The 71,186-nt window shown below is 40.1% G+C and overlaps 1 protein-coding gene and 1 non-coding gene across 2 annotated transcripts; both read left to right on the top strand.

The window, feature by feature from the left end:
- Positions 1-14,557: 14,557 nt before the first annotated feature.
- Positions 14,558-14,664, top strand: LOC149496897 (small nucleolar RNA R71). Its single transcript, XR_016320744.1, has one exon. It is a non-coding gene; the product is annotated as a small nucleolar RNA R71 (small nucleolar RNA).
- Positions 14,665-18,669: 4,005 nt separating this feature from the next.
- Positions 18,670-23,775, top strand: LOC105645479 (DNAJ heat shock N-terminal domain-containing protein). Its single transcript, XM_012231083.4, has 9 exons — positions 18,670-18,949; positions 19,102-19,230; positions 19,335-19,464; positions 19,875-19,995; positions 20,140-20,221; positions 20,813-20,866; positions 21,102-21,140; positions 22,163-22,262; positions 23,512-23,775. The coding sequence occupies exons 1-9, from the start codon at positions 18,749-18,751 to the stop codon at positions 23,640-23,642; spliced, it is 987 nt and encodes a 328-aa protein (XP_012086473.1). The 5' UTR covers positions 18,670-18,748; the 3' UTR covers positions 23,643-23,775.
- Positions 23,776-71,186: the final 47,411 nt, after the last annotated feature.

The raw sequence follows: 71,186 nt of genomic DNA, 5'->3' as shown, positions 1-71,186 counted from the left end.
GATGTGCGCAATGTTGAACATATGGGATGACTGCAGTAGTGATGAGGAAGAGAAGGTACTAGTAAAGATCGAGATCAAGAAAAGCATCACGGTGAAAGTGGGTGATGTACCTGAAGATGAAGATGAGCAACTACAGCTTGCCATTCAAAAGAGCTTAGCTGATCAAGAAGAACAGTGGTACTATAGCAGTGAGGAGGAAGTGAACGAGGTAGGTGTTCAGAGTTTGACCCGGAGTGGGCGAGTATACAATCCCGAGAGCAGCATGCAGGCTAAGGGGAAAGAGGTTGTTGTTGGCGGAATGAAGAGAATGATAGAGAAAGGCGAAGAGGAGCCAAAAGAAAAGAAGAAAGAGGAAGAGGTAGTAAAAGGACAGAAGAAGGCTGTTGAGGTTGGAGAAAGCAGTCAGAGTAAGGTGCCTAGTGGGGTGACCGCCAGCTCAGTGCTGAGTCAGTTGCAAAGAACAAGAGCTGATATTTCTATATGGGATTTGCTGATCGCATCTAAGGAGCATAGAGAAGCTTTACTTGAAGCCATGACTTTTGTCAGAGTGCCAGCTCGAATTCAAAGTGTTGATATGATCAATGTGCTACAGCGAAGAATAGGCGAAGTCACTTTTTTTGACTCAGACCTTCCACCAGAAGGAAGAAACCACTGTAAGTCGTTGTACATTCAAATCACCGTCAATGGACGAGATACCCGGAATGTGATGGTGGATAATGGATCAGCATTGTGTGTATGTCCACTGAAGATGCTGTCTAAGTTTAAAATCGAGGAATCAGAGCTTGGAGCCATCAAACATGGTGCTTATGATAACACTATGTAGAATGCAAAAGGGACCTTCAAAGCGAAAATATCCACATGGGTAGTGGAAAGCTAGGTAGACGTGGTTGTGCTTGACATTTTAGCCAACTATGCTCTTTTGTTGGAAAGACCCTGGCTTCATCCTTTGGGTGCAGTTCCATCCACCTTGCACAGAAAAGTAAAAATTCCATGGGGTACAGATGTGGTGACAGTCAACGCGTAAGAGGATCTGAGTGTGGCAACAGTGGAAGGTTTAGAGCTGGCAGTACCGTTATCGGGTTTTCAAGTGGCAGTAATTGATGCGTCCCCCACCAAGAGCAAAAGTGCAGTGAATAGAATGAGTCCTTTCTCTAGGAAGATGATGAAGAAGATGAATTGGCAATACGGCAAGGGTTTAGGCCGGGAGCTACAAGGAAGGTTTGAACCTCTCTCATCGGCATTGGGGCAACAAGACAAGCGCGGATTGGGCTATTCTGAAAATAGAAAGAAAGAAAGATATGAGATTCGGTCTCCAGTCAGAGGGCCAAACTTGAATCAGATCTTCTTTATTCCACAAGCTGAAGGGGAATTTCAGAGTAGGGGAAAGACCTATCCCGGCTTGGAGATATTTATGACCGATTATGAGGAGAAGCTGGTCAAGTCGCCCGGACCTTCCTTGAACAGCTGGTGGATGGGACTGAATTCATGGTATGTATGACAGAAGCGAGCACTGAATCTGAGTGGTTGAAGAAGATATCCAAGTTTGAAGACTTTCTAGGGATTGGGGATGAAGCTTCAAAGCTGGCGCAAGAGCAAAAGGCCAAGGCGCACATTCTCCAGTCGGTTCTAGCTGCCGACGATGACGAAGAAGCGGAGAGGAAGGCATTGAAGGTGAAGCTGGTAGAAGAGAAGATAGAAGCTACCCCGGCGGAAGAAGAAGGAGTTGCAGATGTCGATGAAGTAATCCAGGCAATAAAAGACACTTGTAATGAATGTATTGAACAGACAGTTAATCCTGTATTTTGTTTTTCTGATCCATGTTTTGAGAACACTATGGATGGTTTTCCTCTTTTATTTCAATCAATGGAAGTGAACTTTGACTATTTGTTTTCTTGTTTTCCTAATTGTCACGTTCATGGCATTAATTATACCACTCGCATATTTGACATAAATGCATTGCATCATTTTGCATTTAACCTAAGCACCATTGACGATCCTAAAATAATCGAAATCGGATCAGACTTTAAACCTGAGCTCAGACAAGATCTTCAAGAATGTATCAAGAAAATTCAGAGGTATTTGCCTGGAGCTATGCAGACATGCCATGGATCGATAGATCAATAACAGAGCACTTCATTCCTACTGATTTGAGTGTTAAGCCGGTAAAGCAGAAAAGGAGAAGGGTCAGACCAGAATGGCAAGACAAGATCAAATCGGAAGTCCAGAAGCAGTTGGATGCAGGATTCTTAGAAGTAGTTCATTATCCGGAATGGTTGGCGAATATAGTCCCGGTACTGAAGAAAGATGGGAGGATAAGGGTCTATGTCGATTATAGAGACTTGAATAAAGCCTCACCTAAAGATGACTTTCCACTTCCGCACATAGATGTTTTAATCGACAGAGCTGCCGGAATGGGATGTTATTCTATCATGGATGGATTCTCCGGATACAACCAAATACTGATGGCCCTAGTGGACAAGCACAAGACGGCTTTCACCACAGACTTCGGAACCTTTTGCTATAGGGTGATGCCATTTGGACTGAAGAATGCCGGGGCAACATACCAGAGAATGGCTACCACTCTGTTTCATGATATGATCCATAAAGGGTTAGAAGTATATGTGGACGACATGGTGATCATGACAAAGACACAGGAAGAACATGCAGAGATGTTGGAAAAGTTCTTCGCACGGGTCAAGCAGTACAACTTGAGGCTCAATCCCAAGAAGTTCATATTCGGAGTAACAAAGGGGAAGTTGTTAGGTTTCGTTGTAGGACCTAATGGGATTGAGGTTGACCCCGACAAAATAAAAGCCATTCAGGACATGGAACCGCCAAGGACAGAACGTCAGGTGAGAAGCTTCCTAGGTAAGATCCAGTACATTAGCAGGTTCGTTTCGAGGTTATCCATCACCTGTGCACCAATTTTCAAGCTACTGAAGAAGAATCAGCCAGTCAAGTGGAATGAGGACTGCCAGAAGGCCTTTGACCACATAAAGAAATACTTGATGAATCCACCAATACTCAGTTCACTAAGGCAAGGAGAACCTCTAATCTTGTATCTATCTGTAGAAGATGCAGGAATTGGAGCAATGTTGGTACAGCTGGACGCCGTTGGAGTAGAAAAGGCCATTTATTACATTAGTAAGAAACTACTGCCTATAGAGGAGAAGTACAACTTGGTGGAGAAAACATGCATGGCAGTAGTATGGTCGATAAAGAAGTTGCGGCCTTATTTTGATTCCTTCAAGGTCACTTTTGTCTCCAAAATTGATCCTCTGAAGTATTTACAGAAAATGCCTACTCTATAGGGACGGTTGTCTAAATGGTTGGTTTAGATGTCTAGTGTGGATGCGGACTTTGTAACAAAGAAAACGGTTAAAGGTCGAGCTGTAGCAGAATTCATGGCAGAAAATCCAATTGCAAGTGATGAACCTTGGGAATTGGAGTTTCCGGATGAGTACCTACTATGCATCGAAACAGGAGCTTGGAGATTGTATTTTGATGGATCAGCCAAGAGAAATGGAGCCGGAGCTGGTATCGTAATTGAAGCACCTAATGGCGAGGTTACCACGATGTGCAAGTGGTTGTTGTTCCCGGTCACTAATAATATGGCAGAATATGAAGCATGCATCATGGGGATGGAAGCTCTCCTTGCATCCGGTGCTAAGGAAGTCGAAGTAATAGGAGATTCGTTATTGGTTATTGAACATGCTAACGAGAGATGGAAAGTAGAAGAAGAAAGATTAAAGCCCTATGTCGAGTACTTGTTAAAAAAGGCAGCACTATTCGACAAGATCACTTTCACTCACATAGGAAGAACCTATAACAGAATTCCAGACGCCTTGGCAAACTTAGCATCGGCTTGGCAAGATTTGAGTAAAGTTCCGAAGAAGCCATTTATCATTACCACAGCCAATATTCCGTGTTATAAAGAACATTTTGTGAACCAGATAGAATCGGAGGAAGAACCATGGTTCACGGATATCCTGAGGTACATGAAAGACGGTACTTTTTTCGATAATGCTACGAAAGAAGACCGTGCAGTTCTCAGGAAAATGGCTCTGAATTATGTTCTAGCCGATGGTGAACTCTACAGAAGAGCTTGGGATGGAATGTTGCTGAGATGTATGAGCAAGAAAGAAGGAGAAGACATAATGAGGAAGGTGCATGAAGGAGTCTGCGGTACTCACCTAAGCGGCATGAGCCTAGCAAGAAAAATCATGAGGCAGGGTTATTTCTGGGTGCAGATGGAAGGTGACTGTGTTCAGTATGTGCGTCATTACAAAGCTTGTCAATATCACGACAATAAAAGCCACTTACCTGCTGTTGAACTCCATCCGAAAACTCCTTCTTGGCCTTTTTCTGCATGGGCTATAGACATCATCGGCAAAATTTCACCAACAGCATCCAACGGCCATCAATATATATTGGTTGCAGTCGACTACTTCTCTAGATGGATTGAGGCTCAATCTGACAAAACCTTAACCGCCAAACATGTGGCTAGATTCATTGAACAGAACATTTTCTGTCGCTATGGTGTTCCCCATCACATAGTTACAGATAATGGCTCTCATTTTTAGGCAGATGTTGGCCAATTGCTTTATAGATACAAGGTTGAGCATCACCATTCTTCTCCTTATCGCCCTCAGGCTAATGGTACAGTAGAAGCTGCGAATAAGGAGATCAAAAGAATCCTGTCAAAGATGTGTGAAAGGTACAGAAGCTGGGCTGAGAAACTTCCTTTCGCGCTCTGGGGGCATCGCACTACATTCAAATCAGTAAACGGAGCTTCTCCTTTCGAACTTGTATACAGAATGGAGGCAGTGTTACCGATAGAGCTCGAAAAGAAGTCTCTCAGGGTTTTGGTAGAAGCTGGTCTGACCGAAGAGGAATGGGTCAAGAAGAGATATGAAGATCTGGCGTTCTTAGACGGGAAATGACTGAATGCTCGATTCCAGGATCAAATGAGAAAAAGAAGAATTGCTCCTTTCTACAATAAACGAGTACATCCAAGGGCAGTAAGGAACGGAGATCTGGTTTTGATCAGATTATTGGATCACGAAGCCCAGAATCACCCTGGTGGGAAATTTAAACCCAACTGGCATGGACCGTTCAGAGTCCACAAATTATTAGCAAAAGGCGCCGCTGAATTGGTCACTATGGAAGGAGAACCTGTCAATCGAATCGTCAATCAAGACCAAATGAAAAGATTCTACGTCTGAAATGATGATTTCGAAAAAAGAAAAATCTTTAGCTAAGTTGAAAACCCGAAAGGGCGGCTTAGGCAAAAATTAAGCTCGCTAGGTTGAAAACCCGAAAGGGCGGCCTAGGCAAAAGTTAGAGCATAGAAAATAAAATATATAAAATATATTTTCAAGATCAACGCGTGGTGCTTAGTTTAAATGCAGAACTCATGCCATGCGTTCGTGATAAATGTGTGATTGGTTACTCAATGCCATCAACCCGACTTGAAGGAGAATAGGAAATCGAGTAGTTAGAGTAAATGACCATTGTATTAGAATACACTTTCTTTACTTCTGTATAATGTTGAAAAGAAGAAAGATCAATAAAAGATTTGAAAGTCAAAACTTTTCTTCCTGTTCCAGGGTTATGATCGAAGGATGCAAAACCTTCCTCTCTGCTTAATTGATCCAAGATTAACTCATTTGAGCTAAGATGTTCCGACTGTTGGCCCTGCTTAAATAATGAACTCTTTTAAGACGTTGATCAGAGGGACGAGCACCATTTTCTCAGTGATTTCCCTAGAAAGATCAATATAAAACCACGAATAAACCTTAGCGCTTACATAGGTTCATGCATACATAAAGGAGTTACATTTGTCATTTTTGTTTGATTCGTGCAGGTAATAAAATAATCACTCCATTCTTTGTTGTTTCCAAGCGTAAGCTTTTGTTTTTGTAAAATAACTTTTACTTTATGAGTTTTCATTTATTAATCCAAGGGTAGGAGGCCCAAATAACTAACACAACAAATAATTCCGAAGAAAAAAGTTTGTTGTATGTTGCTGATTCATGTGTGCAGGAAGCAGAAATTAATAAAGACAGGATCATCGAGATCATTAATTGAAAGAAAAGCAGATACATTTAAATAAAAGCTCATGACCTGGGTACAAAAGGAAAAGAAAAGATAACGACTTATTCTAGTAGGGTCTATCAGCAAGGGCGAGCCCTCACAGGGCACGACATCATTGTGGGGTAAAGAACCAGTTGACATATGCGGGTGTCACGGCATCCTGCATCGTTCCTTCATCTAAATACACAGTGTTTCGATTTCGCCAACGGTCAGCCAAACTGGTCAACAGATGTGATGTTATTAGACCGCTTTCGAAGTTATGGACTCTAGGAACGCGCTGTATCATACCGTATTGACGGCTGATCCTGTCGGGGAAATAGGCCACGGAACGGTCTAGACTAGCATACAGCACATAATTAAGGCTCTCGCTCCCAATAGTAACCAACCTGATTCTCCACCAGGGACAAATCCACCGAATTGTGGGGTTATCCCCAAAGTCGAAGTGTCCTCGAGTCTGAGACTGAAAGTTGGCAGGACCATAGGTTGGAATCAAACGAGCAGGGACCGGAAGAAGCAAACTTAACTTGTCTAAAGCCCAGGCCTGCAGCAATATTGGACAACCGCAATGATGAATATTGAAATTGGTGATATGAAGGGCAATATCCCTCACCCAGCACATCGTTTCTCCCATGATCATCATGAAGACAGTACGACGGTACAGCTGCATGTCACGAACTACTGTCAGAAGTTGAAAATCTCCAATTTCGGGTTGACGGTTCTTCAGGGCATATACATTCAGCAACAAGAAGCAACAAGCTCGAATCCAAGAAGGATCCACATTCATGGACAGAACCTTGTTGAGAAAGGGCTCTAAAGGTAGACCCTGGTCCGTGTCTATGCCATCAGGGAAATAAACCGGACATAAGGCCATAATCTCAGCTATATTATACCTAGGACCTGGGGGCAAGGCTGGGGTTTCATTTTGTTCAGGATGATGATCCATCACGACACACATTTCTTCGTAGGTCGGAGTCACTTCAGAGTCGTCAAACCGGAATACCATGATGTTCGGATTAAAATGAGTAACGAGCCAAGATAAGAAGCCATGGTTAGGTTTTAGGTCTTTAAAATACCTTAACCAAGCAAGTTGATCCATAGGGGGAATCTGCCACAAGTCATCAGAGATGGATTGGACGAAGGATGAGACTTGGCTTCTGAAGGCCATGAAAAAGGGATTATCTAAGAAATTGATCTACTTTGAATGATTGGATGCAAAGGAAAAGTGAAATGAAACGCCCATTTATAGTAGGGTAAAGGGACCGGTGAGTGAAGCATTGTCATCACTCGACTTAATGCCCACTGTCAAGAGTAGTTGAAAAGACATTCATGTATGGACTACTTGGGTTGGTGAGCATTTAAAGCCGCACTAATCAATAAGAAGGACGATTTGTACAATGAGGAGGTTGAATCTTTATGACTGCGTTAATCGCCATGTCAGGTAAGTGATACGATCCACTGTTGTTTGGTGATTGATTTTTGTAGTATTTCGTTTTAAGTCCATTATTTTATTCTTTCTTTATTTCATTTTATTTCATTCATTTTATTTATAATAAATCGGTCCATGGACCACTAACAAGGTGCACCGTTTTTGCAAACAAACGGAACACCGTCCTCTTTTTCGTATTTTTGTATTTGTGTTTTATTTTTTGCAGGAACAAGACTTCGCAGTTGTAAAATATAAACACATACAACAGTATAAAAAAAATGTGTGTAAATAATACCATGAAAAGAAAATAAAAATAAATAACTGTACAACCATCCAAAAAATAATTTAACACTACTGAATGTTCAAGATGTTCAAAAATGGCTGAGACGTGCAGCAGGACTACTGCCGCCTACGGCTAGGACCAGCGGCAACCGAAGGAGATGGAGACAGTGGCACCTCATCGGAAGAGCCGTCCTCATCCTCATCAGAAGAATCGAGGGGGATGCCCTCAACTTCCAGCTTCCTCCGAAGCCGCTCCACCTCTGCCTGGAGTCGACTCACAGCGCTGGACTGGCGAGACTGATGCCTCCGCAACCTCCCGTTCTCCAGCTCCTGCAAAAGCGGACATGTGTAAGAAAGTTTACCAAATAATAAGAAGCAAAAAAGGTAGATATGTGTAAAGTTCATACCAACTCGTGCCGCTCGGAGTAGAGCCGACCAATGTAGGATCGGGCAAACCTGAACCGCTGGCAGATCTCCTGATATCTCTGGGTCGGCACCTGCAAACAAGGAACATCCATTAAAAGACTACTCAGGTAAAATACTTCTAACTTTGTAAATTCGGTTTATAACTTACATGTGTAGTGTGCTCAGGGTCCAGCTGCACTGGAGGAGGAGCCTGCCGAAGATCAGCAGGGATGATGATGCCAGATCCAAGGCCTAGACCGAGATCCAGCACTACCTCTATACCAAGTGGGAACGGCACGTCACCCAGTACTACACCGGTCGGTCCAGCCGGGGCCGCCGCGCCACCTGCCTCAGCCGCTGCCTCAGCTCGGTAGTGAGCCGCAGTCTTGTGCGTCTTCTGCTCTTGCATTAAGTTACAGAGAAAATAATGGCATCAGTGGTTTGAAACAGTGAAAATAGTAATAACAGTAAATAAGGCAGAAGATCAGATGAGTTACCTGGGTTTACTCGAGGACCTCGGGAAGCCGCGCCTGCATCCGAGAGGCGAAGTAAGAGGGAAAGTCACCGGCGGACAAGAAATCGTTCGCCGAGAAGCCTCTGTACTCTACCTCCAAGTCCTCCCGGGTCAAACCCTCCAGCATACACATATGCCGAGGAGGGGCCTAAGGCACCCTCCGCCGTGCTGGAGCTACCGGAGTGTCAAAGACTCTCTCTCCTAGGAAGTACCGGTCGGCCCAATACCCGCGCATCAGCAGCCTCGATCGGGTGTGCAACTCAGCCACCTCCCGGCCCGGGTAGGTCCTCCGGGCCTTGCAATCCCATGGAGTCAAGGACAACTACAAAATAAGAAATCAGTATTTGTTGTGCATTGAAATAAGAAAGGGAAAAAGAAGATAAGCTAAATGTTCAGAGTATCTGTGTACTTACATCGGACAGCTCCCGATCATTAAGGAAGCTCTGCAGTACTCTGGATCCTCACCACTAGCATAAGTATGATGGCAGTGGGCCAAATAGCGAGGAATCCTCCTGGACTCGACCGGAGAGTCACCGCTCGGACCGCCTGGGTAGATACAGTACTCATAGGACCATACCTGCAATAGAGAAAGAAATGACATCAGTTAGTTGAATAGTTGAGAATGACGAATAAAAAGGTGAAGAGTGAAAGAATGTTACCTCCAGAGGCCGGATGAACAGCCAGTTCGACTCACCGCTACCACGGGTCCAGACATCCAGACCGTGATAGAGATAAGCCAAACCGAGTGTGGCCCAGTCGAAGGACCCGACCTGGCTCAGGTCCCGTAGACATGCCAACACCGTCGGATCTCCCTTATTCTAGGAGGTGCACAGCAGCTGGGATGAAATAATGTAGAACAAGAAGGACCGAGCAGTCTGGCCCCTCGCCTCCCGAGTGTACCCAAGAGCCGCAGGTCGGGCCTCCTCCGGCAACTCCCTCCAAGCCTCCAAACGGGTCCTGATCCTCTCGGCCCAGAACCGGAAGACCATCTCGTAGGACATACATCCCTACACGGTGTACCGAGTCTGTGAGGTGACACCGAGCAAGGAACGGACCAACTGGGCCCCGAGAGTGGCCGTCTGATACCGAGCATCTAGTGGGGGAGCCGGGCTAGTGAAACGTAGACCAGTGATCGCAGCATAATCAACGGGTGTGAGGGTCATCTCACCGAACCCGAACACAAAAGTGTGTGTGCAGTCGTTCCACCGCTCCATCAATGCATATCGCATAGCGGGCGGGAAACGAGGCTGGATGCGATGCAATCCTGCGGCGTAATCCCCGAACCCAGCAGCAACGACCCAGGCTCGCATAGGAGGGTCCAGTAAATCCCAGAAAGCGGAAGCATCAGTGGCCAATCCACCTGAGCGGGCCTTGCCCAGATTAACTTGTAAGAAAAATTTTTCAATTTCAATAAATACATATTAACAATTGTTTATTCTTATATGGCAGGAAAAATGAGAAAAAGGCCAAAAACGGTTTGAACCATAGCTGCGTCACGCAACTACAAAACCGCGTCACGCGACCACACGGCCACGTCACGCAGCTTCGCCCAAGTTGCGCACCTAGAAGCACGGCTGCGTAGCGCATCTCAGCACTCGTGCCACGCATCTCGCTAGCTGCGTCACGCAACTGTTCAAGACTCCTACTCTTTGACGAACAGTCGCGTCACGCAACTGTTCTTCCAAAGAACAGCTGCGTGATGCAACTGTCGAAGGTACGCTGTGATTCAATTTCAACCTAATTTCACTATGTTTGTGTTGTTTTCATACAATTTTCAGAGCAAAATCAAGTCGCCTAGAGCTACCAACAATCAAGTGTCAACAAATCAAGTTTTAATGCAATAAAAGAGGATCAATTCTAAGGTTCAAGGCAAGCTAGGGTTTCTGGCGCATCGAACAGTTGTGTTATGCAACTGTTCATTCAAGAACAGCTGCGTCACGCAACTGTTCATGGAAGAACAGTCACGCCACGCAACTCCTACCTGCGTGATGCGACTGTTGACACAGGCATAAACTTCAAAACGTAGTCCTATTGCTACAACTATGGATCAAAAGCAGTAAAAAACAAAAATTGAAAGAAATTTTTTTTTACTTACTTCGGATTGGAAGTCGCGCATCCGGCTCGTCTCATATCTGACTGGGAACTCCGTACCCGACAACGGCAGAAGCTGCAGCGGTCGTGTCCCAGGGGTCAATGGATTCCAGCTCACCTGCACCGGTTTGCCATCGAACGTCGAAATATCGGGTAGGGCCCCGAGAACCTCCATCTCAGGGGTGTAAGCAGAAGCGGGGATTTCTGAAATTTGAGACATCTTTTCGGTTGAAAGTTCAGAGAATTCTCAATTGCTTAGGGTTTGTGATAAGTGAAACTGAATCGATTAAGAATAGACGTTACTTATAGTGAGCAAGTTGGGCCCAGGCCCATTCTTCCAAGCCCATTCTTCTAAGAAGAGTATTGGGCCCGTTACCTCTTTCCGAGACCAACAAGCCCGTGCGGTTCATTTTAAAGCCTATAATGGTCCACTTCGACAATTTGACGTCGATGTACGGCCCGTACACTTCAGTAATTTTTGTCTACTCACCGCACAGGGGGCAGGAGCATCAAATTGCCAAATTACCCTCAGGTAAGTTTTCTTTCAACCACTATATCATAAAAGTTATACTTGGGAATGTAGATAACAAATTTTTGTTAAATCTTTTATACCGAAATTTTTGCTAAAAGTGGATATTTTTGGTCCTAGGCCGAAATTCCGGACTGGGGGCAAAAATATAACCTTTTGCCTTAATGTGAATCTTTGCAGGGGAACGTATGGCGTTCCAATATTTTTCTAACAAAAGGCAAGGTTCGTTTGCACACGGATATTGCTTTTCTTTTTATGAACAATTTTTCAGGCCAACAGGTGATGGTTTTTCAAAGCCGATAGGTCCTTCTGATTAGTGATGGTGCATTGCGAAGTTAATCAGAACAATTTCAAAACAGTGATGGTGCATTGCGAAGCTGTTTGAAATTTTCCCCCCGGTCGATGATGATGAATTGCGAAGTTGACCAGGGTAAAACCGACATCTTTCGAGCCGATCAAACCGGGCCTCGAGGATGCCTTTTCTAAACCGACTGGAGCCGACAAAGCCGACCAAACCGAGTTGAGAAGGTGGCCAGATCAAAGCTCTTCAAGCCGATCAAACCGAGCTTCGAAGACTTTGTTATCAAATCAACATCTTTCGAGCCGATCAAACCGAGCTTCGAGGATGCCTCTTCAGATTCCATGGAAACTGACAAAGCCGATCAAACTGAGCTGAGAAGGTGACCAAACATTCAAAGTCCTTCAAGCCGATCAAACCGAGCCCCGAAGGTGTCTTCCAAGTCGATCAAACCGAGCTTTGAAGTCATTCACATGTTGGATGGAAACCGACGAAGCCAATCAAACTGAGCTTAGAAGGTGATCAGATGATTGATTTAGCATCTTTCCAAGCTGATCAAACCGAGCTTCGGAGACGATTACCTGATAAAAGACGCGTCAATAGACCACTTTAACATTAATCGTTTATACAATTAATGATAAAATGGGAGGCAAACTGTTGACGCGTGATTTTATGCCTCCACCTGACCCGATGATGATATGAGGACAAGGGATAAGGTATCATGATAAACCAGAAGTGTTTGAACCAAAAATTGAATCAAACCGCCCAAAGGAGCCTGACCCGGTTAGGGTTGCGTCACGCAGCTAGTACCTGCGTGACGGCACCCTTAGCAGCGCCACGCAGCTCTAACAGGGCTGACACCTCTGGCGCGCGCCCGTGCAACGGCCTGCACTGTTTGTATGGATACGCGGCAACTGTATGAAAAGTAAGTCGCGTCACGCAAGCTTACGGGTGCGTCACGCAGCTTGTACCCGCGTGACGCGACTGCTCTGTTTCCCTAGCCATATAAATACTACATTTTACAGCAAAAATGGGACTCTTTTTTGAACATTTTTTGCTCTCATTTCCTCTGAAAAGATAACCTTCTGAGATTAAGTTTTGGATTAACGACCAGAGCTTTTCCTCAAGAACTCAACTGAGTAAACTTGAGGAAGATCAGGTCATAGATATTCTAGGTTTAAGATCAAAAAATACAAAAAGGACAAAAAGAGGAAAAGAGAGAAAAGAAAGAAAAAAAAAAGAAAAACGATTTATTTTTGTGAAAAAGTTGGGTGATCACGCTTCTGGGATCGTGAAAAATTATACCAGTGTATGCAATCCTCAAATCTGAGGGCTAGGTAACGATTCTAACTTTCCTTTTTCATTTCTAGTATTCTATCTTTTAAAAATCTCATTTTCATAGTGTTTAGTTGACCTATTATTGATAAAACGTAAGTTTGCCCATTGTTGAACATTCCTGTGTTCGTTTTAATCGCTTTTAATAAAAAGACCACGTAGAAAAGAGTAGTTTGAAAGGTAGTTGCGGACCAGAGCAGCCGCGTCACGTAGCTACTACCTGCGTGACGCGACTGTTCACGTCCAAAAGCCCTTAGCCCGGATTGGACCACCTGCGTGACACAGCTGTTCGTGCGCTCAGTTATATTTTGTTTTATATTTGTATTTAACGTTTCACTGTAAATAAATAATCAATATGTCTGAATATTTTGAATGAACCATGAACAGCTCCGTCACGCGACTGTTCTTCATAGAACAGCTGCGTGACGCAACTGTTCTAGTCTACAGGACCATAACCAGAGTTCCGTCACGCGACTATTCTTCATAGAACAGCTGCGTGACGCAACTATTGCAAATCCCAGAATAAAAGATAAGAGTTGCGCCACGCGACTGTTCTTCCATAGAACACCCGCGTGACGCAACTGCCTTCCAGCTCCAGGTTTTTTTTTTATTATTATTTTGCCTTAATTTCACTTTATTAAATAAATTTCTAAGCTTAATCCAGGAAATAATCAACAATGGGTAAATTGAATTTTAATCAAATTAAGTCAATTAATCTATTGTGATTATGGTATTTTGAGATTTAATATTTGTTATCTCCTTTTGATTATATTATTAAATCCGGTTTGTGGCCCGCCTTTAACCATAAGGCAAGAGCGGGTCTTTTAATTTTATTTGATATGTATGGTGGATGAATGATGGATGTGATGTTTAATTTATGAATGAATGCAATGGATGAGTTTACTTGGGACGATTAAATAATTTTCCACATAGGAACTCGATTCGATTTATTCGGGTTGGGTTTAAATAATTGGCTTTTCTAAAATAAAATCAATTAGAAATCGTAGGTTAAAAGAGGCCGATTTTTCGGGCGTCGGCTTCCAACGGGCCGACGTACCTAATTCCCTTACCTAGAATCGTACTCGGTACGCCTGACCAGTTTTCTTTCAAATAATTTGGCCTTAAATAAAATTGGGTTAAATGAAGTCACTTTTATAAAATAAAATTGGAAACGGTCCCATTGCCGAAATAATGGGTGGCAACTAAAATGATTTATAAGACCGATTTATCGGCACCGCATATCCAAAAGGTTTTATCACCTCTTTTTCAAAACAAAATAAAAACCAAATAAAATCAAATACCGATTTCACGTTTACGGGGAAAACACAACTAAGAGTGCCGTCACGCAGGTAGTAGCTGCGTGACGCAACCCTAACGTGGGCCAGGCTCCTTTGGGCCGATTTGATTCAGATTTTGGTTTAAACACTTCTGGTTAATCGTGAAACCTTATCCCTTATCCTCATATCATCATCGGGTCAGGTGGGGGCATAAAATTACGCGTCAACAGCAGCTGCATCTAAAGTGATTTTAATGTTAGGAGATAATGCATTATAGAAAGTTTGTACCTGTAACTAGTTAGGCAAACTGTGATGTGGGCACTTTCTCAGCAAGTCCTTGAATCTTTCCCAAACTTCATACAAGCTTTCTTGATCATGGTGAGCAAATGTCATTATCTCATTGCGTAGTTTTGTGGTCTTTAAAGATGGAAAGAATTTTGCTAAAAACTTTTGGGCTAATTCTTCCTATGTTGTGAAACTTCCAGCGGGGCATGACTGTAACCAAGATCGTGCTTTGTCCCTAAGAGTGAAAGGGAAAAGTCTCAGTTTTATGGCATCTTCAGAAACACCGTTCTGTTTGAAAGTGTCGCAAATTTTCAGGAAATTTGTGATATGAGTGTTAGGATCTTCACTAGGCAAACCCCCATATTGGATTGAGGTGGAAAGCATTTGGATAATTGTGGGTTTGATTTCAAAATTATTAGCTTCCACCCGAGGTCTTGTAATACTCGAGGTTGTCCCATTAAGATTAGGTGTTGTGTAGTCTCGCAAGGTGCGGACCGAATGTTGAAGTGGAGGTCCGTCTTCTATTTCGCTTTCGTTGACCATGTCTGCTTATTGTTCGGGTTTTATTTCACGTGCTCTTCTTGCAGTGTTGTTCCTACGATAAGTTCTTTCAATTTCTGGATCAAACACTAAAGGTTCAGTCCTACCTGATCTTCTTTGCATAAACACCTGAAATAATTTTTAAAAGAAAATTTAATTAAAATAAAATAATTTCTAAATTAACAATAGGGTAATTAGTATTGATATTGATAATGTCAATCCCCGGCAACGGTGCTAAAAACTTGACAGTGATTTTCGCAATTGTACGAAATCGCAACAAGTAATATAGAGTGAGAAAAGTATCGTATCCACAGAGATTGTATATCAAGTACCAAAATTATGTTAACCTATTATTATTTAAACGACAATAAGAGAGATTTGATATAAAAAAAATATATAAATTCGAAAATAAAACAGAAAGAAATCAAGCAATAAAATTTAGATGAAAAGAGATCAAGGATTAAAAACTACTAGGGATATTGATTTCACTTAATTATATCCAATTTATTTTATTAGTTTGTTAATCAATTTTAATTGTTCAAGTAGGGGAAACAACCCTAAAATCACTAACAAGCTCTCCCGATGTATTGTTAGCTATTCTAATCCAGTCTAATTACCTATCTTCCAATAGCGCAATCAAACATGAATTAAATCATTAAGTTTTATGGTTTGTTTTGGAAATTCATAACCTAAGGTCATTAACTTATGAAAACCCCCCATGAGTCAAACCATATAACTTCCGCATCAAGTTATTATTCTCATGTAATTTATTACCTTTTTCGTATCAAAAATCGTTCTTCCGATAGTGATTAATGAAATAAATAAATCCAGGGGATAAACTCTGCCTGGAAGCTTTAAGTTCAACAATAAATTATAGCAAGAACAAGGAAAAGCAAATCTAATATTATAAATTGGAATCGAATTAAGCTACATCAAATCCCTAATATGAGAGTTTAGCTTGACATAGTAATTAAATAAAACTCAATAATGCTTGAATAAAGCTTCATAATCAATAATGAATAATGAAAAGAGAGACAAGATTAAGAGTTTAGAAATAACAACTAGACAATAGCTATGTGGATGGCTTCCTGGAATCTTGGCACAAATCTTGGACGCTTGAAATCTTTGAGAGAGAGACCTATGTAAAAAATCCTAGAATTCTCGATATCTCTACAATGAATAGCTCCCCTCTTTATATAGACCTCCTGGAGGAAAATCTGAGTCCGTTTAGGAAATAGAATCCTTATTAAGTACGAAATCTTCTTTGGAGATCATAATTGATTAGGCCTTGGATTTCTTCTTAATTAGGACTCTTCTCTTTTCCTAAATAGGTTTAGGTCTTGTTTTGCATGTTTAGGAATATACCTGAGGCGGGCCCATGTGAGAAAAAGATTGTCTTGCGTTTTTAGTTCAAGTCTGATCTGCCTTCGTAGCACGGGCGTGCCATCTAGCACGGCTTGGGCGTGCTAGAGTCTGGATCTATGAATGATTTAGCACGGGCCGTGTTCTGCAACACTCTCAGAAGAGTCTTTGTGGCACGGGCATGCGCCCTAGCACGGCTCGGGCGTGCTAGGCTCTGACCTTCCAAGATAGATTCCATCACTGGCGTGCTAGGCAAATACGCCCTGAGGTTCTTTTGGGCATGGGCGTGCCATATAGCACGGGCTAGCTGTGTAGCCTCTGACTCTCCACTTGATTTCTCTTAGTTTTAGCACGGGCGTGTTATGGTGCATGGGCTGGGCGTGCTCAAGCCTGAGTATTTTGCTTTGTAATGCTCTTTTCTGTGCCAAAACTGTACAAATTTCTTTCATATCAAGTGGATTATGATTCAAGGAAGCTTTGAACAAAAATTATAATTAAAACGAAGTAAAAATAAATTAAAGTGATAAAATTTACTAAAATTCTAAATAAAAACTAGACTTAAAATACTGTAAAAATGACACCTATCATTAACCTAGACATGGAAGGTTCTAAATCATGATTATGGTCTCGAACTACCTTTGTAACCACCCACATCCCTGTTCTTCTCAAACTTGCATGCACTCTTGGAGGACAATCTATCCTTTTGCTTGTCCTTTCATCATGTAGTTTTCGAACCTTATCGCAAGTAATAATCTGGTACTTATATGTGCCACCATACTTATATGCCGATTTCTTTGTCACACCAAATCCTTTCAACCTTCCATGTTCTTCGTAAAACTCATACAAAGAGTCAATCAATGGAAAATTCATTCCTTGTTTTGATCCTTTATCAATGCATCGCAAATCAACTTTTAATCCACCAAAATCGTATTATCCGCCTTGTTAACACTTTCTTGTTCAATAACTAATTCCACAACTTCATTTTCTAGTTTCATCATGTAGTTTTCGATACGTATCACAAGTAATAACCTGGTACTTATATGTACCACCATACTTATATGCTGATTTCTTTGTCACACCAAATCCTTTCAGCCTTCCATGCTCTTCGTAAAACTCATACAAAGATTCAATCAATGGAAAATTCATTCCTTGTTTCGATCCTTATAATGCATCGTAAATCAACTTTTAATCCACCAAAATCATATTATACGCCTTCGTCAACACTTTCTTGTTCAGTAACTAACTCCACAACTTCATTTTCTAGTTCACTGGATTCTCTAGATAGTTCAAAGTCACTCTCATTGTCGCTACTACCAAATAGTTGTTGTATTAAACATTTTCTTCTAGTATAAAGTCCATCATAAGCTTCAATAATTCAAGCTTCTATAATTTAGCTTCTATAGTTTCACCTCTGTTGATTTGATTCCTTTACTTTACAAAGTGCTCTTTTGCTTCTACATTAATTTCCAATTCAAAATAACAATGAACTTTTTCAGATCATATATATATATATATATATATATATCATTACAATAACAGCTATGTGCTATATATAGCCTTCATGTGAATAAAACTTCATATTTTTACTGCCCTTAAATACTTATACGATGACGTTTAGGGCTATTCATTTACTGGGAAAATGCCCATAGGCCTAGACTTTTCTATCATCAACCCAATAACCTAATTTTCAATTTGTTTTCTCAGGACAAAGAGAAATGAGGCCTATAATTAATAGTTCTAGTAATAGTACAAGTAATAAGTATTTTTCACGGTGTTGCCAATACAATCAATAAATATAAAATAGCTTCATAATGGTTTCTCCTAAAACAATTAAAGGACAATATTATATTTCTACCAAAACCTTAAAGTGGTTTTTTTTCCAAAAAGGTGGTTTCCAGATCATAATAAGTCATTCAACACTGCCCTTTGAATAATTTATATAATATGAATTTCATAATTTACATTATTGATTGAACAAAATATAATCAATATTTTACTTACATCAGTATCATTGGCTTCACCAAATTGCATCGGTGGTAATAAAATAAAATAATTAGTTATCCTTCTAAAAAAATTTAGTTATTAGTTAATGAATTAATAATAGAAAAGTTGAGAAGATTCGTCCCAACGCAAGGCTCTGAATTTGCCATGTCAGCATTTCTGACTTCCACGCCAAAATTTCTCCCTCCTCAAAATTTTAAAATATCCGGAAATTTAAAAAAGAAAAACAAAAATCGAAGAGGCTGATAAAAGGAGAACTATCTTGCATTACACGATTCGATTGGGCAGCAGCAGCAACAAGTAATTGATGGCACAATTGCGTTCTACAGTATGCACAGACGGTCTTAAAATTTGGAGTCCATGGTTGAGAGTGGGTGGTTCAACCCAACCAAAGAGCGTCACAAGTTGGTGTTGGAAGCGAAGATCACCTTCTCATGCCTTTCGCAGACTAAGGGTTGCAACCGATGATTCGCCTGTTGCCGATGACTATTATGCTGTTCTTGGTCTGGTAATCATTTATTTCATAATAATAATGTTCAGTTTGTCCGTAAACGTAAAAAAGTAGACAAAATTGATATTTTAGTTGAAAATTTCTGCTAAAATCGATAAAAAAAGGTTCAATTCGCCTTGATCTTTTTATTTATACTGATTGTTGAACAGCTTCCAGATGCTACGCCAGAGCAGATTAAGAAAGCATATTATAATTGCATGAAAGAATGTCATCCAGATTTGAGTGGAAATGATCCCCAAACTAATAATTTCTGCATGTTCATTAATGAAGTCTATGCTGTGAGTTTTTTTATTTCATTTCTAATCCAAACTCTTATTTTATTATGTTACTAATTTCTTGTATTTTAAACTAATTTGTTATGTGTGATATAATTGCATTGCAGGTTTTAAGTGATCCTGTGCAGCGCATGGTTTATGATGAAATTCATGGCTATGCTTTGACGGCAATTAATCCTTTCTTGGATGATTCCGCTCCAAGGGATCTTGCATTTGTCGATGAGTTTAGCTGCATAGGTCTCTTTTTTAATTCTAGAAACTATTTTTTAAAATTTTTGCTAAACTAAGCTTGAAGTTGTTCACATGGCTAGTTAAAAAATTAAGCTTGATTTGTTTATTTATTTATTTATTTTTTGTTACACACTGGAAAAATTATCATGATAAAATATTTTATGTGAATATCACACAACTTTGGACCTGGTAATACAAGTCAACCAAAAACAGTTAACGCATTTAGCTTGCCAAGCTTGTAAATTCGGGTCTATTTTTGTCTACGATTAGGTCGGTGGTGGAATTTGAAAACCTTTTTGAAATTACCAAAATAAAGAGTTCCTTTGAAAATATTAAAGTTGAATCTTTTTTATTTTTAATAATTAGCCCTAATAATTAAACTTCAGAACACTCTTATTTATATATATCTACTGCAGGCTGCAAGAATTGTTGCAATGTGGCCCCAGATGTATTTGGACTTGAGGAAGACTTTGGAAGAGCTAGAGTCTACAGCCAGTGTGGAAACACTGAATTAGTGCAACAGGCAATTGAAAGTTGGTATATTTCATAGATATCCTTTGATATGCTCTCTTAACTGGATTGGAAATATTTTTCATCTTCAAACACTTGATTGCAAAAAATGCGGATTTAGGTATTTAAATAAAAGATTTATATACTAATCTGTAAGTTCTTGTCCTTCAGCCCAGTTGATTGTATCCATTGGACTTCTGCAGCACAACTATCTTTGCTTGAGGATGAAATGCGCAGAGTAGAAAGAGTAAATGTAAGGAACACTTTTTACACGCTTTCAACTTCTCACTCTAATAATATTGTGTTCTTATTTTTATATTTCTTTAAGGGAAAAAAAAAAACTCTTACTTGAAAGTTCTTAGTCCTAAGAACAATAGATGCGTGGATAGGATCTCAAGGCATGTTGGTGTCTACTGAGTGTAACACATGGGAACTTGACCAGTTATCTGAGTCTGCAGAGTGGCAGTGATGGTGACTTATCTGTCAACTTTTCCACTGTCACCCAAACAAACCAAACTCTGCCTGATGTAAAGTTGCTAGAGTACAATTAGTCTCTGGATTTGAAATCACTGCTTATATACCTGTTATTAGCCATAATTCACAAGATGATACTATTAATAGGGATAAAATTTTATATTTAGTCATTCTTTTTCCAGCTTTAAATAGGAAAATAATGACAGAAATAACATGATATGCGGCAGGCTCGACTAGTAATTTGTTGATGTTGAATACTGCAGAAATTCCGTTTAATTTCTGTACATATAGCAACTTTCTCTTTTATGGTACTTGTGTTTCACTTTTCCATCTCAATGGCTGAAACGTAGGTGTTATGAATGATGATCAGGTTGCACTGATGCTTTCAGGAATGGGATCCAGGTCAGTAGACGTTTTCAGAATGGTAAGAGTTAGCAACATTGACTGTATTTTTACTTTTCATTATTGATTTTGTTGATGCATTTTCCTGTTCAGAATTTCTCATGATGTTGCATTCTGCTTTTCTTAATATCTTATTGCTTAGCAGAGAGAATCAGTCTTATTGATGGAATGAAAAGAAGTCCTCCCATTAACACATAAAAGTTATTTCATTTTACCATTATTCTCACATACTGATTTTACACTTCTTGTGTGGTCAGGCAAGTTCTCGATGGGAGAAAAGGCAAGCAAAAGTCTTGGTAGGATTTCATATCTTTGTTTAGGGTATATTTCACATTTCGTCACTCAAATGAGTTTAATTTGTTATCAAAACTAGAATTTGCTCCAATTTTGTCACTCTAATTTTAGTTCCATATGCTTTTTGGTCCTTATTGCTGTAATTCTGTCAATCCCATTGCCAAACAGTGACTAAATTATATTATTGAATATTGTCATTGTTGGATTTGAATAAGAACAAGTTACAAAGTTTTTAATTTAAATCTAAAATTAGGCTGTAACGTTATATATCCATTGAATATGGTAGAGGATTGACTAAATTGCACCAACAGTGAATAAATTTTAGAGGTAACTAAAGTTGTTTGGAAAATGAAATTTACTGACCAACCTGAACTCAAGCCTAAGTTGAATTGTTTAATTGGACCCCTTTGGTTATTTTTATTTCCTGCAAACATTGCATGTATATTTGCTTGGAATCTCAAATGCTCATTTAGAAAATGGTACACCATAAACTTGCATCCGAAAGTCTCTAACAAATACCTGGAAAATGGAACGTGTTCCTTGTATTTTATTTGCATTCAATTCAGCCTCCAAATTCTTTGCAATTGAATGATTTATATATTCTTATTTGATTTTTAAATTTATAATTATTAGAAATCGTCGAGAATGGTTCTTTCTCAGTTTTATTGATCAAGTGATAGATCCCTTGAAAGTACAATAAAGACTCTTAATTTCTATAGTAATTGGACTCCAACGCAGAGATTTCTACTAATGTAGATCCCTAGATAATAGGAAATAATAATTTGTTCCAAATTTTCATGCAGCTCCTAAATAAACAAACGTTAAAAGATTCTTTTTCTTTACTGTTCTTCTTAGCTTCAGCGTTTGGAAAGCCATCTCTAGTGACTTCCATTTGAAAACTCAAAGCTCGTTAGAGATTGCACCTTTGCACTTGCTGCATTTTCAGTCTGATTAAAGAAAAAAGAAAATCCTGATACTGACTATTTCACTAGACATGTTAAATAAGAATTTCTAATGCCTGCAGGAGAAAGCTAAAATAAGGATGATGAAGCAGAAAGATTCTGATGAAAATGGATCCTACTGGAGTAACACGTGGGACAAGCCAAAGGAGTATACAAATTCAGGTAATTTACGGCTATGATAGAGAGGTGGCAATTTGAGTTGAAAAAACTGTGTTCAATAGTCGTATCAATAACTGAGTTTACCCCTAAACATTTTTAAGTTGATTTAAATAGCCATTTATTGATTTTATGTTTAAGATTGGTCATATTGTGCTACATTTTTCACTATCCAAATTGCAAAACCTACTAAGATAATTAATTTTCTTAGTGGAATTAGTCTTTTGCACTTTGTTTGGAGAGGAGAGAAAGGACAACAGTGGAGGATTGAAAACAAGAGGGGAAAATAATGAAGTATTGCTATTTCATTTTCTTAGTTTTTTTCCACTCTTGTGTTTGGATAGAGGAGGAAAAAGGAGGAAAGAAAGTAGATTCTATTTTCATATTAAATAATGTAATTTTCTCAATTCAACCATTTTTTTCTCTCTCTAACTTAAAAGATTCTAATTTTGTGGGTCTGAGAGGAAAATGGTGCATATTTTCATTCTTTTGATATATTTCTCACATTTAGGAACAACAGGAAAATCCTTTCTCTTGATATTTTTTGCATATATTTTCTTTCCTTGAAAAAAAATCCCTCTTTCTAAACAAAATCTCATTGTCATTGGAGTTCACAGTGTTGGTGCATGATAATGATATTGTCTGTCTTCTTCTTTTCTCAAACCATAGTGATAATTTCATTTGTAACCTTCTAAACAAGAAACTTGTGTACTTCCATCTGTTTGGTTTCCTCTAGTTGATATTCTGTGTCCATCTAAATTTGCGTGCATGCCTCAAATTTAATATGTATGTATAATATATTTATATTGTAAAATATAGAGCAAAGAGAGTTGAGATTCTGTTTATATCCTTCATTCTTATTTATTTATTTATATAAATTTTTGAAAGTTTTATATAATTTACAGTGTTTTAGATGATTAATACAATAATTCAAATCATTAATAGGACCTATTATTAATTTTATTAAAGAGAGCATGTACCAATAGTTATTCAATCCAAGTGAAAAATACACTTGAGCCTTTCATCGAAGGATTCACAAGCCATTAAAATTATTGTCCTTTTTTAAAGAAAATTCAAATTATTACCTTTAGAACAGTGTACTTATTTTTATTGTTTATTTGTATGCAACTCTCTCTCTCTCTCTCTCTCTCTCTCTCTCTCTCTATATATATATATATATATATTAAAACTTAAAGTGTATTTGCTGGCACCTAGTTTAATCTAAAGCCTAGAGTGTTTTGGTTTGTTGTTGCAGACGAGGAAGTGAAAGAGAGAGCTAAGAGGGCGGCAGCAGCAGCTAGAAGATGGAGGGAGTATTCACGAAAGGGTGTCGATAAGCCTCCGACATTGAAACTTCCAGAGACCATCTCCAATAAGGGACAATGATATTTATTCTCCAGCAGATAATAGAACTGTGTAAAATTCATATTGTACAATTCTCACTCATTTTGTACATATGATTAAAAGAATCTCAAGCTGATTATTAAATTTAAAACAATGATATGATTTTACAGTTAAACTAGGTAGTGATTGTAGTGGATATATTACAATTAGGTAGAGGCCCGCACATTATGTGGATAGATAATAATCCGCCCAACTACATAAATATAAAAGTATTTTGGATCATAGTAGAATAACTCTTCTCAACGTTAAGGCCTGTTTGGTAATATAATTTAAAAGAATCGCAAGCCATTAAATTTAAATAATATATGATTTTTACTGCTTCAGAAGTGTCTAGCAAGTCTTTTTCTTTTTATCTTTCCAGATCAATTTGTGTTCCCGAAGACTAAGAATACATTCGCTTTAGTGGCGGGAGTTAGTTAACGATGTGTGGGCCTAAATTTAGCCCATTTAGGCTAAGAGTTTCGGGCCAGTAAGCAGCAATTAGCCATGGGAAGGAGGCATGTCATAACTGGTGCTTTAATTGCAGGCTAAGAGTTTCGGTTTTTGGGCCTAGGGCCAGTAAGCAGCAATTAGCCATGGGAAGGAGGCATGTCATAACTGGTGCTTTAATTGCAGTTGTTTTTGAATTTCGAAAGGTGACTCCTCATGTGCTGTGGCACTTTAGTTTCCAGTAATGGTTCGTGGGATTTCCTTTGCTATATAAAGGCATGACCATCTTGCTTTGGGGCTTTTCGTGATTGCTTCTTGCCCACTCTTGAAACTTCTGCTTCATCTCAACAATTGCTTCTTTTGTGTGATTCAGGTAACATCGTTGCTTTTTTCATTGAGGGTTAACTTGTTGTTTTTTTCTTATTTCCCTCCATTATGAGTTCTAGTCGTCAATCCAAAGGTAAGGCCCTTCCTGATTCCTCTAGTTATGAGGACGACCGAATGAGTTTAGAAGAGGATAACCATATTTTAGGGGTGGTGGATTCTGAGTCAGACCCTGAGGATGAAGCCAGTTTGATTCGATAGAGACTGTAAGGGATTCCTTCTTTTGCTCGATGTGGTGACTCATCCTCGGCTTGTCACCCTTGCCTTACTCCTCCTATTCCCTAGCTGCGAGCTGAAACTACACCTGAGTAGTCTTCTGAGCTGAGGAGGAGAAGAAATGCTTCTGCTCGCTCCTGACAAGAGAATGTAAGGGTTAGGGCTTGAGCTCCATCTTGTCTGAGTGTGATTTGGAGGGTATTCACACGCACTATCTTATTCCTAATGAATGCAGAATCAGGGTTCCTCCGTCCGAGATGAGGGCAAACACTGGGTTAGACTAGAAAAACTTGATCATCTACACGGAGAGTTGCCGAGTGGGCGTGCAGTTCCCTCTTTAGGGAATTATCTCCTCCTTTTGCAATGAGTGGGGAGAGACTGTTAGCCAGATTGCTCCGAACAATATTTGTATAATATTGAGTGCTGATAACATAGCTCGGTAAGAAGGTTTCTTACTCAACATGCATCAATTGGATGTCATGTTCAACTTTGTTTGGAGAGGGGTTGAGGACCACCCTCATCTTACTACTCGAAAGGATTGCAATTTATTGCCCCTAAAGAGCTTGTCCATTAAAGGCAAATGGAAAGAGAATTACTTTCTTATCGGTCACTTAAGGGGCTTTAGGATACCCTTCAATTGGAGTCGAGGGGCTCCCCAATTACAGCATCCTCGAGTCTTAACTACCATTGAGGCTAGGCAGGTTAAGGCCTTGAAGCCTCATGCTCTAAATCCTCCTCCCCTTGTACCTTTGCTAGATTCTAACATCCTTTTGGGGCCAAAATTCGGGCTTTAAATAGGAGGGGCACACAGGAAGTTGAGGGTGAGTCGGGTCCTTATTGTTCTCACGTTCTATTATTGACTTTTCTATTTAACTTTTTTCTTTTTTGTAGAAATGCCTCCAAAACTTTCCAAGAAGATCAGGACGCGTCTGGCTACAGACCGGGATCATCTGGTAACTGCTAGGACTATACAAAGTCTTGGGGGAGGTTCGGGATCTCAGCGATCCAGCGTTAGGCATCAGGAAGAGGTGGTGATTGTATCGCCCATTCACGTTCCTGCTACCGAACAGCCTCTGCCCGAGCTTCCTAGGTTGCCCGCTCCTATTTTCTTCAATTCTTCCCTCCACTAGTCAGAAGACTGCTGAGCCTCAGAGGAGAAACAAGGGGTAGTGGGGGTACCGATAAGGAGCCTTACTCTCCTTTATCTGAGAAAGGGTTGGAGCTGCGTACTATTGTGAGAAAAGAGCATGGTGTGAATACTCAAATTTTGAGGCTCAAAAAGCCTATTTTCCCGTACTGCAAATAGTCCGGCCGGACCGGAGGCCGTTCAAAAAAGTTCACCGAAAGTATGCCAATATGGTACTTAGAACGTCTAGAAAATTACGAGGATCGCAGAACTGGTCCCGAAATATTTTTTGGAGGTATGGAACTCTCGAAAAAGGTTTTTGAACGTAAGACCCACAAGCCCGCCGGCCACGGCAGTGCCTGCCGCCTGCCTCGGCGGCGGCGGAGGCCGGACACGGCGGCGACGGCCGGACACGGCGGCAACGGCCGCTGGACATGGCGGCAGCTGCCGCCCTCCAGCCCGGGTTTTCCCTATAAATATAGCCCCGGTTCCACAGTTTTACTCACTCAGTCTGTGTTGACGGACGCTCCTTCTCCCCTACGCTCCTTGCGGTTCTTTTACTGTTTTTCTGCATTTAGTGTAGGCTTTTATTACTCTGCCGTTGTGATATTTGGCCACTTAAATTAAATTAATTCTAATTAATATTCCCCAAACGAGGAGCTTAATTTGGAATTTTCAAGCTGAAGCTAAGAAGCGGCCGATGACTGACTCAGGTAATAACAAAACCCTGCTCATTTAATTTTAGCATTTCATGCATATTCTTCTTCTACTCCAATTCTGAATTAAACTGCTGCATCAATGCATTCATGTCATCAATTAGGCAAATAAACTGCCTCAATTAAATATGATTAAGCTTAAATGCCCGGTTAATTAATAATCGTGGTATTAAAGCCTAAATCCGACAATATTGGCTTAAAATATCTAGTCTATCAATGACTATGATCGCCTTTATTTCGAACAGTCCGGCTTAAGTCTAATTAATCAATAATTGTGGCTAAATAGCCTTAATTAAACACATTTTTTGGCAATAAATTGCCTATATTACAATTCAATTGATCACTTTTGGCAAACAAATTGCCTATAAGTGAGATTAACCATTTTTAGCGACAAATCGCTTAAATCAAAGCTTTGGCAAAATGCCTTGAATTAATCAATCTTTTGGCTAAAAGCGTTAAAATCAATCAATTTTGGCGACAATCGCCCAATCAATACCTTTTGGCAAACAAATTGCCTAAATCAACTCATTTTGGCTAAAAGCCTTCAAATAATCAATTTTTGGCGACAATCGCCTAAATCACATCAACGTCTGGCAACAAATTGCCTAAATCAATCTTTTTGGCTAAAAAGCCTTAAATCAACACTTTTGGCAAAAAACGCCTAATCAAATCAATCAATTTTTTGGCAAAATGCCTAAACAAAATGCACGAAGCATACACACACTCATGCATTAAGCATACCCATTCAAAGCCCTTTCAAAAAATGGCCTATGGAACTACGTCGACTTTGATCTTCCATTCAAACGGAAGTACGTAGGCACGTTTGGGATTTAACCCCGAGCGGCAAGTCGAACTCACTTAAACATTTCATTGGTCCAATTACATTAATCACCTTGCAAGGCATTCATTCATTAGTGAGTTCATCAGCATGACATGGTCTCGGGATCCACCTCGGGTTCGTAGATTATGCCTTAAACTTTGGGATAATTAATCTAGTAATTAGGTTAATTAAAATTGGAGTCAACTTAGGGTTTTTTCCTAGTTTACCCTAAAATAATTAAACAAGGTGGCGACTCACACATTCACGTGCATTTCTGCTCTTAGTCATATTCATCATATGCCTAGTATTCGGGGGAGGGGTTCACAGTTTGGCGACTTCACTGGGGACTTATGTGATCATTTTGCATAAAGTGGACTACGATTGCTGCATAAACTAACCTGCCCTTCTTTAGGGTATTATTTTACTATGTTTTGTTTTGCAGGGTACCCCAACAAAGATTAAGTATTCTTTCTTTAAAAATGCTTAATAAGGAGAATTTGGACCTAATTGAAATTTACTGTAAATTATTTAAATTAGTTTATTTATTTGCACGAATTGAGAATCTTTTTCTCCATTGCATAAAAAACGAATTTCAAATGAATTTCTTCTCTCTCTGTTCAAACTTCTGAGTCTGGATAACAAGTAGCGCTGATCGGCAGGTCTCTTTGATTATGTCGATGGACAGCCAAAGCGTCCTCCCTGTTACCGCAAACCATCCCTAATCCTTTTGGGGGTGGCCCATGAGTATGCGTACTGTTGGACCCACGCGAAACTCTTTGTTTCACATGTGGTTAGGTATATCCATGCTCAAGGTTCAAGGGTCCCTTAATAAGTCAATTCTCTATTTGTGTCATAGCCTATAGAACCTATCCTTTAGGGCTGTATGCACCCAATGATGTGAATCATCTCATTAAAACGAATTATGACGTGATGTTGTGCGCATTCATGACATAATAGCTCATAAACATTAAGAACATTAAAAGAACACAAAGTTTTCTTTTTAGTCATGCACAGTTGGACAAAGAGTCGATCTACCTCACATCAGCTACCCTGATACACAAACCACTATACCCTAATCCAATTACCCTTATACTTACAGGTACCCACTGTTCGAGTGCCTATCCAAGTTCCAGTCATACCCACAGTGCTATCACCAACCTCACCAGCTTCACCAGCTTCACCAACTTCACCTACAATCCAAATGGCATCACTTGCTGACATCCAAAACCTCATGGAACAATTGGAAGCCAGAATGGAGGCTAGAATGAATGAGGCATTGGCTGCCCAAAGGACTGCCTGATAGCTGAACTAGGTATTAGTAATGGAAATGGGGCTTCAGCTGGGGGAAGTAATCCTGCTGCCTCCAATCAGGGACCTGGTGCTGGACCAACATCCTCAAACCCTACCCTTAACCTGGATGACATGCCCTCCAGAACTGCTTCTGAGCTGGAAGCTCAGAAAATGAGAGAAAAATTGAAACTTTTGGAAAGGTCAATCACTGCCCTTAAGACACACAAGGAAGTGGTGGACATGGACTCCTTGTCCTTATTCCTTGAAGCAAGATTGCCCACAAAGTTCAAAATGCCCAACATGGACAAGTTTGACGGAACCACTTGTCCCAAAATGTACCTGAAAATGTATGTGGGTGCCCTCAACCCGTTTGGATTGAACAGCGAGCTCCTTGCTCAGTTGTTTCAACAATCACTCACCGGTGCTGCTTTGAGGTGGTTTGTCAGCCTGGACTGGTCTAAAATGAAGACCTGGGAAGACATCTGCAATGCGTTTAATACGCAATACCACTATAATATGGAGGTTGATGTTACTCGGAGGGAACTGGAAACCACCAAACAGAAGAACAACGAACCCTTTTCCTCATTCCTTACGAGGTGGAGGGCCAAGGCCGCCCAAATGATCAACCGGCCTTCTGAGCAAGAACAGGTGGACATAATTATAAAGAACCTGCAGCCTGTCTACCAACAACAACTACAAACCCAGTACCTACCAACGTTTTAGTCGCTCATTGCCACTGCTATGAAGGTAGAAGATTTAATTCAAATGGGGCAACTGAAAGAAGACTCGGGAACCTCAAAATACAAAAAGCCTAGCCAAGCTGGCAAAGTCCACGAAGTGGCAAGCATCACCCCCACGAATCCTTTACGTGTGGGAAATATGAGAAATGGCAGTCAGTCGAGAAGGACATATACTGATCTCGGGATGCCAATCCTTTTGGTATTCCGAAGAGGCTGCCAAGGCAAACTACATCGAGCCTTTGGAAGCAAGGCCACCTCCCAACCCATTACCAAGGAACTACAGAGCCGACGAATACTGTGAGTACCATCAGGGTAGCGGGCATAAGACTGAAGCGTGCTGGACACTTAAGAACCGCATCCAAGACCTGGTGGACAACGGTTCAATTATTCTAAGGAGTAAGCCAAACATTAGCACTAATCCTTCACCAAATCACGGGATAAATGCTATCGTTGCTGACTAGGAATTGATCGATCCTTTCAAACTATTCCTAGAAATGAATGACATCTGTGTCCTGGAAATATTTGCTGATGCCTGGGACAACAAGCCAGAAGCAATAACTGAACTAGAAGTGGAAGACTTCATGCAGCCCAGTCTCTTTGACGAGGTTGCGGTCATTACAGGAAATGATGGGAACCAAGACCTGCTGAGCTTGATCAAGCCGTACAAAGGGCCTCTCACCAACTGGTACGCCGAGGAGGAGCGCGCTGCTGATAAACCCCCTCCCGAGTCAAACCTAGAGTCAAAGTCTGTAATCAAGTCCTGTATTGAGTCTGAGTCTGACCCCGCGTCTGAAACCGAGTCAGAGTCCAGTTCCAGTTCTGAGTCGTCTGTGTCAGATTTAGAAAATCCAGACTTTAAATTTGATGTAATTTTTGAGGACGATTCCGTTGTAATCAATAAGAGCTTGCAAATTATTGGCTACCCCGCGTGTCTATCTTTCCAAGCATTTCCAAGCAAAAATGATGAAAATCAAATAAAAGAAATAAAAAATGAAAAAGAAAAAATAATAATTGGCAAAGAAGAAAATGAACATACATACATTGCATCTGACTGTGTAAACAGGGAACATGTCATTGAATGCTTGAAGAAGTTTGCCGATTTCTTCATGTGGAAGGCAAGTGACATCACGGGAATTGACCCGACAATAGCGGTGCATAAGATTCCAATATACCCTGAGGCTAAGCCGGTAAAACAGAAGCTAAGAAGGGTGAAAACAGAATGGTCCTTGAAAATCAAGGAGGAAGTAGCCAAGCAACTGGAAAATAAGTTCATAGATCCTATTGCCTACCCGACGTGGTTAGCAAATATTGTGCCGGTGCCGAAGAAAGATGGCAAAGTCAGAATGTGTGTGGATTACCGGGATTTGAATAAAGCATGTCCGAAGGACGACTTCCCCCTGCCACATATTGACTTGTTGGTGGACCAAATGGCAGGACACGAGATGGTCTCCTTGACCGATCTCATTGTCGGGTACAATCAAATAATGATGCATTTGCCAGACAAAGAGAAAACGACATTCATCACGGAGTGGGGAACCTACTGCTATAGGGTTATGCCTTTTGGGCTCAAAAATGCCGGGGCAACCTATCAAAGAATGGCAACGACCATCTTCCATGACATGATTCACAAAGAAGTAGAAGTGTATGTGGACGATATGGTTGTTAAATTAAAAACAGCTAAAGAACATACAGCAGCACTTGAGAAGTTCTTCCTTTGACTTCGAAAGTACAATTTAAAGCTCAACCCGGCAAAATGTCTGTTTAGAGCTACATCCGGAGTATTTCTGGGGCATATGGTTAGTCGGAAGGGCATAGAGATTGACCCTTCAAAAGCTAAAGCCATTCTGGAAATGCCAGCACCGAAGACGGAAAAAGAAGTTCGGGGTTTCCTGGGAAGGCTACAGTACATCAGCCGGTTCATTAATCAATTGGCTGATACTTGTGGTCCGATCTTCAAATTACTCAGGAAAGGAGTAGCCATCAAATGGAATGAGGATTGTCAGAAAGCTTTCGACCAAGTCAAGCAATATCTGTTATCCCTGCCAGTTTTACAGCCACCAAGGCTAGGAAAGCTTTTGCTATTGTAGCTATCAGTGACAGAAGAAGCGATGGGTGCAATGCTAGCTCAACAAGCAGAAGATACAAGGGTAGAAAATGCCATGTATTACCTCAGCAAAAGGATGCTAGACTACGAGCTAAAATACAATAAGATAGAGAAGTTGTGTCTGGCTCTAGTTTGGGCTTGTACAAAGCTGCAGCACTACCTCTCGTCCTACACCACATACGTTATTTCTGAATCGAACCCCTTGAAATTCCTTATGGAGAGGCCGGTTCTTGACAGTAAGATGGCTAAGTGGGTGTCGGTGCTCGCAGCCTATGATTTAAAATTTGTACAACGGAAGGCAGTGAAAGGCGGAGCCTTGGCTGATCAATTAGCAGAATTACCGATCGAAGACCAAATGCCGGAGGTAAAATTTCCTGATGAAGACTTGTTGAGCTTGGAAAGTGAAGTCTGGGAAATGTACTTCGATGGAGCTTCAAACTACCATGGAAATGGGGTTGGAGTCGTATTCAAAACTCCTTGTGGAGAATACGTCCCAATCGCAGTCAAATTAGATTTTGACTGCACCAACAATGAAGCCGAGTATGAAGCTTGCATAAAGGGGTTAGATGCAGCCCTGGAAAATGAAATAAAGGTCCTCAAGGTTTTCGGGGATTCCAATTTAATAGTCTCCCAAGCTTTGAGAAAGTGGAAAATTAAGGAAGAGCGTTTGGTTCCTTCCCTACAACGCTTGGACGAGTTGGCTCAGCAATTTGAGGATTTATCCTTCCACTACTTGCCACAAGCCAAAAATCAGTTTGCTGATGCTCTGGCTACTTTGGCCTCCATGGTTAATGTAGGGGGAGACCAAGTCATTCGACCTCTGACAGTTCGACTATAGAAACAGCCAGCACATATCATGAATTTGGTGGATGACAAGCCCTGGTATTGGGATATACAGAATTATCTTCAGAATGAGGCCTACCCGGAGGGATCCTCAAAGACTGATCAATGGACATTGAGACAGTTAGCATCCGAATATTTCTTATGTATAAAAGAAGTTGGAATGGCCTGCACCTAAGGTGCGTTGATGAGGGAGAAGCTCAAACCATCATGGATTCCTTACATAATGGGGAGTCCGGTCCACACATGCACGGGATAGCCTTGGCTCGAAAAATCATGAACCTGGGTTATTACTGGTCAACCATGAATGCAGATTGCGTGAGGCACGCACAGAGGTGCCATGAGTGTCAAATTTTTGCTAAGCTGCAAAGACAGCCTTCGGTCAATTTGAATCCTATTGCTTCACCATGGCCTTTCACAACTTGGGGCATAGACGTGATCGGAAAGATCCACCCAAAGGCTTCCAATGGTCATCAATTTATCCTAGTTGCTGTTGATTATTTCACTAAGTGGATCGAGGCAGCCTCTTATTCGGTTTTGAATGCCAAGAAGGCAGCACAGTTCATTCGTACTAACATCCTTTGTCGGTACGGAACGCCGTTCGAGATCATTACTGATAACGGGTCCCACTTTCAAAGTGAATTTTCTGACCTGCTGAAGCAAAAGAAGATTCAGCATCACAAGTCTTCACCCTATCGGCCACAAACAAATGGGGCTGTAGATGCTGCAAATAAGGCTATAAAAGTCATTTTGCAAAAGACAGTTCAAAAGCATAAAGCTTGGCATGAGCAGTTACCGAATGCCCTATGGGGATATAGGACTTCAATCAGAATGCCCACTGGAGCAACTCCGTATTCCTTAGTGTATGGTATGGAAGCAGTGTTGCCTATTGAGCTAGAAGTTCAGTCGGCGAGGATTATCTGCGAAAGCCAGGTCAGCGAAGCAGATTGGGCTAAGAATTATCATTTGCAACTCTTTGGTTTGGATGAAAAATGATTGCAAGCGATCCACCAGACTCAAGTTTACCAGAGAAGGATGGCACGACATTTTAATAAGAAGGTCAAAGACCGAAAATTGGAAGAAGGTTGTTTGGTCCTGAAGGAAATTAGACAGCCGATCATAGACCCACGTGGCAAGTTTCGTCCTCATTGGGCTGGACCCTATGTGTTGAAGAAAATAGTGTCTGGCGGAGCCGTCATTTTGACTGATTTGGATGGTTTGGAATTCACGAATCCATGTAATTTAGATCAATTAAAAAGATATTTTGTATAATAAGCATTGCATAATGTAAAAAGAGCTACATTAGACCTGATTCTCCCCGGAAAAAAGAAATTATGTATCGGAGATATGTAGGCAGCCCTCTTTGGGCGCGGTCTAAGCATTAATGAAAAAATCATTTCATATTTCATTCTTCTTTGCCAAAAAAAAAAAAAAAAAGGAAAGAAAGAAAAAGAAAAAAACCCGCTAAGTCGAAAACCCGAAAGGGCGGCTTAGGCAAAAATTAGAGCTTGAATAAATAAAGTTGGAAAATGCTTGGAAAGCTTACAAGTCAAATGACATTCCCAATTAAAGCAACAAAGTCAAACAGTCCGAAGTCAAGCAGAAAGCAAAAGAGTCTAAGAAAAATAAATAAATAATGAAGTCTAAATCCAAGTCCAGAGAAAAAAAAACAAAACATACATCGAAAGCCAAAGAACAAAATCCAAAATCCAAGGTCAAAGTCCCAAATAAAAAGTCAAAATAAGGGAAAAACAATAAAAGTCCAAAAGCCTATAAGAGTCTAGGTGTCCCGTTGCCTCCGTGGGGCAACATCCTCCGAGTCATCAATAGCTGTTGAACTCTCTCCAACCTCGCCTGTCCGAGGAGCCAACACAATCTCCTCATCAGTCCCAATCTCGTTATCAGCGTCAGCCTGAGCCCAACCTTCAAGTACACTCAGCAGTGCGTTCCTCCTTGGCCTTTCAACCGGCCAGACAACGGCAATGAACCAGGTCCGATACTCAGGAGAAGTCTGGACACCAGCAGGATTAGGTAAAGGCCTAACCATATGATGGTCTCTAACCCAAGCCCTAAGGACGGCTCGGGTAACACCCGGAGTGATGGCTGAATCAGCTGAAATATCATCCACAATTGGAACAGTCTAGTCTATCCCTATCTGCCTCAAAACGCACAAGCACAGTGCCAAGTACAGTGTGTAAGGCCTAAAAGGTAAACTCAAGTATGGCGGAAGCTAACCTGGATAAAGCGGGTGATGTCATACCACGAAATAAACCACAATACCTCATTTGGACCCAACTCAATCAGCCATGAGGTCCATGCATCAGTAGACGGATGAGTGATCAAGATCCTCCGCATACCATACTGAGAGGGGTTGTAAGGCAAGCAAGTGGGAGCAGCAACCACTTGGAGGTGGTCCTTTAACCAAACCTGAGTAATGGATCCTTTCTATTACAAAGGAACGAACCAAAAGAAAGAAGAAAAAAGGAAGAGGAAAAGGGGAAATACCTGGAGAATAATCGGAGAGACCGTCCAGTCATCGAAGCCTAAAGCAGCTCTGTCAAGGCTCCTGATAGTCTCTGCCAGCACAATGCCGCCGATGCAACCCATATCCTCCATCTGCCGAATCATGGGGCAGAGTTGCAAATCCCCAAAGCCTGGGTCCTTGTTGAACAAGAAACCAGCTAATAAGCAGAAAACCAAGGCCCGCATTCTCAGCCTCACCCGGTCAGGGTCGTCTGAGTGAACCTCCGAAAATTCGCCAATCAGGGGCAGCAAAATTGCTTTCTGGTCACCAACAATCATGGCCCTAGCTTGTGGCCTGCTGAACTGAAACAGGCTTTCAAACGACCGAACATACCCAATTTTGACCTCATGCTTGACTAAAGGGGCATTGGGATCGCATCCTATAGTAGCGCAGAATTCCTCAAAAAGAGGGCACATCTCCTCCATCATGGCCCCGAACCAAAAAACGTGGGCCTCCGGGTCCCAAAGTCTAGTGGAGGCCCGTAGAAAATCCCAGTCAATTACCACTCCCCTAAGGGTAACGATAGGAGAAAGACCGTACCTCCCCAAGTTGATCTTTTCGACTTTGGAGAGACTCTTAGTCCAGCTGTGCATGCTAATAAAACAGTAAGTGCAGAAAAAAAATTCACATTTTGGCCCCTAAGGCCCAAAAATTCGTAATTTGGCCCCAAAGGCCCAAATATTCCCAATTTGGCCCCAAAGGCCCAAAAATGCCCAATTTGGCCACAAAGGCCCAGAAGTTCACATTTTGGCCTCTAAGGCCCAAAAATTCTCAATTTGGCCCCAAAGGCCCAAAAATTCACATTTTGACCCCTAAGGCCCAAAAATTCGCAATTTGGCCCCAAAGGCTCAAAAATGCCCAATTCGGCCACAAAGGCCCAGAAGTTCACATTTTGGCCTCCAAGGCCCAAAAATTCTCAATTTGGCCCCAAAGGCCCAAAAATTTCCAATTTGGCCCGAAGGGCCCGAAAATTCCCAATTTGGCCATAAAGGCCCAAAAGTTCACATCTTGGCCCCAAAGGCCCAAAATTCCCCAATTTGGCCCCAAAGGCCCAAAAGTCCACAGTTTGGCCACATAGGCCCAAAAGTTCACATTTTGGCCCCTAAGGCCCAAAAAAATCAAGGAAAATAGCCAAAAGGCGGGTCGTCTGGACGCGTCCGATTTTTCGCCTTCAAAATTTATTTTTCAGACAACCACCAACGCCCATAAATCATTTTTATGCTTGCCGGTGGGGGGCAACTGTGAATACTCAAATTTTGAGGCTCAAAAAGCCTATTTTCCCGGACTGCAAACAGTCCGGCTGGATCGGAGGCCGTTTGGAAAAGTTCACCGAAAGTATGCCAATATGGTACTTGGAACATCCAGAAAATTATAAGGATCGCAGAATTGGTCTCGGAATATTTTTTGGAGGTATGGAACTCCCGAAAAAGGTTTTTGAACGTAAGACCCACAAGCCCGCCGGCCACGGCGGCAGCGGCCGCCGGCTAGCCCGGGTTTTCCCTATAAATACAGCCCCATTTCCACAGTTTTACTCACTCAGTCTGTATTGACGGACGCTCCTTCTCCCCTACGCTCCTTGTGGTTCTTTTACTGTTTTTTGCATTTAGTGTAGGCTTTTATTACTCTGCCGTTGTGATATTTGGCCACTTAAATTAAATTAATTCTAATTAATATTCCCCAAACGAGGAGCTTAATTTGGAATTTTCAAGCTGAAGCTAAGAAGCGGCCGACGACTGACTCAGGTAATAACAAAACCCTGCTCATTTAATTTTAGCATTTCATGCATATTCTTCTTCTACTCCAATTCTGAATTAAACTGCTGCATCAATGCATTCACGTCATCAATTAGGAAAATAAACTGCCTCAATTAAATATGATTAAGCTTAAATGCCCGGTTAATTAATAATCGTGGTATTAAAGCCTAAATCCGACAATATTGGCTTAAAATATCTAGTCTATCAATGACTATGATGGCCTTTATTTCGAACAGTCCGGCTTAAGTCCAATTAATCAATAATTGTGGCTAAATAGCCTTAATTAAACACGTTTTTTGGGCAATAAATTGCCTATATTGCAATTCAATTGATCACTTTTGGCAAACAAATTGCCTATAAATGAGATTAACCATTTTTAGTGACAAATCGCTTAAATCAAAGCTTTGGCAAAATGCCTTGAATTAATCAATCTTTTGGCTAAAAGCCTTAAAATCAATCAATTTTGGCGACAATCGCCCAATCAATACCTTTTGGCAAACAAATTGCCTAAATCAACTCATTTTGGCTAAAAGCCTTCAAATAATCACTCTTTGGCAAACAAATTGCCTAAATCAATTCATTTTGGCTAAAAGCCTTCAAATAATCAATTTTGGCGACAATCGCCTAAATCACATCAACGTTTGGCAACAAATTGCCTAAATCAATCTTTTTGGCTAAAAAGCCTTAAATCAACACTTTTGGCAAAAAACGCCTAATCAAATCAATCAATTTTTTGGCAAAAATGCCTAAACAAAATGCACGAAGCATACACACACTCATGCATTAAGCATACCCATTCAAAGCCCTTTCAAAAAAAGGCCTATCGAACAACGTCGACTTTGATCTTCCATTCAAACGGAAGTACGTAGGCACGTTTGGGATTTAAACCCGAGCGGCAAGTCAAACTCACTTAAACATTTCATTGGTCCAATTACATTAATCACCTTGCAAGGCATTCATTCATTGGTTAGTTCATCAGCATGACATGGTCTCGGGATCCACCTCGGGTTCGTAGATTATGCCTTAAACTTTGGGATAATTAATCTAGTAATTAGGTTAATTAAAATTAGAGTCAACTTAGGGTTTTTTCCTAGTTTACCCTAAAATAATTAAACAAGGTGGCGACTCACCCATTCACGTGCATTTCTGCCCTTAGTCATATTCATCATATGCCTAGTATTCGGGGGAGGGGTTCACACATGGGAAGGATGCTTCTGTCAGCAGTGGTCCTATTGCTCGAGATATTACTGCCCAATGCTTTCTTCCTACCGATATGGGGCGGCTGGAGGCCATGGAGGAGGAATCTTTTATTGACCAGATAGACACTGGGCTCTTGACAATACTTAGAAAATACATACATACATATATATATATATATATATATATATATATATATATTGTGACATGATTGCTTGAGAAATTTTTTTTTTTAGCTGGTGAGTGTGCACAACAATACTCATCACCGTGTAAGGGAGTGGCAGGAGTTGGTGGCAACTTTGACATAAGATCTGAAGGCTGAGCAAGCCAAGGTGGAAAATTGAGGGATACTGTCTAGACTCAGGCGCTGGAAAATAGCCGTTTCGCGGGCAAGTTGGAGGAAAAGATTCGAGCAATTTCTAAGGAGACGGATGCTCACTAGGACTGTTCTCTCAAGCTGGTCACTCAGGTGGAGCAATTGGCTAAGTAGGAGGAGGAGCAATCTGCTGTCATACGCCAGCTTTGCTCGAATCTATCTCAGGTTGAGGCTAATGCAGATGAGGCTACCCACTGTTAAATGATATGCTTCTGCATCAGGCAGACCTTATAATGGCCAAGCTTATAGCAACATTTCCAGATGAGGCTTGGAGTTTTATTGGTCGGATCGATGCTTACCAGGGCTTAGATGAAGGTGAGGATGCAGTTGATAGTACTAATATCGACCAGCTAGCTGAATCTGGTGCTTTGGCCTAGAATGCGCTGGACTCTGCTTAGGTCCTGACTCTCGGATATCCCAGTGTTTAAGGAGTGCCTTTTGTTCCTAATCTTATTGTGGACAGCTCGAGTGGTGCTGTAGGGCAATCTATAACTCTTGATGGTGTGCCTGAAGATCCTTCGACAGTAGAGTAGTTTCTTTGTGTTTATTTTGTTTGTACATATCTTGTCCTCTTCTTCTTTTTTGTAAGGAACTATAAGTACTGTGAATGACTAGTCCTTTATTTAATGTAGTCAAGTGCTTGCTTTTATGTGATCCTCTTTCGTTATGTCAGCTTTTACATTTAAGCATGGTCTGCCGTTTAAGCTATCTTATGCCTAAGTTATCTACTGACTCAGGTGTTCGTTTGAGCATATATTCTATGAAGTAGCCATGCTCGTGGTAAGGACTTGATTAACTTAGGCATCTTTTTAGCTCAATTTACTCATTTCACAGGATTGATATATATACCTTTTTCCGGTGGGTGCTTGGCCCTTTTTGTGCACTTAGGCATCTATTCGCCTTTTACATGTCCTTTATAAAGCTTATTAGCTTAATATAAGGCGCTCGGCCTTTTAGTATACTTAGGCATTTCTTTGCCTTTTACCTACTCTTTTTAGAGCTTATCAGCTTAATACAAGGTGCTCGACCTTTTAGTGTACTCAGGCATTTCTTTGCCTTTTACATGCTCTTTTTAGAGCTTATTAGCTTAATACAAGGAGCTCGACATTTTAGTATACTTAGGCATTTTTTTGCCTTTTACATGCTTTTTTTAGAGCTTATTAGCTTAATGATAGGTGCTCGGCCTTTCTGTATACTTAGACATTTATTTGCCTTTTACACGCTCTTTTGAAAGCTTAATAGCTTAATGATAAGCGCTCGGCCTTTTTGTGAGGAGTGCTCAAACTCTGACAGTTTTCAATTATTCTTTTCATTTTCTTTTTATTCGTAAAAGTCGAGGAAAAAACTTAGTTTTGTAATGCTCATTTGTACTACTCTCGAGCCCCAATGCTCCCCCACGTACGCCTTGTTCCTATAGGATTCGTAAGGCTAAGTGAAAAAACCTGGATTTTATCTAAATGCCTCTATTGGGATTTTGATAAAAGTTTATAAGCGAAATGACATGTGTTTATAAGAACGTGAGCCTCCTCCTGAGCACCATGAGAAAGATCTGAAGGATGGAATCTAACTAGACGGGCCCATTGGTCGTTTCGTCATGGAACTAGTAGGAACTCCTTATAGTTCCTTTTTATTTGATTATGGCTCAGTTTATCTCTTATGTGTATCGGGTTGCCTCTTTGGAGTGCTTTGACTGTGTGTGGTGTGTTTAGAGTCGCCACCTTAATTTGTTTTTTATTTTTTAGGGAAAATATTAGGTAAAAAGCCCGTGATTGACTCCATTGTAGTTTGCCACAAGAATAAAATGCAATCATTGAGTTCGGGAACTAGGTTTTCAGCTTCTTTTCATATGAATCAACAGTTTGCGTTATAATCGAGAAATCAAAATAATTGTTTGTGTGGATGACTGTCTATAGATGAGATGCATGGACAAATTAATAATGCAAAGCAATTATATACAAACATTAAAAGCATAAACAATTGAAAAGTGTGTAATTTGGAGGGAAGCCCAACTCTAGCCTTGTTTATCGAGGATTCTAGGTCGTGCGACACATTCCTCTAGATTCCAACCGGTCAGTTTGGTCGGGGGCCTGCTACCTAGGCTGAAATCTGTAGGTATGCCTTCGTATTTCGTTTGTATGAGGATTAGGGGACAAAAAGTTCTACCGTCGAATAGAATGGTAGGGTTTGGAGGTGCCACTCTTAGAGTGGGCTTTTTGGGGTGCCAGGCAAACTGAGCTTACATTGAAAACTGATTTTATCAGTTTTGCCAAACGGATCGGGATTTCTATGCAGGACGGACCGGGCTTAAAGCATGCAAGATGTCGGATGGTTTATAAGATGCCGAACGAATCGGGCTTAATTTATAAAAATCAAGTTTAGGTGTATACCCTAGTGTGTGTCACGCAATGGATTGGAGTTCCAAGATAGTAATAGACCAAGGAGGTTGAGTTTTTCTCCAACTAAGAAAAGGATGAGCTTTATTAGGAAGAGTTAATCTGGTTTCAAAAGGCCCGTGTTGAATGGATGCAATGGGGTGATAGGAATTCATCTTATTTCCATTTGAAGATTATCAAACGCAGGAAATTGAATAGTATTGAAATGCTTTGGGACAATGATGGTGATTGGTTTTATGATGGCACACAGTTTAAAGCAATGGCGGTTGATTTTTTTGCTACTCTTTACTTTGGAGAGCAGCTGTGTGGTCCCATTTTTCCCATAACTGGTATGTTTCCTATTATTGAAGCCTGTATTCTGTAGTCTTTGATGAACCAGGTCTCAAATGAGGAGGTGCGGACAACTTTGTTTGATATGAAGCCTTAGAAAGCTCCCGGTATCGATGGCCTTCATGCCGGTTTTTCCAAAAGCTGGTTAGTTGTAGCCCCTTATATTTGTTCTGAGATTCGTGGCATGTTTGCCCGTAAGTCCGTTGATTCGAATCTCGATGCCACAATTTTGGTCCTTATTCTAAAAATTAGTAATCCTATTTCTATATCACAGTTTTGGCCTATAAGTTTGTGTTCTGTGATGTATAAATTACTTAAATTATTGTGAGTCGGATTAAGCCTTTATTGCCAAATATTATAGGTCCAAACCCAAACAAGATTTGTTCCAGGGCGAAATATCACTGTTATTATTGCTCAGGAAATTATTCATTCTATGAGATAGAAGAAGTATAAGAAGGCCTTTATTGCGATTAAAGTGGACTTGGAAAAGGCTTATGATAGTGTGAACCCCTCCCCAAATATCATATGCATATGGATGCATGTGACTAAGGAAGAAATGCACATGATGTGTGTGAGTCGCCACCTTGTTTAATTATTTAAGTGTAAACTAGGAAAAAACCCTGAGTGACTCCAATTTTAATTAACCTAGTTACTAGATTAATTATCCCAATGTTTAAGGCACAGTCTGCAAACCCGAGGTGGATCCCGAGACTATGTCATGCTGATAAACTAACCGATGAATGAATGTTTTGCAAGGTGAATGATGGATTAATGAAATGTTTGAGTGATTTTGACTTGCCGCCTGGGGTGAAATCCCGAACGTGCCTACGTACTTCCGTTTGAATGGAAGATCAAAGTCAACGTAGTTCGATATGCCTTCTTTGAAGGGCTTTGAAGGTGTATGCTTAATGCATGAGTGTGTGTATGCTTCGTGCATGTTTGTTTAGGCATTTTGCCAAAAGATCGATTGATTCGATTAGGCGTTCATCGCCAAAAATGTTGGTTTTAAGGCATTTGTGCCAAAAACGGTTGTCGGGCGATTTGTCGCCAAAGTTGATATTTGGGCTTATTATTGCCAAAATTGATGTTCGGGCTTATTATTGCCGAAATGATTGATTTTAAGGCTTTTAGCCAAAATGTGTTGATTTAGGCAATCTGTTTGCCAAAAGTGTTGATTGGGCGATTGTCGCCAAAATGGTTGATTTTAGGGCCTTTAGCCAAAATGAGTTGATTTAGGCAATTTGTTTGCCAAAATGATGTGATTGGGCGATTGTCGCCAGAATTGATTGATTTTAAGGCCTTTGGCCAAAAGATTGATTAATTTAAGGCATTTTGCCAAAAAGTTCGATTTAAGCGATTTGTCGCTAAAAAGTGGTTAATCTAATTTATAGGCAATTTGTTTACCAAAATTGATTAAACCGTAGGCAATTTGTTGCCAAAATGTGATTGATTAAACTGTAGGCAATTTGTTGCCAAAACGCGATTGATTAAGGCTTTTAGCCACAATTATTGATTAATTGGACTTTTAGCCAGATTTGTTCAAAATAAGGCGATTGAACCATAGTTATTAATTAACTAGATTTTTTTAGCCAATATTGTCGGATTTAAGTTTTAACACCACGATTATTAATTAACCGGGCATTTAAACTTAATCGTGTTTAATTAAGACAGTTTATTTGTCTAAATGATGACGTGAATGCATTTATGCAGTTGTAGAATTATTAAGAGTAGAAGAAAAATATGCATGAAGTGCTAAAATTAAATGAGCAGAGTTTCGTTTGTGTACCTGATTTAATCGACGGCCGCTTCTTAGCTCCAGATTAAGCTCCTCGTTTAGGAAATATTAATTAATTTTATTTTGTTTAATTTTAGTGGGCAAATATCACAATAAAAATGCAATAAAAATTAAATTAAATGCAAAAAGCAGTAAAGAAATCGCAAGGAGCGTGGGAGGGAGGAAGATCGTTCGTCAACACAGACAGGGGTGTCAAAATTGAAGAGGTAAGTGGCCTTTTATAGGCAAAAAATGGGTCGCCGGCGGCAGGTGCCACCGTGGTCGGCGGCAGGGGCCGCCGGCGGTCCGGCGGCATGTGCCGCCGTGGACGACGGCAGGTGCCGCCGGTGCCGGTGGCAGGTGCCACCGTGCTCGGCCGCGGTTACTTGGGCTTTTTCACTCCGGAGGAGTTTTCGGGAGTTCCGGGTCTCCGAAAAATATTCCGGGACCTGTTCCGTGATCGTTGCGACATTCCAGACGTTTTAAGTACCATATGGCATACTTTCGGTGAGTTTCCAAAATGGCCTCCGGTCCGGCCGGACTGTTTACAGTCCGGCAAAACTGGCTCTTTGAGCCATGTAAGTCAAACTTACTGTAGCAAAGTCAAACTAATTGGCATGACACTGTTGCAGGCCGGACTGTTTGCAGTCTGGGAAAATTGGCTTTTTGAGCCTCAAAATTTGAGTATTCACAGATAGAGTCCGTTGGGAGTTTTTGGCGGATTCTCTTATGGAGATCGGTCTCCCAAATGGTTTGATTCAGCTCATTATGTCCTGTGTTCCTTCGGCTTCCATGAAAATTTTATGGAATGGAGGGTTGATGGATCATTTTATCACTTCTCGTGGGGTCGGCAAGGCGATCCTTCGTCCCCATTCTTATTTGTAATTTGAATGGAGAGACTTGCTCATGCTATTAATTTGGCTCTAGCTCAGGGCGTCTGGAAGCCTTTGTTTTTAAAAAGAGGAGGTCCCCCTTTAACTCACTTATTTTTTACCGATGATCCGTTTCTTTTTGTAGAAGCCTCCATCAGCTAGGCAAATGTTGTTAATGGTATTCTAGCAGATTTTCGCGCCTATTCAGGCTAAAAAATTAATGCCTCCAAAACCTCAGTGTTTTATTCCAAGAATGTGGCTACAGCTATGCAAAGAACACTAACGACTACTTTAGGTTTTATCGATACTAATAATATGGGAAAATACTTGGGCATGCTGATGGTCCATGGGAGAGTCACAAAGTGCACATATCATTGTGTGAATCGACTTGCTAATTGGAATTTGGCCCAACTCTCTCTAGCTGGTCGAATTACCTTATCTCAATCTGTTCTAGCAGCAATGCCCATATATTCCATGCAAACCACTAAACTTCCTTTAAAAATTTGCTCTGAGGTGGAAAAGGCTTGCAAGCAATTTGTTTGGGGTTCCTCAGCTATGCAGCATAAGGTGGCTCTAGTTCCATGGGAACAAGTTTAAGCACCTAGGATAATGTGTGGGCTTGGCTTTCCGAGAATGGCTGATTTGAATAGAGCTTTTTTGATGAAGTTATTGTGGGGCCTAGTGCATGATAATCAGGCTCTTTGGGTCCAAGTATTGCATTCGAAATATAATCTTGCTACCTCTCTCATCCCGGATTCTTTCCATAATAATAATCTATCGGTTGTAGCTAGGGGAATGCAGCAAACTTATGATTAGATATGTTTGGGATTGACTTGGTCTGTTGGGTGATGGCTGCTCGACTCATTTTTGGATTGACCCATAGGTTAAAGTCGGGTTGAAGTTGGTAGATGTTGCTGTAATTTTTATTCCTGATTGTATGAAAAATCACATGGTTTCTGTTTATGTAACTTCAGCGGGTCAATGGGATAGAGAGCTTCTTCATAACTACTTGCCGCTGGATATCTTAAAGTTGATCTTAGTCGTTCCAATTCCCTCACCTGAGCTTGGTACATATACAATGTATTGGGGGCCTTCTGCGTCTGGGAAATTTTCTCTTGGTTCAGCTTATAGTTTTTTTGATGAGCGAGATGAGTATGTAGAGAATCCGACATGGGGGAAAATTTAGAAATGGAATGGTAGTCAGCGCACTCGCAGCTTCCTATGGTTACTTCATCACGATAGGTGGCTAACCAATGTTGAACGAGGGCGTCGCCATTTATCTCAGCAGATCAGTTGTCTGTTATGTAACGCTGTAGCAGAAACTGCTCTGCATGCTATGCGAGATTGTCATCTCACGATTGGAGTTTGGCTTCACGTGGATCCAAGTGCAGTGCGAGGTTCTTTTTTTCATCCTACGATGTCTGGCTGATTAGGTTTCTGATCTAAACTTGTCTTCTACTAATTTCCAGTTTAAAGATATTCCATGGACGTCTTATTTTGGAGTTCTTTGGTGGATGATTTGGAAGCAGCGTAACAACTACATTTTTAATAGTCAACATTTTGCAATTCAGGTGCTTTACCAGCAAGCTTACTCCTTTGCTAAGCAATTGAAGCCTCCAATAGAATTTCTATTCAAAACCAGTTGCCTATTGTGAGAGTTGATCTTTGGCAACCTCCTGATCCTGGGACCTTGAAGTTAAATACAGATGGTTCGATGTTAATGCTTGATGGTGCTGGGTTTGGGGGAGGCCTTATCAAAGATTCAGTTGGTATTTGGCAGGTGGATTTTATTGCCAACATTGGTTAGACGTCGGTCTTAGGCACTAAATTGTGGGCTCTCTTGCATGGCATTTCCCTAACAGTCTCCCAATCTTTTTATAATCTTAAGGTTGAATGTGATAATCTCACAGCTGTTCAAATGGTGCTGTAGATCCTCTGGCTGTGCTTAGCACTCTTGTTAATCGTATCCGTTTGCTTGTGAGTTCTTATCCTCATATTCATGTTTCCCACGTTCTTAGGGAGGCTAACTGTGCTGCGGATTGGCTCTCTAAAGCTACTTGAGGCATGTCCCATGGTGTGCAAGTTCTCCATGACCCTCCTTCAAACATCACTGGTTAGCTTTCTCATGATATCATAGGAGGTCGATCTACCCGTCTTGCTGCTGTTTACTGTTTGCTTTTTCCTCTTTATGTACCAAAATAAATAAATAAATAAATAAACGAACAGAAAAAAAATTAAATTCTGAAAATAAAATCACAAATTTTCAAGCAAATTTAGATAAGAATAGCTTAAGTTCAATATTTTAAAATAAAAAATAAAATTAGACTTTTCTTGTGATCGATTCTTGTTGCAAATCATTTCCCTCGATAATACATCATCAAAAACGCAAGTTACACTCAAATCCTTTGCCTTAGATATTGGTTTTAGAGAAGTTAAGAGTGAGCTTGCTCACAAAGTACGCCAAGAGAGAGAGGAAGAGAGAGCTCGAGTGAGAGAGAAGAGGTGAAAAGAAAGACCCCTTTCTCCAATACGATATCGTTTATTAAATGCTTAGATATGATCTCAGAAAAAGTTTTTACTTGATAACAAGATAATAATAAAAATAAAAATTTTAAGATATTTGTGGGTTCCACAATATTGGTGTTTCAGTCTTTTCATATAAAATTAATGGCAAAAGTGCCATTTTTGGGACAGAAGGACTATATAGTCTAACGGAATCAAATCTAAGGGATGTTATAATAATTTTACCAAAACATAGGGACAAAATCATTTATTTGGTCAAATCACAGGGACTAAATAACAATTTTCTCTTCAAATTTTTTAATAGAAACTTTATATATACATGATACATTGAAACGTATTTGTTAGATGATATTATAGAATTGTGCATATATAGCTATAATGAATTTTAGATAAATGACAATATAAATTAAACTGAAATTTGTGCATATATATTTATACATGCTATTTTATTAATCAACCATTATATTCTCATTAACCTCATGTGAATTTTTTTTTTAACATTATAAAAATCTAAATAATATAAGAGAAAAATTATAATTAATATTTAATATTAAAAATAAAAAAGAGTATAAATAATAAGTGAAAAATGAGTAATGACAACGCACAATGCACATCATAAAAAGACTAAAACAAAATGTGCAATAGTTAATTTCTCATATGCGTACTTATTATTTATGTAATACTTTTCTTAATTATTTTTCAAATAGCTTTGAATATCATGGTTTCTAAGAAAAGGAAGCATTTTTTTATTATATTCTTTAAATATTTTCAAGTGTGGAATCCATTTTATTTACACATTTCAATTTAAATTGACTACATTTTGATTTGTTTTTGATTCTTGTGTTTTTCTAATTTATTTAATGAACACTTAACACAATGATATATGTCTTACTTGCAATTTTTGTAGTAAGAAGATACTTTGACAAGGTCTCACTCATGATGGTAATAGGAATAAGAATAATTATTTAAAATATTATAAATCGTAAAAGTAGAGTCCATTTGTCTATTTTTATGAGATATGATACAAATTTATTTGAATATAAGATTAATTGGAATATCTTACTTTTACGCAATTCATAAGGTTCAACAAACAATGGATATTTGATGAACAAGGGTGTAGTACTATTTGTAGTAGTGGTTCATATATATTGTATTAACAATAGAAAGAAAAAATCTCTATTTGACATGGCTTCTTCCTATTTCTCTTAATTCCATTGTAAAAAACTATAGTATATTTTAATCTATTGTAATTCTAAATTATAACAATTCAGTAAAATAAAAATATTTAATATTTAATATTTTATGTTGGTTCAAGGGTCCATTTTATCTTGAAATTTTGATGATTATGCAAAATAAATAAATTTAATATTTTTTATTTGCGCTAATATTATTTTATGCAGATTTATTTATTTTTTAAATATGGAAATTGATAAAGAAGGCAAGTTCCTACAAATCCAAGATTAATTGAAGACCATGAAGACTATTGAAGATTTTAGTGGTTAGTATCTTAAGATTTATTATAGGATAAAGAGAATATTCTTTTATAAGCACAAAATATTTCTTCTCTCTCTCAAAAATGATTTTCAGAAATTACCTTAAATAATAAAAGTCAAATCATGATATTTTTGATTTACTTTCCTAAAAGAGAATTAATTTGTCTTAATTATTTTTGGTAACAAAATATTTGAAAAAGATTTCTATATCTTTTATTTTTAGAAATTGTTTTATAAGAAGAAAGTCCAAAAATCTTGTTTTTATTTACTTACCTAAATGAAAAGATTTTGACTTCAAACATTTTTGGCAACAAAATAAATAAAGATCTCTGTGTATCTTTCATTTTTGGAAGGTAAAAAATCTTCTTTAAAAAGCTAAAGATCACGCTTTCTAAAACGAGATCTTCATCCCTCTATAAAAGACGACATCCTCTTGTGAAGACGTGGGTAATTTGATTTTCAATAGTAAGAGTTAATTGCATCAACGTTTTTATCTCTCAAAGCTCTCTCTTAACTCTCTTATTTCTTTTCATCTTTTTGCTTCACGAAATATTTTTAAGAGAAAAGAAAATTTTATAACAACATCTTTTGAAAAACAATTTTGTTCTTTACATCGATTTCTAAACTTGAATAAGCTTTATCTTTATGGAACATTAGAACTCTGGATTTCTGTATTGTGATTATACCAAGTTCTAATATGTTCTTCTATATTCAGTATAAATCACAATTTAAATTATATTGTGATTATTTCTTTTCATCTTTTTGCTTCACGAAATATTTTTAAGAGAAAAGAAAATTTTATAACAACATCTTTTGAAAAACAATTTTGTTCTTTACATCGATTTCTAAACTTGAATAAGCTTTATCTTTATGGAACATTAGAACTCTGGATTTCTGTATTGTGATTATACCAAGTTCTAATATGTTCTTCTATATTCAGTATAAATCACAATTTAAATTATAATTTGTTTTCTAAATTTGCTTAAAGCTTTGTGAAGCAGTTCTAAAATTCAATAAATGTTTTTCACATAATCTTTAATATTTGTCTAAACTTTATGTAGTAGTTCTAAACGCAATGACTTTCCTTCATAAAATATTTTTGAAATTGATTAGGATTTGTAAAGCAATTCTAATCACAATAGCTACTATTTACAAAGTCTTTCTAATCTTGCATCAAGCTTTATAAGGTAGTTCTAACTTAATAACTAACTCTCACAAAAGCTTTCTAATTCCGCTGCAATAAAATTCTAATTTTATTTTGAAATTAAGTTAATTTTTTAAATATCCAAGTCACCCCCCTCTTGAGTTATGCCATATATAAACGAGACCCATATTATGCAAAATAAACAACGAGTATAAAATAAGCAATAATAACGTGCAATGCATGTCAAAATAAAATATTCTATAATATATATAAAAGTACGAATTGAGAGAGTATTGGGTCCTAAAAAGTCCTTACTAAATTTATGGATTGACAAAAATATCATTTAGGACTTTAATTTTATTGGTTGATAAAATAAAGGTAATTCATTTTGTTTGATTATGTTAATTTAATATTTGTATCTAGCAATTAGAAAAAAAATAATAAGAAATTATAAGGCATATTAAATAAAGTACATATTAAATATAGTAAGAATATAATATATTTAAGTATTTTAAATTTACTAGTTTTTTAGAACTTGTGTTGCACATGGATACTCGTTATTTTTACTCATTACATAATTTTGCTTTTTCTTTATTTATTTCAAAAGTTTATTATATAGATGAGAAGATATTGAGAAAAAAGAGATAGATACACTCACTACTTTTTATTTAAATATCTATTATAACTTTGCACATTCCTTAATGTTAAAAATAATGATATAAAATATTTATTACAAATATTAGTTACAATTGTCCCCATTACCCCGGTCAATCTTCTTCTCCCTTTTAAACAGTTGCTGTATTAATAAGTGATTAAGCCTTTTTCAGAACACCGGTTCACTGTAAAATTGAAATCACTATATTATTTTAAACATTAGTATCTTTTAACATTATTGATGAAAATTTTGAATGTATTTTGTTACCTATTTGGTAGCAGGACCTCCTTGTAGATGAAATTCTTTATGTATGTTGCATCTTTTTTTCTTCTTATTTGACTTACAAGAACATTTATTGTGGACATCGATATCCCTCTTGATAGTACTATGTAGAGTTGTTCGTGTGAGAAAATATCTTTTGGTAGATAGAGACCGACATTCGATATCATATGCTCCTGAGCTTGTTTATTGTCATTGTGAAGCATAACACATTGGAAATTACTTTCTCTTGAAATAAAATGGGTATCTTTCATTTTCTGCATGTGAGAAGGTATTTTAGGTAAGAATACTTGCTTCCTAGAGTGTTGTTCAACTGTTATTTTCGTATGAATTATATTAGCTCCAAAATTTTTGCACACCATTCTAGTTCTAGTGTACAGACCGTTCGATACATTCAAATTATCGAAGAGTTGACTTCAGTTCTAGCTTGTCAAAGGCAATCCATTGTGCTTGCTTGTGTCATCTACTGCTTCATTAAAACTGTTGTAGATCTTACTGTGTCCATGGAATGTTTCTATCATCTTTTGATTCAGGCTATTGGCATATTCGTTTTTGGGTGCTAGGATTGTAGGGCTAGTCATTTACTGGACGGAGTTTTCGTTCTCTTCGAGCGATAGGAAATACTTCACCAATTAAAGATCTCTCGCTAGCTTCATCATTACCATGTTTTACTACCATCTCTTCTGGTATTGTTATATTTTCCTTGTTGTTTATCATTAAACAAATAAAAAATCCATTCTCTCAGGTAAATTCGAGGAAGAAAAGTAAAAAAGTTTCTCATTAAGCAAGTAACAAATACACGATATTGCAAGAATTATAGTGGTGATAAAGATGCAGTTTAACATCAACCTATTTTCGAGGTTGATCTTATGCAATAAATGCATGATTTTAAATGAGATTTTCATACGACAAATTCTGAAAAAAATTAATTGCACAGTAACAATTCTAATTGGACTTAGCTCAATACAAAGCCATGGTGTTATAAAGAACTATGTAATTCAGTATTACATGTGTTAATTTAATTCATGATTAACAAATCAATTTATGCAATTGTGAGACCCCGACCTGAGCTCCAAGTTCGATATTCTAAAAATGGTATCGAAACACTCAATTGGGTAAGGTACACGAATGGATTTTGTGTAGAGCTGCAACTTAAATTTCATTTTAAAGGTAAACTTAATAACACCTTTATATGACTCCATTTAAGAAAAGGTCACTAGTGACCAAAACCAAGGAGAATTTGGCCTTAATTAGTATTCAATCAAAATGAAAAAGAATTTGCGATTAAGAATGGCGTTTATAGAAAGCAGTAAACATGGTGCAATAATTCGGATAAAGCAACAAATAAATAAAATAAAGCACAAAAATTGAGGGAGTATTGCCTTTAGCCCCTTGAAGGGGATTCTAGGGCAATCACACATCTCCCAAGCCACCTAAAGAGGAAAATAAAGAGAAAAAAAAGAGGTTTTGAAGGGATTTAGTCTGTAACTCAGTTTTTGACTCGAGTCTGCCTACTTATCCCTCAGAATGGGAATTAGGACCTGTTTTCGCCCCTCCCAAATTTTATCATTAATGGTGGAGAGTTGAGATCCCTTAAAACCCCGGAAAAGGATCTCGGAAAACTATTTTTATTTTGATTTTATTTTTTTTATTTTATTGAAAATGGTGTTAAAACTTTTTGGGATCGTGGTGCCGATAAATTGGTCTTATAAGTTATTTTAGTCGCCACCCAATATTTCGGCAATGGGACCGTTTCCGATTTTAATTTACAAGATGACTCCATTTAACCCATTTTTATTTAAGGCTAATTATTTGAAAAACTGGTCAGGCGTACCGAGTACGATTCTAGGTAAGGGAATTGGGTACGTCGACCCATTGGAAGCCAACGCCGGGAAAATTGGCCTCTTTTAACCTACGATTTCTAATTAATTTTATTTAGAAAAGCCAAATTATTAATTAAACCCAACCCGAATAAACCGAATCGAGTTCCTATGTGGCAAATTAATTAATCATCCCAATTAGGTTCATTCATTGCATTCATAATAAATCCATCATCACATTCACCATCCATTCACAATATAGCAAATATAATTAAAAGACCTGCTCTTGCCTTATGGTTAAAGGCGGGCCACAAACCATATTTAACAATATAATCAACAATAAACAATAAATCCTAAAATCCTATAATCATAGTAAATTAATTGATTTGATTTGATCAGAACACCACTTGCCCATTATTGATCATTTTTCGAGTTAACATTAAACATTAACTTAATGAAATGAAATTAAAATAAGCTAAGAAAAGTGTTTTGGAACTTTAAGACAGTTGCGTCACGCGACTGTTCTTCAGAACACCACTTGCCCATTATTGATCATTTTTCGAGTTAACATTAAACATTAACTTAATGAAATGAAATTAAAATAAGCTAAGAAAAGTGTTCTGGAACTTTAAGACAGTTGCATCACGCAGCTGTTCTATGAAGAACAGTCGCATGACAGAACTCTTAGTCATTATCCTGGGACTTTAAACAGTTGCGTCACGCAGCTGTTCTATGAAGAACAGTTGCGTGACGGAACTCTTAGTTACGGGACGGAACTATTCGTGACTTTATCAAAATCTCCAGATGTGTTGATTATTTATTCAGAACATAATATTAAATAAAAATGTAAAAACAGAATAAAAAACTGAGCACATGAACAGCTGCGTCATGCGAGTGGTCCAGTCCAGATTAAGGTATTTTGGTCATGAACAGTTGCGTCACGCAGGTAGTAGCTGCGTGACGCAGCTGCTCTGGTCCGTAACTACCTTTCAAACTACTCCTTTTTTACGTGTTCTTTTTGTTAACAATGATTAAACACAACTCAGAAATACTCAGAAATGGGCAAAGTTACGTTCAACCAATAACAAACCAACTAGATGTTATGAAAATGAGATTTTTAAAAAATAAAAGACTAAAAATAAAAAGAGAAGGTTAAAGTGATTACCTGACCCTCAGATTCGAGGATTGCATGCACTTGGATTGGTTTAGGGACACTGCCTCACGATCCCAGAGGTGTTGTTATCAAGTTTTCACAAAATAAACGTTTCTTTTTTCCTTTTCTCTCTTTTCCTCTTCTTATCTTTTTTTGTATTTTAATTTTAAATCTATATGTCTAAAGGCTTGATCTCCCTCAAGATCACTCACTTGAGTTCTTGGGGACGAAACCCTAGCTGTAAATCAAAACCTTAGCTCAAAGCGTTGAAGTCCAGAGAAAATGAGAGAAAAGTCCCGTTTTTTAAGACAAAATGTTGTATTTATATGGGTAGGGCAACAGAACAAGCTGCGTCACGCGGGTAGAAGTTGCGTGATGCCACCGCAAGCTGCGTGACGCAGCTTACTTTTTGTACAGTTGCCGCGTATCCATACAAACAGTGCAGGCTGTTGCACGGGCGCGCGCCAGAGGTGTCAGCCTGGTTAGAGTTGCGTGACGCAACTATGAGTGCCGTCACGCAGGTGATAGCTGTGTGATGCAACCCTAACGCGGGCCAGACTCCTTTGGGCCGGTTTGATTCAATTTTTGGTTCAAACACTTCTGGTTGATCGTGATTCTTTATCCCTTATCCTCATTATCATCATCGGGTCAGGCGGGGGCATAAAATTACGCGTCAACAGTTTGCCCCCCCTACTTTATCATTAATTGTATAAACGATTAATGTTAAAGTGGTCCATTGACGCGCCTTCGATCTGGCAATCACCTTCGAAGCTCGGTTTGATCGGCTTGAAGGGTTTTGATTTGATCATCTGGCCACCCACTCAGCTCGGTTTGATCGGCTTTGTCAGCTCCAGTCGGATTAAAAGAGACATCCTCGAAGCTCGGTTTGATCGGCCCGAAAGATGTTGGTTTGATGAAAAAGTCTTCGAAGCTCGGTTTGTTCGGCTTTGTCGGCTCCAGTCGGATTAAAAGAAACATCCTCGAAGCTCGGTTTGATCGGCCTGAAAGATGTTGGTTTGATGAAAAAGTCTTCGAAGCTCGGTTTGATCGGCTTGAAGGGTTTTGATTTGATCATTTGCCTACCCACTCAGCTCGGTTTGATTGGCTTTGTCGGCTCCAGTCGGATTAAAAGAGACATCCTCGAAGCTCGGTTTGATCGGCCCGAAAGATGTTGGTTTTGCCCTGGTCAACTTCGCAATTCAACATCATTGACTGGGGAAGAGAGTTCAAACAGTTTCGCAATACATCATCACTGTTTGGAGTTTGAAATTGTTTTGATTAGCTTCGCAATGCACCATCACTAATCAGTTAGACCTATCGGCTTCACAAAACCATCACCGGTTGGCCTGAAAAATTGTTCACAAGAAAAAGAGCAATATCCGTGTACAAACAGACCTTGCCTTTTGTTAGAAAAACATATTGGAACATCACATGTTCCCATGCATTAATTATGAAAAAGATTTACATCAAGGCAAAAATTCTGACATAACAGATTTGACAACAATTTGTTGTTGCATTTTCAAGTATACCCCTTATGATACGGTGGTTAAAAGAAAACTTACCTGAGAATAATTTGGGCAATTTGGTGTTTCTGCCCCCTGTGCAGTGAGTAGACAAAATTGCTGGAGTGTGCGAGCCGCATATTGACATCAAATTGCTGAAGTGGGCCGTCATAGGCTTTTAGATGGGCCGTACGGGCCCATTGGGCTTGAAAGAAAATGATGGGCCCATTGCTTTGGGCTTGGAGAAATGGGCTTGGGCCCAGCTACTTACTATAAGTAACTTCCTTCTTAACCAATTCATTTTCACTTATCACAAACCCTAAGCAATTGAGAATTCTCTGAACTTTCAACTGACAACGATGTCTCAAACCTCTGAAATCCCTGCTTCCGCCTACACTCCGGAGATGGAGACTCTCGGGGTGCTACCGGATATCCCAACATTCGACGGCGAACTGGTGCCGGTGAGCCGGAACCCGCTGACCTCAGGGACACGACCGTTGCAGCTTCTCCCGTTACCGGGCACTGAGTTCCTGGTGAGATACGAGACTAGCCGGATGCGCGGCTTTCAGGCTGAGGTAAGTAAAATTTTCTTCAATTTTCTTGCTTTTGATCCGTAATTTTGTTGATGTTGTTGAATTTGTAGTCTGTGCATGCGTTAATAGTCGCGTCACGCAGGAAGAAGTTGCGTGGCGCAACTGTTCCTGCGCGAACAGTTGCGTGACGCAGCTGTTCTTGTGTGAACAGCTACGTGAACAGCTGCGTGATGCAACTGTTCGAGGCGCCAGAAAATCCTAGCTTGCCCTGAACTTAGGATTAATCCCTTTCTTTGCGTTAGAAGCTTGATTTGTTGATGATTACTTGCTGGTATCTTTAGATGACTTGATTTGGTTCTGAAAATTGCATGAGAATAACACAAAGCCTCGAGCAACAGTTGCGTAATTTGAAACTCTACGTACCTGCGATAGTTGCGTCACGCAACAGTTCCGTGGCGCGATTGTTCATCAACGAGGCAAAGCCTTGAGCAGTTGCGGGACGCAACTGTTGATATGCGTGGCGCAGCTGTGGAGATGCGTGGCGCATATGTTCTTAGGATGCCAAACTTTGAACAGTTGCGTGACACAGCTATGGAGTTGCGTGGCGCGGGTGCTGAGGTGTGTGACGCAGCTGTGCTTCAGGGTGCGGAACTTGGGGAGAGTTGCGTGACGCAACCACGTAGACGCGTGACGTGGCTGTGTAGCTGCGTGACGCAGCTACGGTTAAACCCGAAACTTGGATTTTTAATTTTTCCTGCCATAAAAATGAATAATTGTTAGTACAATATTTATTTAAATTGAATATTTTTTCTTACACAGGTTGATCTGGGCAAGGCCCGCTCGGGTGGATCAGCCACTGATGCGTCTGCGTTTTGGGACTTGCTGGACCCGCCCATGCCGCTCGGGTTGTAGCTGCAGGCTTTGGAGATTATGCTGCAGGACTTCGCCGCACACAGCCCCATTTTCCGCTCGCTATGCGATACGCATTGATGGAGCGGTGGAACGACTGTACTCACACTTTTGTTTTCGGGTTCGGCGAGATGACCCTTACGCCGATCGATTACGCTGCCATTACCGGTCTTCGCTTTACCGGTCCAGTTGCTCCTCTGGACGCTCGGTACCAGACGGCTACCTTAGGAGCTCAGCTAGTCCGCTCTTTGCTCGGTGTGACCACACAAACTAGGTACACCACGCAGGGATGCGTATCATACGAGGTAGTCTATTGGTTCTAGGCCGAGAGGATCAGGACCAGGCTGGCGGCGTGGAGGGAGTTGCCAGTGGAGGCCCAACCTGCTGCACCCGCATATACTCGAGAGGAGAGGGACCAGGCTGCTCGGTCCTTCCTCTTCTACATCATATCGTCCCAGCTGCTATGCACCTCCCAGAATAAGGGAGACCTGGCAGTGCTAGCATGCTTGAGAGACTTGAGTCAGGTCGGGTCCTTCGATTGGGCCACTCTAGCTTTGGCTCATCTCTATCACGGTCTGGTTGTCTGGACTCGTGGTAGCGGTGAGTCAAACTGGCTGTTTATCTGGCCTTTGGAGGTAACAGTCTTTCTCTCTTCTTTTATCTCTATCTTCTTCAACTGTCTAACCAACTGATGTCACTGTAATTTTTACTGCAGGTATGGGCTTATGAGTACCGTATCTACCCAGGGGGTTCGAGTGGTGACACTCCTGCTGAGTCTAGGCGGATCCCTCGCTATCTGGCCCATTGTCACCATACTTATGCCAGTGGCGAGGACCCCGAGTACTGGAGGAGCTTCCTTAACGACTGGGAGTTATCTGATGTAAGTACAAAAATCTCTGAACATTTAGCTTAGCTTTCTTCCTTCTTTTATGCTGTATAACAACTACTGACTCTTTTATTCCTTTGCAGCTGTTTTTGACTCCATGGGACTGTGACGCTTGGAGGACCTATCCAGGCCGCGAGGTGGCGGAGCTACATACCCGATCGAGGTTTCTGATGCGGGGGTACTGGGCCGATCGGTACTTTCTCGGGGAGAGAGTTTACGACACTCCAGTGGCCCCTGCGCAGTGGCGGGTGCCTCATGCTCCTCCTCGTCACATGTGCCTTTTGGAGGGCTTGACCTGGGAGGATCTGGAGGTGGAGTATAGGGGTTTCTCAGCTAATGATTTCCTGTCCGCTGGCGATTTCCCTGCCTATTTCTCCTCTCGGATGCAGGCACGGCTTCCCGAGGTCCTCGACTATACCCAGGTAACTTTCTTATCTTCAATCTCATTTATTTTTACCCTTTTTCACTGTTTTAACCCATTGATATCATTTCTTCCTTTGTGACTTGTTGCAGGAGCGGAAGACGCACAAGACTGCAGCCCATTACAGAGTAGAGGCAGTGGCTGAGGCAGGGGTTGCGGTTGCTCCGGCTAGACCTGCGAGGATTATACCGGGCGATGTACCATTCCCACCTGGCATGGAGGTGGTGCTGGATCCTAATCTGGGTCTGGGGTCGGGCATCACTATTCCTGCTGACCTCAGACGGGCTCCTCCATTTTCGCAGCTGGATCCTGAGCATGCCACACACGTAAGTAATAAACTGTATTTACAAAGTCAAGGGTACTTTACCTGAACGAGTCCTTATTGAATGTCTTCCAATGGTTGCAGGTGCCTGCTCAGAGATATCTGGAGGTTTGCCAGAGATTCGGGTTCGCTCGGTCTTACATCGCCCAGCTCTACTCCGAGCGCCACGAGAGGGTATGCATGACCTTCATGTGTTTTTTCATTCTTCTTCATTCTTTGCTTACCTTCTCTTACATATCTCTAATTTTACAGGACCTGGAGATCGGGAGGTTGTGGAGGCATCAGTCTCGCCAGTCCAGTGCTGTGAGCCGACTCCAGGCGGAGGTGGACCGGCTCCGGACGAGATTGGAGGTAGAGGGCATCCCCTTAGACTCCTCTGACGAGGACAATGACGATTCTTCTGATGATGCCCCACCATCTCCACCCCCTCAGGCGGCTGCTGGTCTGAGCCGTAGGTGACGGTAGCCCTGCTCTCGTGTCTCAGCCATTTTGGAACATTTTGTAGTTTGTAGGATGATTGTACAGTTTTATTAATTTTATGATATTATTTACACACTTACGGTATTTTGCTTTTATTACAATATCGTTCATGTGCTTATTTCTTTCAATTTGTGAAATCTGATTCCTGCATAAACAGAATACAAACACAAACACAAAAAACACACAATAGCGGTGTAATTAACACTTATTCATAAGAGTGGTCCACCTCATTAGTAATCAATGAATCAAATTATTGTAAACGAATAAATGAAATAAAATAAAAACAAAATAAGGAGCTTAAAATGAAATGCGATAAAATCGATCAGAAACATAGGTGGATCGTAATACTTAACTGTCAGGACTGTTAATGCAATCATAAAGACTCAACCTCCTTATTGTACAAACTGTCCTTCTTATTAATGCAGGTTTAAATATCCAACTACCGGAGCGATCTATGTACATCCAACCACCATTGACAGTAAATATCAGGTCAAATAATGATGGTGCTTCGTTCATCGATCCCTTTACACTTCTATAAATAGAGGCTTCTTTTTACATCTTCTTCACTTCCAGCATTCAAAGCAGATCAGTTTCTTAAATAACCTTTTCCCATGGCCTTCAGAAACCAAGTCTCATCCCTTGTCCAATCCATCCCTGACGACCTATGGCAGATTCCCCCTATGGACCAACTCGCCTGGCTGAAATATTTCAAAGACCTAAAACCCGACCATGGTTTCTTGTCTTGGCTCGTCACACACTTCAATCAAAATACCATGGTTTTCCGGTTTGAAGACTCTGAAGTAACTCCGACTTATGAGGAAATGTGTGTTGTGATGGATCATCATCCTGAACAAGATGAAACTCTGGCTTTACCCCCAGGCCCTAGGTATGATCTAGCTGAGATTGTGGCCTTGTGTCCGGTTTACCTCCCTGACGGCATAAACATGGATCAAGGTCTTCCCTTGGAGCCTTTCCTGAGTAGGGTTCTGTCCATGGATTTAGATCCCTCTTGGATTCAAGCTTTCTACTTCTTGCTGTTGAATGTGTATGCCATGAAGAATCGCCAACCTGGAATTGGAGATTTCCGACTTCTAACAGTTGTTCGTGACATGCAAATGTATCATCATACTGTCTTCATGATGATCATGGGAGAGACGATGTGTTGGGTTAGGGATATTACCCTTCATATCACCAACTTCAATGTTCACCATCGAGGTTGTCCGATGTTGTTGCAAGCCTGGGCTCTAGACAAATTAAGCCTGATTCTTCCAGTCCCAGCTCATTTAATTCCAACCTATGGCCCTGCCAACTTTCGGTCTCAGTCCCGAGGACACTTCGATTTCGGGGATAACCCTACAATTCGGTGGACTTGTCATTGGTGGAGGATTAGACTGGTCACAACCGGAAGTATGAACCTCAACTATGTGTTGTATGCCAGTTTAGATCGTTCCATGGCCTATTTCCCGGATAGGATCAGTCGTCAGTACGGAATGATACAGCGTATTCCCAGAATCTATAACTTTGAAAGTGGTTTCATAACGCCGCATCTGTTGACCAATTTGGCTGTCCGTTGGCGAAATTGAAACACCAGGTATTTGGATGAGGGAACGATGCAAGATACTGTGACACCTACATATGTCAATTGGTTCTTTACCCCATGATGACGTCACGCTCTGTGAAGGTTGGCCTCTGCTGATAGGCCCCACTAGAATAAACTATTGTTTGTTGCTCTTCTCTTTTTTTTTTTGTGCTTAGGCCATGAGCTTTTATTGAATGTATCTGTTTTTTTCAATTAATGACCCCGATGACTCTGTCTTTGTTAATACCTGCTTTCTGCACACACGAATCAACAAAAGACAACAAACCTTTTCTTTCGAAATCATTTGTTGTGTTAGTTATTTGGGCCTCCTGCCCTCGGGTTAATAAATGAAAGCTCATAAAAGGAAATGACTTATTCTGTAAAGATAAAAGCTTATATTTGGGAATGACAAAGAATGGGGTGACTATTTTATTACCTGCACAAATCAGACAAAAATAACAAATGTAACTTCTTTATGTATGCATGAACCTACATGAGTACTAAGGTTTATTCATGGTTTTATATTGATCTTTCTGGGGAAATCACTGAGACGATGGTGCTCGTCTCTCTGATCAATGTCTTAAAAGAGTTCACTATTTAGGCAGGACCAACAGCCAGAACATTTTAAACCAGATGAGTCGATCTTTGATCAAATAAGCAGAGAGGAAGGTCTTGCATTCTTCGACCATAACCCCGGAACAAAAGAAAAATTTTGAAATTCAAATCCTTTATTAATCTTACTTCTTTTCAACATTATACAGAAGTAGAGGAAATTTATTTTAATACAATGGTCATTTGCTCAAACTATTCGGTTTCCTATTCTCCCTCAAGTCAAGTTGATGGCGTTGAACAACCAATCACAAATTTGTCACGAACACATGGCATGGATTCCGCATTTAAACTAAGCACCACACGTTGATCCCGAACATTTTGTTTTATTTTTATTTTTATTCATGCTCTAACTTTTGCCTAGGCTGCCCTTTTGGGTTTTTAACTTAGCGAGCTTAATTCTTGCCTAAGCCGCCCTTTCGGGTTTTCAACTTAGCTAATTTGATTTTTTGATTTTTTTTAATCGAAATCATCATTTCAGAAATAAAATCTTTTCATTTGGTCCTGGTTAACAATTCGATTGACAGGCTTCCCTTCCATGGTGATTAATTCAGCGGCGCCTTTTGCTAATAGCTTCTGAACTCTGAACGGTCCATGCCAGTTGGGTTTAAATTTTCCACCAGGATGATTCTGGGCTTCGTGATCCAATAATCTGATCAACACTAAATCTCCATTCCTTAAAGCCTTTGGATGTACCCGTTTGTTGTAGAAAAGAGCAATCCTTCTTTTTTCTCATCTGATCCTGGAATCGAGCATTCAATCTTCTTCCATCTAAGAGCGCCAAATCTTCATACCTCTTCTTGACCCATTCTTCCTCAGTCAGACCAGCTTCTACCAAAACCCTTAGAGACTTCTTTTCGAGCTCTATCAGTAACACTGCCTCCATTCCATATACAAGTTTGAAGGGAGAGGCCCCATTTATTGATTTGAATGTAGTGCGATGCCCCCAGAGCGCGAAGGGAAGTTTCTCGGCCCAGCTTCTGTACCTTTCACACATCTTCGACAAGATTCTTTTGATCTCCTTATTTGCAGCTTCTATTGCACCATTAGCCTGAGGGCGATAAGGAGAAGAATGGTGATGCTCAACCTTATATCTATAAAGTAACTGACCAACATCTGCCTGAAAATGAGAGCCATTATCTGTAACTATGTGATGGGGCACACCATAGCGACAGAAAATGTTCTGTTCAATGAATCTAGCCACATGCTTGGCAGTTAAGGTTTTGTAAGACTGAGCCTCAATCCATCTAGAGAAGTAGTCGACTGCAACCAATATATACTGATGGCCATTCGATGCTACTGGCGAGATTTTGCCGATGACGTCTATGCCCCATACAGAAAAAGGCCAAGAAGGAGTTGTTGGATGGAGTTCAACAGCAGGTAAGTGGCTTTTATTGTCATGATACTGGCAAGCTTTACAATGACGTACATACTGAACACAATCACCTTCCATCTGCATCCAGAAATAACCTTGCCTCATGATTTTTCTTGCTAGGCTCATGCTGCTTAAATGAGTACCGCAAACTCCTTCATGGACTTTTCTCATTATGTCTCCTCCCTCTTTCTTACTCATGCATCTTAGCAACATCCCATCCCAAGCTCTTCTATAGAGTTCACCATCGGCCAGGACATAATTCAAAGCCATTTTTCTGAGAACCGCACGGGTCTTTCGTCGCATCATCGGAAAAAGTACCATCTGTCATATACCTCAGAATATCCGTAAACCAGGGCTCTTCATCCGACTCCACCTGGTTCACAAAATGTTCTTGATAGCACGAGATATTGGCTGTGGTAATGATAAATGGCTTCTTCGGAACTTTACTCAAATCCTGCCACGCCGATGCTAAGTTTGCCAAGGCATCTGGAATTTTGTTCTAGGTTCTTCCTACGTGAGTGAAAGTGATCTTGTCGAATAGTGCTGCCTTCTTCAACAAGTACTCAACATAAGGCTTCAGTCTTTCTTCTTCTACTTTCCATCTCTCGTTAGCATGTTCAATAACCAATAACGAATCTCCTATTACCTCGACCTCCTTAGCGCCGGATGCAAGGAGAGCTTCCATCCCCATGATGCACGCTTCATACTCAGCCATATTGTTAGTGACCGGGAACAACAGTCTTTTGCACATTGTGGTAACCTCGCCATGCTTCAATTACAATACCAGCTCCGGCTCCATTTCTGTTGGCTGATCCATCAAAATATAATTTCCAAGCCCCTGTTTCGACACACAGCAAGTGTTCGTCTGGAAACTCCAATTCCCATGGTTCGTCATCTGTAATTGGATTTTCTGCCAGGAATTCTACCACAGCCCGGCCTTTGACCGTTTTCTTCGTTATAAACTCTGCATCCACACTGGACATCTGAATTAACCACTTAGACAACTGTCCTTCTAGAGTAGGCGTTCTCTGCAAATACTTCAGAGGATCAATTTTGGAGACGAAAGTAACCCTGAAGGAATCAAAGTAAGGCCTCAACTTATTTATCGACCACACTACTGCCATACACGTTTTCTCCACCATGTTGTACTTCTCTTCTATAGGCAGTAGCTTCTTGCTAATGTAGTAAATTGCCTTTTCTACTCCAGCGGCGTCCAGCTGTACCAACATTGCTTCGACTCCCGCGTCTTCTATAGGCAAATACAAGATCAGAGGTTCTCCTGGTCTAGGTGAACTGAGTACTGGTGGATTCATGAGGTATTTCTTTATGTGGTCAAAGGCTTTCTGGCAGTCCTCTTTCCATTTAACTGCCTGGTTCTTCTTCAGTAGCTTGAAAATTGGAGCACAAGTGATGGATAACCTCGAAATAAACCTGCTGATGTAACTGAATTTTGCCCAAGAAGCTTCTCACTTGACGTTCTGTTCTTGGCGGTTCCATATCCTGAATGACTTTTATTTTGTCGGGGTCGACCTTAATCCCGTTAGGTCCTACAACAAAACCTAACAGTTTCCCTTTCATTACTCCAAATACGCACTTCTTGGGATTGAGTCTCAAGTTATACTGCTTGACCCGTGCAAAGAACTTTTCTAGCATTTCTGCGTGCTCTTCCTATGTTCTTGTCATGATCACCATGTCATCTACATGTACTTCTAGTCCTTTATGGATCATGTCATGAAATAATATTGTAGCCACTCTCTGGTATGTTGCCCCGGCGTTCTTCAGTCCAAATGACATTACTCTATAGCAAAAGGTTCCAAAGTCCGTGGTGAAAGCCGTCTTGTGCTTGTCTACTAAGGCCATCAGTATTTGGTTGTATCCGGAAAATCCGTCCATGATAGAATAACATCCCATTCCGGCGGCACTATCGATGAAAACATCTATGTGTGGAAGTGGAAAGTCATCCTTAGGCGAGGCTTTGTTCAGGTCCCTGTAGTAAATACAGACCCTTATCCTCCCATCTTTCTTTAGCACCGGGACTATATTGGCCAACCATTCTGGATAGTGTACGACTTCTAAGAATCCTGCATCTAATTGCTTCTGGACTTCAGCTTTGATCTTTTCCTTCCATTCTGGTCTGACCCTTCTCCTTTTCTGCTTTACTGGCTTAACACTTAGATCAGTAGGAATGAAGTGTTCCGCTATTGATCTGTCGATTCCCGGCATGTCCGCGTAGCTCCAGGCGAATACCTCTGAATTCCTTCTAATGCATTCTTGAAGATCCTGTCTAAGCTCAGGTTTAAAGTCTGATCCGATTTTGATTATTTTAGGATCCTTGGTGGTGCTTAAGTTAAATGCAAAATGATGCAATGCATTTATGTCAAATATGCGTGTGGTATAATCAATGCCATGAACGTGACAATCAGGAAAACAAGAAAACAAATAGTCAAAGTTCACTTCCATTGATTGAAATAAGAGAGGAAAACCATCCATATTGTTCTCAAAACAAACATCAGAAAAGCAAAATACAGGATTAATTGCCTGCTCAATACATTCGTTACAAGTGTTCTTTATTGCCTGAATCACTTCATCTGCATCTGCATCTTCTTCTTCTTTCGGGTAGCTTTTGCTTTCTCCTCTGCAAGCTTCATCTTCAATACCTTCCTTTCTGCCTCTTCGGTGTCTTCAGCAGCTAATACCGACTGGAGGATCTGTGCCTTGGCCTTCTGCTCTTGCACCATCTTGGAAGCTTCATCCCCAATCCCCAAAAAGTCTTCGAACTCGGATATCTTCTTCGACCACTCAGATTCGGTACTTACTTGCGTCATACCCACCATAAACTCTGTTCCCTCCACCAGCTGTTCTAAGGAAGGTTGGGGCGACTTGATCAGTTTCTCTTCATAATCTGTCATGAATATCTCCAAGCCAGGGTAGGTCTTCCCCCTACTCTGAAATTCTCATGCGGCTTGTGGGACAAAGAAGATATGATTCAGATTTGACCCTCTAACCGGAGACCGAATCTCGTACCTTTCCTTCTTCCTATTCTCAAAATATCCCAGTCCGCGTCTGTCTTGCTGTCCAAATGCCAATGAGAGAGGCTCAAACCTTCCTTGCAGCTCCCGGCCTAACCCTTTGCCATACTGCCATTGCATCTTTTTCATCATCTTCCTTGAAAAAGGACTCATTCTATTTACCACACTCTTGCTCTCATTGGTAGGCGCATCAATTACTGCCACCTGGAAACCCGATAATGACATCGCCACCTCTAAGCCTTCCACTGTTGCCACATTTAGATCCTCTTGCGCGTTAACTGTCACCACACCCGTACCCCATGGAATCTTCACTTTTCTGTGCAAGGTAGACGGAACTGCACCTAGAGGATGGAGCCAGGGCCTTCCCAACAAAAGAGCATAGTTGGCTAAAATATCAAGAACAACCACATCTACCCAGCTTTCTATAGCCCCCGTGGAGATCTTTGCTCTAAAAATTCCTTTTGCATTCCGCATAGTGTTGTCATAAGTTTTGACCACCATGTTTGATGGTTCAAGTTCTGACTCTTCAATTTTAAACTTGGATAGCATCTTCAACGGGCACACACACAGGGCCGATCCGTTATCCACCATTACATTCCGGGTGTCGCACCCGTTAATAGCAATCTGAATGTATAATGGCTTGAAGTGGTTTCTTCCTTCTGGTGGGAGGTTCGAGTCAAAGAAAGTGATTTTGCCAATTCTACGCTGTAGCACGTTGATCATGTCAACACTCTAAATCCGAGCAGGCACTCTGACAAAAGTCATGGCTTCTAGTAAAGACTCTCTATGCTTTTTAGATGCTATCAGCAAATCCCATAGTGAGATATCTGCTCTTGTTCTCTGCAATTGGCTCAGTACTGAACTGGCGGTCACACCACTAGGTGCTCGATTCTGACTACTCTCACCTACCTCGACAGTCTTCTTCCGCACCTTCACCACTTCCTCTTCTTTCTTCTTTTCTTTTGGCTCTTCTTCGCCTTTCTCTGTTGTTTTCTTTTTCATTCCATCAGCAGCAATCTCTTTTCCCTTAGCCTGCACACTACTATCAGGACTGTATACTCGCCCACTGCGGGTTAAGCTCTGGACGCCTACCTCATTCACGTCCTCTTCGCTGCTATAATACCATTGCTCTTCTTGATCAGCTAAGCTTTTTTGGATCGCGAGCTGGATTTGCTCGTCTTCATCTTCTGGCACATCGCCCACTTTCACCGTAATGCTCTTCTCAATCTCTATTTTTACGGGCCTCTTCCCTTCCTCATCGCTGCTACAGTCATCCCATATATTCAACATTGTGCACATCCGCTCTTCCCATTCAGCCTCTACCAATACAACTTCTACTGGAAATCCACTTCCGATTGCGTTGATTGATCCACCCGACTGAGACTTACGGGGCAGATAATTGTACTGATATTGGGGAAGCGAGTTGTTCTTGGTGCTAGGCTTGTTCCTCTTAGACGGTTTAGTAATTTTCCCGCTGTCAATCAAATCCTGGATATTGTGCCTCAATTTGAAACATTCGTTAGTCGAATGCCCCTTGCACTGATGGTAATGACAGTTTCGATCCATATACCTCCCACGCACAGGCTTAGTCGGATCGACTGGCAGCTTCGAAAGTACTCCATTCTTGATACATGATCTCAACACTGTACTCAAGGGTCTTCCCAAGTCGGTGAATTCTCTTCTGACTCTTTCATTAACTGACCCCACTGTATTACTGCCTCCTGATTGATTCTGGGTGCTACTTCCGACATTTCTGTCACCATAGGAGGTCCGATAGTTGCCAAACCCTCTGTTCTTCTTCTTTTCCTCCTTATACAGCTCCTCTATGTTCAAACCAGCTCTTTGAACTAGAGCAAAATCAGTGAGAGGCTGGGTCAACATTCTCTCTTTAAAGAAGGGCAACAAGCTCCTACTGAAGATTCTGATCAACTCTTGATCCTTCGACCTTGTCTGAACCCTGTATAGCTTTGTTCTCCATCTCCTATAGTAATCAGAAAAGCTTTCATCTTTCCCTTGTCTCAGGCTCTCCAAATCACGTAAACCGAACTCGTCACTCTCATCGGTCTTAAAATGCTTAAGAAAAGCGGTCTGTAGTTTGATCCAATTCTTCTGAATCTCCTCATCTAGACCATCGTACCACCTTCGATAGTCTTTATGTAGTGTTTGCGGGAAGGCTCGCAAAACATCTTCCTCATTGTACCGGTTCATCTGAGAGACTCGGAGGAATTCAGACAAGTGAGAATAGCGATCGTTGTCCCCTTCGAATGTGGTATGCTTGAATGTTTTGAATGAAGTGGAGCTGGTTGGGTGCAAAACATACTCAGTTGGGTCCTTCTCCTTTGCTACAGACATTTTCTCAATCCTGTCTTTCAGTTCAGCAAGTTGCTTGATTACATCATTCTCAACAGGGACAGTGTTTCCCACAGAGGCCTGATTTCTGACACAGGTTTTGGAATTTGCCTTTCTTTAACCATTGGTTGACTGCTTGAAGCGGGAGTGGTTTGGTTTTGGGCCCTATCTTGGGCGAGAGCAGCGGCTACAATCTGAGCAATAGTTCTTATCTGAGCTTGCGAAAATCCGGGCTCATCCCCCATATCATCTGCCATTTCTACTGGATCTAAATCAGAATCTGAATCCGATGAACTTGAATAACTTACTGAACTAGCTGGAATAAACTCGGGGATTAGGGATGTTCTGACTAAGCGTTGACCAGAGTGTCGGATACAAGTTCTCGAAGCAATTTCCCGAGAAGAATCAATTCTAACAAAAATGCCTGAGTTAAAGTAGGTCCTGCATGTATGCATGAGAAAATGAAAGCACATAGGATGAGAAATGCATCTCTAATGTGCTAAGACCGACATGGAAATAAGATCTCAATTTCGACGACTGGATCCAAAAATTTGGTGTGAATAATATGACAATCACTTATTTTGTATTTAAACATTTCGGGCATTATCTGTCGTCGACCGCTCCTTTTGGATTTATGATCGACTATTTTCTCTCTAATCCCTAACTTTTGCCTCGGAATGAAAGAACTTTCGAGCGGGATTTCATTTTTGTTTTGTATTTTTTTATATCCTTACTTTTTGCCTTGGAACATATGGCCCCAAGCAGGATTTCATTTTATTTTGTTACATAATTTTGTAATCTCTCACCTATTTTCAGATAATGCGAGAAATGTAAAGATACAAAGGAATCGCAATCCCCTTATATCTCCCTTTTCTTTTGGGTATTAATTCGCTATAAGTTATTGTATTCTATTATTCAAAACGAATTTGAGGTCCAGTCTCAAGACCAAGGTTAAATGTCCATACCGAACATTAGCTCTTATTAATGCATGGATGAAAAAGAAAATGTTACATGATGCATGAATGTCACAACATATGTACAGTTTATAACATACAGGGGAACGGGAGTTGGGAAATGCATGCCTTCCAACCTTATTCCTCCCACACACGAATTCTGTTGGTATAAATTTCGACATCTGTTTCTTAGGAATTGGTCTAATCTCGACAACCAACAGGGGGTTTTGAGATTGACGATATCAACTCTCGGAAATGAATGCGGCATAACAACAGCAAATAGAACCGGGTGTACCTTAGGGGAAGTAACTATGGCTTTTGTCTATATGCATTGGCTTTAGTCTTATTAGGCTTTACAAAGTCTGGGTTCCGCAAACAGGATTCGGGCTTTGTTGGGCCTACTCCTTTTGACGCACCTTTAAGGTACTAGGCTTGCGGTTGGTAGTAATGTTAATTCTCGGATGGATGCACCTAAAATGCAAGGTTTAGGCTAGATCCACCATCAAACTTAACACCAGTACCAAAGGGTGATACGGGTAGAATGTGGTGAGAAGAGAGAAATGTGGTATAAATGCAAAAATCCTAAAAAGAAAAGGAAAGAAATTAAGCAAACCTGGACGATTAACAATTTTCCATCGGCTTTTCTAATCAATTTTATTTAGAGAAATGTAGGCTTTTAGAGTCAATTCCTTAATTGTAACCACTTAATTTATTAAAAACAACCGAGGATTAGTGGGTGCAAAATCCTCAGCGGAGTCGCCAAACTGTTTTCGCCCCTCCCAAATTTTATCATTAATGGTGGAGAGTTGAGATCCTTTAAAACCCCGGAAAAGGATCTCGGAAAACTATTTTTATTTTGATTTTGTTTTTTTTTTTATTTTATTGAAAATGGTGTTAAAACTTTTTGGGATCGTGGTGCCGATAAATTGGTCTTATAAGTTATTTTAGTCGCCACCCATTATTTCGGCAATGGGACCGTTTTCGATTTTAATTTACAAAATGACTCTATTTAACCCATTTTATTTAAGGCTAATTATTTGAAAAACTGGTCAGGCGTACCGAGTACGATTCTAGGTAAGGGAATTGGGTACGTCGGTGTAACACCTACCGCTCGATCCCGAAAGACCCGACGGTGGATGCCACATTCGGTGCCGGAGGCACCGTCCTAACCTACATATAAATCATACAATCATATTATGAATTAGAAGTGACTTAGTATTCATAAGTTTAGCAAGTAATAATATTTTGTTTTGAAAATGATTTGGGAGAGTCCTATAGAAAAACTGCAAGAGTTTCCCCTAAAAATAGAAGTTGCCAAACATATGAATACAAAGCACTCCCGATTCCAAACTCCAAACCCCATCAAACTCCAATAACAACACAATAGCACCTCTATCATTTCATATCCTCGATAACATTTTAGTATTCATCAATTTAATACATTCATTTAAACATATCAACTTTTAATGTTCTAACCATTAATTAAGTTCCAAGTTTATCTCCCAATATATACACCAAAATAATTTACAACAATATGCTTAAGTTATAAATTAACTCATACAGTCTCCAAAAATGTAATACTTATACATGTCATAATTCTTAGTTACAAAAAAAAAACTAACTACCAAAATATCTCTTCAGCTCTGATGCTACTCTTCAGGTCTTTAAGCAGCAAGCACAATCTCCAACTTGCGCGTGATAAAATCAACGCGCTGAGTATAAAACTCAGTGGTGCTCATAAAACACAACAAACCAATGTTGTGATGACAACATACTTAAAACTCATTTCTATACATAAACTCATTAAAGTTAAACATGCATTACATCAACACATCATGCTTTAGAAATTCATTTGAGATCATAAATAAGTTATGGTAAACTACGGGTTATTAACATAATGTGATCTCATTTATTTCACTTCCTTAAAAATATTTTACAAGGGCTCACATACAACAAGGGCTCACATACACTTAGGAGAAAAAGAAGCAGATAAGTTTTCATAGCTTATTCATAATGGCCTTAGGTCGCCAACCTTTTCATAACATATAGAGCGCGTCCGCCCTAACATAAGACACCCACGTGCCTAGCATATGATCATAGCTTCTTATCATAATGGCATCAAATGTCGAGCATGCTCATCATACATAATAAAATCAAATCATGCATTAAATCCACACCAAGTATATTAGAGCCCAAAAACATTTCTCATAAAATTCATTTTCTTTAGTCTTCTCAAAATAAAAACTTAATTTAAACTTAATTCATAAAAATTCTCATACTACTTAACATAGAAAATTTCCAGCATAAAAGTAACATTGACCTTTGCTGTGTTTTTAAAACATAACTTGAGTTATGGGTCTCCAGATTAAATGAAATCAGAGTCATTAGAAAGATAAGACAAAGGCCTACAAATGTTATGAAGGGATCACAGCCTAGATCAATATGGAAGATAACAAAACAAAGCTAGGAACACAGACTGATAGACCAGACCTGATTCAGCAGAACCAAGTCCATTGTTTATTGAATTCCTACTAAACCAAACACTCAAATTAAACCAATCTAGAATGAAAGAAATCTCAAGACACAGGGCAACAACTTTTATGAAGAACTCAGAAACTAATCTTATCATTATAGTGGTCAAAATGGGCACTCAATTCAGTGATGCAAGTGGCCCGACACAAACAGAGTCAGTTTGAGTGTTTCAGCCATAAGTTGAGTTATATATCTCCAAATTGGACACAAGAGGATGGGTTGGAAAGCTAAGAGATAGACCTACAGCTTTTATCAAGGAGTCAGATACAGATGGAAATTATAAAGGATTGAAAAATGGTCCTAAATCTCACTCAAAATCACGTTTTTCCCAAATTCAGCTTACTTTAGCCATGAAAGGAACATGAACCACAAAGATACAAGGTAGAAATGTCTACCACAACATAAATACTCATCAAACATCATCCAAGAGCATGTAATGGCAACAAAATTCAACAAATCAATCATTTCATACAAAATCTCAAAATATACATATAATAGCATAAAGGCACAAAATCAAAATTTTGAGTAAGGTAAGTGTGTTTATGAACACTAACCTTCAAACCAAGCTTTAACAAGCTTTAATCAAAGCTTCTCAAGCTTTGGTCTTGCCTTTATCTTTGTTAGAAGGCTCTCCACCCTCTACATGTAAGAAACTCAAAATCAAACAAAGAAAACAAATAAAAGAAGTAATTGGAGCATGATTAAGCATGTATATGCTAAAAGACAACTCTAAACCCAAAAATAATGAGATTATCATAAAATCACTTACTTGACCCAAGTAGAAAAATCACCAAATTCTTTGAAATTAGTCACCAAAAATGACTTCTCTAGCTTCACTCTCTAAGATTTAGTACTTAAATCAAGTTGGATGGGTGATTTTACTAAGTAGTTACTAAGTAAGAAGTGAAGAAAAGGAAGAAGAAGAAGAAGAAGAAGAAGGAGGAGGAAGAGGAAACGTGGAAGTAGAAGAAGATGGCAAAATTTGGTGCTCAATAATTGATGGTTGCCTTTAATAAAGCAACTAAAGGGTATTTTGGTCTTTTCTCCAAATTGGAGGGTGTTTTGGTCTTTTCTCCAAATATTCTCCAATTAAAT

This window comes from Jatropha curcas, chromosome 4 (assembly GCF_041381405.1).
Source record: "Jatropha curcas cultivar XTBG-Jc1 chromosome 4, XTBG_Jcur_1.0, whole genome shotgun sequence".
Lineage (NCBI taxonomy): Eukaryota > Viridiplantae > Streptophyta > Magnoliopsida > Malpighiales > Euphorbiaceae > Jatropha > Jatropha curcas.
Note: the sequence above shows the minus strand (reverse complement) of the source record. Positions and strands in the feature narration are given on the sequence as shown.

Excerpts from the sequence above, each read along its gene's own strand:
- LOC105645479 (XM_012231083.4), top strand. The coding sequence starts at position 18,749 with ATGGCACAATTGCGTTCTACAGTATGCACAGACGGTCTTAAAATTTGG. Across the intron at positions 18,950-19,101 it reads ATTATGCTGTTCTTGGTCTG|CTTCCAGATGCTACGCCAGA; the intron begins GTAATCATTTAT and ends ATTGTTGAACAG. Across the intron at positions 19,996-20,139 it reads CAACAGGCAATTGAAAGTTG|CCCAGTTGATTGTATCCATT; the intron begins GTATATTTCATA and ends CTTGTCCTTCAG.